The sequence below is a fragment of the Astatotilapia calliptera genome, chromosome 17 (genome assembly GCF_964374335.1).
Source record: "Astatotilapia calliptera chromosome 17, fAstCal68.1, whole genome shotgun sequence".
NCBI lineage: Eukaryota > Metazoa > Chordata > Actinopteri > Cichliformes > Cichlidae > Astatotilapia > Astatotilapia calliptera.
Window position 1 is genome coordinate 20,563,561 of NC_137438.1, and position 72,089 is coordinate 20,635,649.

At 41.4% G+C, this 72,089-nt stretch overlaps 2 protein-coding genes and 2 long non-coding RNA genes across 4 annotated transcripts; 3 read left to right on the plus strand and 1 right to left on the minus strand.

Annotated features, from left to right (window-relative positions):
• The first annotated feature begins 12,508 nt into the window (after positions 1–12,508).
• LOC145421338 (uncharacterized) lies at positions 12,509–18,811 on the plus strand. Its single transcript, XR_013902674.1, has 2 exons — positions 12,509–13,063; positions 13,506–18,811. It is a non-coding gene; the product is annotated as an uncharacterized LOC145421338 (long non-coding RNA).
• Positions 18,812–24,656: 5,845 nt separating this feature from the next.
• Positions 24,657–42,093, minus strand: LOC113009773 (uncharacterized). Its single transcript, XR_013902679.1, has 5 exons — positions 42,050–42,093; positions 28,979–29,205; positions 28,683–28,799; positions 25,954–26,632; positions 24,657–25,363 (listed from the first exon to the last, which is right to left on the minus strand). It is a non-coding gene; the product is annotated as an uncharacterized LOC113009773 (long non-coding RNA).
• Positions 26,467–30,322, plus strand: LOC145421342 (uncharacterized). Its single transcript, XM_080291562.1, has 5 exons — positions 26,467–26,671; positions 28,256–28,318; positions 29,023–29,163; positions 29,255–29,320; positions 29,523–30,322. The coding sequence occupies exons 1-5, from the start codon at positions 26,522–26,524 to the stop codon at positions 29,631–29,633; spliced, it is 531 nt and encodes a 176-aa protein (XP_080147688.1). The 5' UTR covers positions 26,467–26,521; the 3' UTR covers positions 29,634–30,322.
• An 8,033-nt stretch (positions 42,094–50,126) lies between the features above and the next one.
• LOC145421343 (uncharacterized) lies at positions 50,127–54,770 on the plus strand. The gene is made up of 4 exons (XM_080291563.1): positions 50,127–50,386; positions 51,212–51,283; positions 52,063–52,326; positions 54,314–54,770. The coding sequence occupies exons 1-4, from the start codon at positions 50,228–50,230 to the stop codon at positions 54,401–54,403; spliced, it is 585 nt and encodes a 194-aa protein (XP_080147689.1). The 5' UTR covers positions 50,127–50,227; the 3' UTR covers positions 54,404–54,770.
• Positions 54,771–72,089: the final 17,319 nt, after the last annotated feature.

The following is a 72,089-nucleotide window of genomic DNA, read 5'->3' on the forward strand; positions in this document are numbered from 1 at the left end:
AGTCTTCATTTCAATGTGGGTCGAAAGTGTGAACTTCAAACTATATACCAGTTTTAAAATTGTCTCAATAGGCCACGTAAAACCAGAGTTATGATAAAAAATACACGTGACGTTTTATTTCTGAACAAAACAGTGGTGTTTACAGCGAGAAGAAATGGTAAAAACGGCGTTTTCTAAGGACAGCGCTAGCAAACACTCTCTGCTTGCGAGTGAAAAAAGAAAAAGAAAAATACCCCTTCCCTATTGGTGTTAAATTGTGCCATGTCAACCAATCAAAAAAATGATATGGCAACATGTGGCATTTAGTGTTTAGGAAGAGAGGGCAGTTTTAGGAGTGACGCCAGTGAGAGAAAGCGGGTGAGCGAAAGAAAGAGAGATCGCGAGTTTTCACATGAGAGACATTAGTGATGTTTTAGTGTGTTTGGAGGTTATAGTTAGTGTGTAGTGTAGTCATTGTTTTGTTTTGTGTGTCAGTTATACTGCTGAATGTCACATTTGCTCCAAAAAAAGCCACCAAAGGCAGATTCCAGTGTAAACACTGTCCCCACATGGAAAACAGGACTGATGCACCTCCTGTTGTCAGACCTGCAGGGTTTAGGCCTGTGGTGTTCTCCTCTGTCTTATAGTGGACAGAAATTATTTTTTGAGTTGCATATATAATTTGTGTGCCTTCCTATTTGATGCAGCACACCTGATTGTTCTGTAAATAGTTTTACATGGTTATATAAAAAAACACCTGAGGTCTTGGCTGCATTTTTAGGTAAATAGTACCACATAACTTTTTTGTTTGCAAAACTTGTGCATAATTTTTAGAAATGTTCAATTTCTATTTGCATTTCAAGTTATGAAAATGATTCGTTAAACATGTTTGTGGTCTTTACAGTGAAAAATAAAAAATGTTTCAACTTGGATTTTAAATTTATTGTCTGAATTTAGATCAATTGTGCTAATATAGTATGTCAAAATGAAAAAATATTTCAGATATTTGAGATTGTGCTGAAAATAATGATACCAAACAAGGCAAGATGAAGAGTTTTTAAAGGTGAAATATAGAGGTAAAAGCAAAAGTAGTCAAAAACAGCCAATTATACCCTGGAGCCCAGGGGGTTAAAGCAATTCAAGGCCACTTTAAATCTCAATTGAAGACTGTTATTAACCCTTTTTACCTCAAAGTGTATTCCCCTTACCTTATTCTTAAAGTGTGTATATTTATTTCTTACTCTTCCTATATTTATTGTTGTTCTTTTGCACTGAATAGAACTGGACTCTCATTGTCTCATCTCTCTATATACTGTACTGTATATAGCAGAAATGAGAATAAAGTTTACTTTGACTTTGACTTTGATTTGTGAGTAAAGTGAGTAAAGCGAATCTGGTGGTGTTCATCTGCCATAATGTTAATGTTTCTTCACAGCTCAAAAAGAAAAGCGACAAAATGAAACCATTGTAACAGCGGCTGGAAGATTTCTAGAGTTCAGAGATGCTAAAGCTGATGAGATTCATACAGCTGCTAACAGCAGGTAAAGTCAAGGAAAATAGAAATATTGAGGATTAACCCTATAATCATGGTACTGATCATACTGCTCATAGTCTCATTGCTGATGGTCAAGAATTCAAAAAAGATGTTCATGAATTAGAAATACTTCAGCACATTATATTCATTTAAGACAATTGGCTGCATCCTCAGCTAGATTTTAGTATTCCAGGATTTGATTCCATGAGCTGTGACAGAGAAAACTATCAAAGTGGTGGAGGATGTGTTAAAATTTAGTTATCTTGCTGAGGTTCCATCACCCCAGGATGTCAAATGTGTTAACTTAGAAATGTGTGATACAAATAAAGAAGAAAATATGAAGTTGGTTAATTTATGAAGCTTATGTGTAAGTTCAATAAGGAAGGTCTGTGGCCTCAGATCTATCTGCTCCCAGGTGCTGCTGGCTAAATCTAAACTTTATCACTCCCACTTCCCCACGCTGTCAAGCTGTTTGTGTTATCACTGGTCTAGTTGAATCATCCTCTCCCAGCATTCTCCGGGCCAATCAGCATTCATGTCGCGTACTTTAATGGTCACTGTGAACCTGCCATTCTCCTTTGCAGACACCCTTCTCCACCTCCCCCTCTCCTTCTCCACCTCTCTTCACTCAATAATTCAAATATAAATTCAAATTCAAATTCAAATTTTATTTGTCACACACACACAACCATACACAGTATGACATGGGGGTGAAATGCTTGTAGCTGTACAATGCCCGACCATTAAATGACAGAAGAAAAGTTTTACAATATTTACAATTTACAGTTTACGACAAAAATTTACAAATTCCATTCAAGTCACCTTGATCTCCACCACCACCATCTAAGCACCGGGGTCTCCTTCTCTAATCCCTTTCAAAGCTCGAGTTCTGTTCTGCCAAGATGGGACATTGGAGTCTAACCACCAAACACTTCTATCTATATTCTGTTTATCAATAAATCATGTTCATTCTTTCTAATTCTCTCTCCTTACTGAACTATAATCTGTGCAAAAATAAAATCTTGATATGGTATAAATAAAAAAAAAGAAAATCTGAATAGTCACAACAGCTTATGGGGAAGCGGTCACACAGACAGTAATGGTGATGTAGTAGAAGAGCTGATTGATGACAGATCACTGTATGCCTTAATAATGGTGAAGGAACAAGATGTTTAGATCTTACTCTAGTATCTAGCAGTTTATTATTTCTTCAGAATGGTAATTTAGGAGGGTTTCCACCAAAGGAAGTGATCATTTCCTCATAATCACTAACGTTAATATTAATGTGTTTTAACAAGAAGGAAGTTCATTCATTCATGGTGCTTTGAAAAGGGGGGCTAGGAGAAATCTAGAAGACTTCAGAAGACTTTGTATGCAAACAGCACATTTGGTGAAAATATAGATTACAGGACATATCCTGCTGCAGTACTTAGTATACCAACAGGAACTACATAATGAATAGTAGCCTATGAGGCCTGTGATGTTCTCCTTTATCTTATAGTGGACAGAAATTATTTTTTGGAGTGGCACAAATAATTTCTGTGGCATCTTATTTGATGCAGACATCTGATTGTTCTGTAAATACAGGGTGGGCCATTTACAGTGGAGCAAAAAAGTATTTAGTCAGCCACCGATTGTGCAAGTTCCCCCACTTAAAATGATGACAGAGGTCAGTAATTTGCACCAGAGGTACACTTCAACTGTGAGAGACAGAATATGAAAAAAAAATCCATGAATTCACATGGTAGGATTTGTAAAGAATTTATTCGTAAATTAGGGTGGAAAATAAGTATTTGGTCACCTCAAACAAGGAAAATCTCTGGCTCTCACAGACCTGTAACGTCTTCTGTAAGAAGCTTTTCTGTCCCCCACTCATTACCTGTATGAATGGCACCTGTTTGAACTCATCATCTGTATAAAAGACACCTGTCCAGAGCCTCAAACAGTCAGACTCCAAACGCCGCCATGGCCAAGACCAAAGAGCTTTCGAAGGACACCAGGAAAAGTATTGTAGACCTGCACCAGACTGGGAAGAGTGAATCTACAATAGGCAAGCAGCTTGGTGTGAAAAAATCAACTGTGGGAGCAATCATCAGAAAATGGAAGACATACAAGACCACTGATAATCTCCCTCGATCTGGGGCTCCACGCAAGATCTCATCCCGTGGGGTCAAAATGATCATGAGAACGGTGAGCAAAGATCCCAGAACCACACGGGGGGACCTGGTGAATGACCTGCAGAGAGCTGGGACCAAAGTAACAAAGGTCACCATCAGTAACACACTACAACGGCAGGGAATCAAATCTTGCAGTGCCAGACGTGTTCCGCTGCTGAAGCCAGTGCATGTCCAGGCCCGTCTGAAGTTTGCCAGAGAGCACATGGATGATACAGCAGAGGATTGGGAGAATGTCATGTGGTCAGATGAAACCAAAGTAGAACTTTTTGGTATAAACTCAACTCGTCGTGATTGGAGGAAGAAGAATACTGAGTTGCATCCCAAGAACACCATACCTACTGTGAAGCATGGGGGTGGAAACATCATGCTATGGGGCTGTTTTTCTGCCAAGGGGACAGGACGACTGATCCGTGTTAAGGACAGAATGAATGGGGCCATGTATCGTGAGATTTTGAGCCAAAACCTCCTTCCATCAGTGAGAACTTTGAAGATGAAACGAGGCTGGGTCTTCCAACATGACAATGATCCAAAACACACCACCCAGGCAACAAAGGAGTGGCTCCGTAAGAAGCATTTGAAAGTCCTGGAGTGGCCTAGCCAGTCTCCAGACCTCAACCCCATAGAAAATCTGTGGCGGGAGTTGAAAGTCCGTGTTGCTCGGCGACAGCCCCAAAACATCACTGCTCTCGAGAAGATCTGCATGGAGGAATGGGCCAAAATACCAGCTACTGTGTGTGCAAACCTGGTAAAGACCTATAGTAAACGTTTGACCTCTGTTATTGCCAACAAAGGTTATGTTACAAAGTATTGAGTTGTATTTTTGTTATTGACCAAATACTTATTTTCCACCCTGATTTACGAATAAATTCTTTACAAATCCTACCATGTGGATTCATGGATTTTTTTTTCACATTGTGTCTCTCACAGTTGAAGTGTACCTCTGGTGCAAATTACTGACCTCTGTCATCATTTTAGGTGGGGGAACTTGCACAATCGGTGGCTGACTAAATAATTTTTTGCCCCAATCCAACACAATGGGCAGCACATTGAACACATGTTATAAGTGGTCAGAAACTTGTAAATAACTCATGAAAGAATAAAGTTACGTTGAAACCAAGCACACCATTGTTTTTCTTGTGACATTACCAATAAGTGTGATGTGTCACATGGCCCTATTCCTATTGAAAAAACAAAAGTTGTATCCAAGATGGCCGACTTCTAAATGGCCACCATGGTCACCACCCATCTTGAGGAGTTTGCCCCCTCACATATACTAATGTGCCATAAACAGGACTTTAATATCACCAACCATTCCCATGTTATTACGGTGTATCCATATAAATGGCCCACCCTGTAGATTGAAATGGTTATATAAAAAAAATAGCCTTGGTTGCATTTTTAGGTAAATAGCTACAAATAATTTGTTGTTTGCAAAACTTGTGCACAGGTTTTTAAAATGTACAATTTATATTTGCATTTCAAAAATGATTTTGTAAACTTGTTACAGTAAAAATAACTGTTTCCTACTCTGATTTTATGTTTTTTGTCTCATTTTAGATCAATTGTGTTAATAAAATATGCCAAAATGAAAAACTGGTAAATTGCCTGCATTTGTATAGCACTTTTCTAGTCCTTAAGGACCCCAAAGCGCTTTACACTACATTCAGTCATTCACACACTGGCGATAGCAAGCTACATTGTAGCCACAGCTACCCTGGGGCACACTGACAGAGGCGAGGCTGCCGGACACTGGTGCCACCGGGCCCTCTGACCACCACCAGTAGGCAAACATGGGGTTAGTATCTTGCCCAAGGATATTTGGCATGCAGCCAGGAGGCAGCCTGTGATCGAACCACCGACCTTCTGATTAGTGGCTGACCTGCTCTGCCACCTGAGCTACAGCCACCCCCACGAAAAACTAACTGTAAATTCGGACATGTGAGGTTGTGCTGAAAAACATGATACCAAACAAGGCAAGATAAATAGTCTAAGGAGCTTACTGTAACAACCACAAACATGTTTAAAAAAATCATTTTTAAATGCAAATATAATGATGGATTGGATTTATATAGCGCTTTTCAAGACACCCAAAGCGCTTTACAATGCCACTATTCATTCACTCTCGCATTCACACACTGGTGGAGGCAAGCTACGGTTGTAGCCACAGCTGCCCTGGGGCAGACTGACAGAAGCGAGGCTGCCATATCGCACCATTGGCCCCTCTGGCCAACACCAGTAGGTGGTAGGGTAAAGTGTCTTGCCCAAGGACACAACGACCAGGTCGTTGTGATCGAACCGGCGACCTTCCGGTTACAGATGCGCTTTCAAACCCCCTGAGCCACGGTCGCCCCCATGTAGTGTAAAGCGCTTTGGGGTCAAAATGTCCATAGTATAAACTGTACATTTTGTACATTTTAAAAACCTATGCACAAGTTTTGCAAACAACAAATTATTTGTAGCTATTTACCTTAAAATGCAGCCAAGGCTATATTTTTTTTATATAACCATTTCAATCTATTTACAGAACAATCAGATGTCTGCATCAAATAAGATGCCACAGAAATTATTTGTGCCACTCCAAAAAATAATTTCTGTCCACTATAAGATAAAGGAGAACATCACAGGCCTCATTGTGAAACCTGGCCCCACCCTGTCATGATTGTGGGGTGGGGCAAGATTTCACAATGAGCTCACCCGAAACCCTGGCTGATTGTGACCCACACCTGTTTTCACACCTTGGCTCATGTGATTAGGTAAAGCAGTGGTTCCCAAACTTTTTTTGCCAGGCCCCCCTTTTTTTTTTACAAGAAAAATGCCGCCCCCCGCATGTGCAAGCACATGCACGTGCAAGCACATCCTTTAACCACACACACCCATATTTTGGTTTATTTCACACCTCAAACATTTAGTAAACAATTAACTAGATACAAGTAATCTGAAATAAATTACAGGTAGTAAGAAAATAAACTACTAACTCTTTTACGCTATGTCCATACCTACATGGGTATTTTTGAAAACGCAGCTGTTTCTATGTGTTTGGACCTTTTGTCCACATGTAAACTGCGTTTCAATCACCAAAAACTGAATGTGGCGTGGGTGTGGTCTCTGGCCAGCTGCAGAGGAGGGGTGACGCAGTGAGCTCCTGGGGCGGCGCAGGGGCGGGGTGAACAGGTGTGTTGGGATCTGACAGTGATTGTGTCTCTTTATATGTTGGCAGTGACAGTCGGAGGGGGAGGACGGACGTGACAGCAGAGAGAGAGAGCGGGAGTGTCTGTGTCCCTGTACAAACCCACAGTGTTTAATAAAAGTTCTGCTATTGTCAAAGTCGCTCCGGCTAGTGTTTCTTGGGTCCAAGGAGCCGCGGCGGAGCGCCCGTGTTCCGCCGCCCAGGCGTCGGCGTCACAGCGGAGGGACGGCTGCCCTGCGGGAACAGAGCAGGCAGCGGGGTGGAACCCCAGGAACCCGTTCCGGCCACTGCTACCCGCCGGAACCCCGGTGGCCGCCGAGGTTGCCCCGGAGCCACGGGGAGCTGCACAGACGCCGGGGCCGGACTGTTGGAAGTGTGGGCGGCCGGGGGAACCTGTGCCGAGAATGTCCACTCATGGAGGTGGGGCAGGTGTTCCGTGTTGCCGGTGCTCCAGCGGCCGCCCCCGGTCCAGGAGGGACGTACCGCGTGCCGGTAAGGTGTCAAGGGGATATTCGCCATGCTTTGATGGACACGGGCTGCACGCAGACTCTGGTCCACCAAAGTTTGGTTCGCCCCGGGGCATTGTTGGAGGCTGACTGGGTGGAGGTTAAATGTGTGCACGGGGATATTCACAAGTACCCGGTAGTGTCACTGTTGCTGAAATTCAGGGGCAAAACGCATAGAGTGAAGGCGGCGGTTAGCCCGCGCCTGTCGCATCCCCTTATTTTGGGTACGAATTGGTGGGGTTCCACAGCTTACTGGGGCAGTACGCGGGGATGCGATCGCGGTCTATAAATTTGTGTAACGTTTGCGCGGCGCTCAGCGGTGACACGGGGTCGACCTGTTGTGCACCCCACGGAAGATTTTCCACTAGAGCAGTCTAGGGACGACACCCTACGCTCAGCCTATGACCAAGTGATGGATATTGATGGTCACTTGGTGCGCCCTGACGCTGCGCGAAAATACCCTCATTTCCAATTGCGGAACGATTGGCTTTATCGAGTGAGTCGCGACACTCACACTAATGAGATCCGCACACAGTTGTTGGTGCCGCAAAGCCGTCGGGAAACGATTTTCCAGGCGGCTCATTCGAACCCCATGGCAGGGCATTTGGGTGGTGAGAAAACTCTGGAGCGCATAATGGCCCGATTCTATTGGCCGGGCATTTGGGCCGACGTGCGCTGCTGGTGTGCGTCGTGCCCAGAATGCCAGCTGGTTAACCAGCCGGCCGTGCCAAAGGCGCCGTTGCGCCCATTACCACTGATGGAGATCCCGTTTGAGCGTATTGGCATGAATCTCATCGGGCCATTGCACCGGAGTGCACACGGCTATCGCTTTGTGCTGGTCCTGGTGGACTATGCAACGCGGTACCCAGAAGCAGTGCCGCTGCGCACCATTTCAGCGAAGAGCGTGGCGCAGGCACTGTTTCAGGTCATCTCCCGAGTCGGTATTCCGAAAGAAATACTGACTGACCAGGGCACGTCATTCATGTCACGCACATTGCGGGAACTGTACGAATTACTGGGTATTAAATCTATTCGGACCAGCGTCTACCACCCTCAGACTGATGGGCTGGTGGAGGGGCCGAATAAGACTTTAAAATCCATGATTCGTAAGTTCATTCGCGAAGATGAACGCAATTGGGATCGCTGGTTAGACCCTCTGTTGTTTGCAGTGCGGGAGGTGCCCCAGGCCTCCATGGGATTTTCTCCCTTCGAGCTGTTATACGGCAGGAAGCCACGGGGGGGTGCTCGACCTGATTAAGGAAAACTGGGAGGAAGGTCCGAGCCCTGCGAAAAGTGAAATTCAGTACGTGCTGGACCTATGAGCAAAGCTGCACACACTGGGAGGCTCTCACGGGAGAATTTGCTCCAGGCCCAGCAGCGGGAGCAACGCCTGTACAACAGAGGGGCGGAACTTAGGCAATTTTCACCGGGAGATAAAGTGCTTGTGTTACTTCCTTCTTCCAGCTCTAAATTACTCGCCAAGTGGCAAGGACCCTTCGTGGTCACACGGCGAGTGGGGGACGTTGATTATGAAGTGGTACGGTCGGACAGGGGCGGAGCCACGCAGATTTATCACCTCAACCTCCTCAAAGCCTGGAGGGAGGCGGAGACCTCTTCTCTGGTGAGCTTGGTAAGAGGGAGAGATGAGTTGGGGCCGGAGGCGCCAAAATCTAGCATCCCCGCCTCCCTCCATTGTAGTGACCATCTCACACAGGCCCAGAGGGCGGATGTTGCTGCATTGCAACAGTGCTTTGCCAACGTGTTCTCCCCCTTGCCCGGCCGTACTTCTCTCATAGAGCACCATTTTGAGACGCAGCCTGGCGTGATGGTGCGTTCACGGCCCTACAGGCTGCCGGAACATACGAGGCAAATTGTTTTCCGGGAATTGAAGGAAATGCTGAGGTTGGGAGTAATAGAAGAATCACACAGTGCTTGGTGTAGCCCCATCGTTCTTGTGGTGAAGAAGGATGGGTCTATACGGTTCTGTGTCGATTATCGCAGAGTGAATGAGGTGTCACGTTTTGATGCTTATCCCATGCCCCGGGTCGACGAGCTCCTGGACCAGTTGGGCACCGCTCGCTTTTTCACGACACTGGATTTAACCAAGGGCTACTGGCAGATTCCCTTGTCTGCAGAGTCCCGGGAAAAGATGGCCTTCTCCACTCCGTATGGGTTGTACCAATTCGTTACACTTCCGTTCGGCTTGTTCGGAGCCCCTGCCACTTTTCAGCGCCTCATGGACCGGGTGCTGCGGCCCCATGCTGCCTATGCTGCCGCCTATCTAGACGACGTCATCATTTACAGTGACCATGGGCGGAGCATGTGCGGCGTGTGGCCGAGGTGCTGGAGTCCCTGAGGCAGGCGAGGCTCACGGCCAACCCGAAGAAGTGTGCGGTTGGACGGAGGGAGGTCCCTTCGCTACTACCTCCTGGGCCGCCCGTTCACCCTCTGCTCAGACCATGCCCCGCTGCAGTGGCTCCACCGCATGAAGGATGCCAACGCCCGGATCACTCGGTGGTATCTGGCCCTGCAGCCCTTTAAGTTCAAGGTGATCCATAGGCCGGGCACGCAGATGGTCGTGGCCGATTTCCTCTCCCGCTCGCGGGGGGGGGGGGGGGGGGAGTAGGTTTGGCTGGATGAGCCCCGGCCTCAGTCGGGCGGTGGGGATGTGTGGCATGGGTGTGGTCTCTCGCCAGCTGCAGAGGAGGGGTGACGCAGTGAGCTCCCGGGGCGGCGCAGGGGCGGGGTGAACAGGTGTGCTGGGATCTGACAGTGATTGTGTCTCTTTATATGTTGGCAGTGACAGTCGGAGGGGGAGGACGGACGTGACAGCAGAGAGAGAGAGCGGGAGTGTCTGTGTCCCTGTACAAACCCACAGTGTTTAATAAAAGTTCTGCTATCGTCAAAGTCGCTTGATTCTTGGGTCCAACATTACACTGAGATTTTTAAAAATTCCTTTTTTGCGTTTACGTGTGGACGAGGAATACAGACTTGGTCACGCAACGTCAAAGGTATGTGCCTTTTTTCACGTCACACTGTGCGCCACGTTATTGTTTACATGAGATGAATTGCAGAATGATAGATATTCAGATTAACAGTATTTTGTCTCTATCTGCAGGTTTACACGCTTACATACACATGCAGTTACTGTCCCTCCATTTAGAAAGGCAGAGGCGTCACGGTGTAATTATTTTACAAGTAGTTTTTTTCCTGTGTAATAATATTCAACATTGCTATCAATACATTTTTCAAAAAATGCCTCTCTGTGTAAAATGGGTTTAAAAACATAAACAGCTGTGGGATACTGTCTGTCTCTGATTTGAACCGGGGGAACAAATCGTGGCAGGATCAGCCTGATATTATTTGTATCCCACTGTAACTTTACTGTATAAAGAGCTAATATCTCCAAAATGTCAGGAGTAGTTAGTCATTACAAGAAGTGTTTGTGAACTAAAAATCAAGAATGTGGGATACTGTTTGTCTGTGATTTGAAGAGCCCAGCGCTGCTCCCGACAAAGGGAAAGCCAATTCTGCAGGGGAGACCTACCTCGGCACTTGTGCAGGTGAAACCAAAGGGAAGACATGCTTCACCATATTTTCTAGTCTTTGGCTTAGAATGAAGTTGGTTTGGAAACATATTCAGCAATGCTTCATCTCCTGCTTTGTGTTTGTGTTGGCGCCCCGTCAAAAACCTGTCCGATAAATAGTTTTATCTGGATAAATAGTTTTTTAAGGAGAAATGTTTATGTAAAACAATCAATCACTGGTATCTATCTGGTATCTGTTATGAGGTCATCAGTGCATCATAGCTCTATTGTGTATGGAGCAGCAGCAAAAACAACATTACAACAAGTTGGCAGGTAACAATATAGAGCATTGCGGTTGTTATGATATTTTGATACCACGGTAAGCATTTACAGGATATTGTTTTATACAGGAAAACTGTTACTCAATAAGGCCCATATACTAGTTGTTTTTCTCTTTCTCTGTGACCCAAGAATTAATGTGAGACTCACAAGCTGGTACCTCAAGGTCGAAAACACCACAGAGATGAGACCACTTCTTTACTCCCATCCTCCCTTTTCCTTATCTCCTGGAAAAGGCTCGTTAAAGGCTAGGTGGTTTGTTTCAGAATTCACTGATGAAAGAACTCTGTATTTTATGTCTAGGAGTGTATTTTGCTGGGATGATCATAAATTATAGCTGAGCTGATAAACTACACACAGGATACTTCTTTGCTCACAAGGCAGGAAGACGTTTCCTTATTTGGTCTGTACCGGTTTGAACTGGGAAAGCTGACACACGAACCTTTTTTCATCTATATAAACTGCTGTGTATCAAATAAACCTTTGAGTCGATTGGGAAGGCAACCTAAAGCAGTCTCTGTTTTCTTGTTCTCCCAAGCTGCTCCCGAGCTCGTACTAACACGCTGAATGGCATACCTGAGTGTTACTTTGAATAATTAGGAGTCTTATAAGGAAAGGACAAACTCTGCTTATCGCTCACGCCACGGAGGAAACCCGGGAAGGCAATTTCCTTCAATTTTGGTGTCAGAAGTGGGATCCTGACAGAAGGTAAATATGTGTCTTTCATATTTATATAGAGACCATATTATACCTCTCTCAGTGATCGATCCATAAAAAAACGGGATATGCTGACGAAGTTTCACTTAGTGATCCAGAGAGATACACTGACTGACTTCCTCAGTCCCCGAATCCATAAAAAAACGGGATATGCTGACGAAGTTTCACTTAGTGATCCAGAGAGATACACTGACTGACTTCCTCAGTCCCCGAATAAAGTAAATTAACCCTTGTGTGGTGTTGGTGGACACAGGAAGTTGCCTGTTGTCTTGAATATTTTAATTTTGTTTAAAAAATAATAATAATAATAATAATTAATTGTTTAATTAAACGTACGTTAAAAAGTGAGAAGTTGCTCACTCAGAAAAAGTGACACAGAAAGTTGCCTGTTGTCTTAAATACTTCTCGTTAAGTGAGAAGTTGCTCATCAAAGAGTGACACAGGGAGTTGCCTGTTATCTTGAAACGTACGTTAAAAAGTGAGAGGTTGCTCACTCACAGAAAGCTAGTAAATAATTAAATTTAATTTTGTTAAAAAAAAAAACGAAAGAAAACTGAAAACGGGTCTCACAGACCCGATTACCATACAAGGGTTAAAAGCAGTAAATTAAAAGCAGAAAGAACACAGGAAGTTGCCTGTTGTTTTACGAGAAGTTGCTCGTTAAGCGAGAAGTTGCTCGCTAAGTGAGAGTTGCTCACACAAACAAAAAATTGCTAGCAATAAATTTAAAGTGACCTCAGCTGTGCCGCAGCGAAAATACTAACCTAAATCCTCCTAGCGTGTAAACCCCTCTGGAAATCACTGAACATGAGTCAGAATAATTCAAAGACCACAGACAGGTCCGATAAAAAATCTAAAGTACCTGTAAAACCAAAAATTAATAAAATACAAAATAAAGTCTCAAATAACGGCTCAGTACAACTCCCATTTCCGGTTACGTGTAACCTACGTCCGCGAATCGGTGAAGACGTCCATGATCACGTATCCAGAACATGCGGGAGTGCTTATGTGACTGACTTTGTTTACAACTTAAGAAGTTCAATGCATTCTAATTTCTTTTCGGAGCCTTATCCCGAACGATTATCGCCAGAAAACAGGTCAGTAGAAATGTTGAATATCATTTGTGATAAGAAAAGTAGTCTGCTTAAAAAGTCCTGTAGAAAATGTATGATAGAATGCTGCGACGTGATGCATCAAATGTTACCGCTATGGACAAAAGGAGGGTAAATAATGACAAAGTCGCCGATTTCTTTAAGAATCTAAAGAAATTCCTGCTAACAATGTCCAGAGACAAAATTGACTTAAATGCAGTAACTATGTGTAAACAGAAGCCTGATGAATCTATCCTAGTATTCATAAAACGCTTTATGCACTGTTGGACAAGCTAGAGGTGCAAATTCAGCTCAGTTTTCCAGCAGCCGCAGACACCCAAAGCAAAAATAAATTTGTGTATTTCATTTAACATAAAGGGTGAAATGTTTGCTGACACTGATAACAGCTTATGTTTTCTCTGCCCTATGTACCGACATGATGGAGAAGGAACATCCTCTGTGTCAGCTGGACCCTCAGCAGAGAATGAACTCAACATCCTTTTTGTCCGGTACTCTATGTCACACACTGTGCCAAAAAAAAACGTGTACAGACGCCATTACCAGGTAATCCCATGACTGGGAGCCACACTTTTGTTTCTCTCACACTGTTCAACAACATGATAACTGCTCACACAAGTGAAGGTCAAACAGTGATTTTGTTACATAACTCAGACATAGGTTACGAAATATGTCGTCACATAGATCTAACCTACCCTATCCACTGTACTATTTCTGCACTTACGTTGCCAGCTGAATACCAGAATATGACATTGTGGTCTAAAAGTGAGAATGATATAGGATTTATTGACTGTACACTTTATCACGTACACATATTAAAACACAAGATCCCTGTGTTTTAATATGTGTATATGTCAAGCAACATCCCCTTTCCACGGAAAAAGCCGCAGCTCTAGATGTCATCATAGGAGATTTATTGACTACAGGAGTAATAAAGCCCACACTCCTGTCAATCCTGTGCCAAAGCCTAACAAACCTGGCGTATGGCGTTTCATACAAGACTTAAGGCAAATTAATGCAGTCAACATTCCTCTGCCACCTCTCGTTTCAGATGTTCACAGCATATTGACATGCATTGCATACACATTTTACCGTGGTGGATTTATGCTCCGCTCCTTTTTCTCAGTACCTGTGACACACAGCCGTTATTTGCATTCACACATAGAAATAAGCGGTACACTTGAACTCGTTTGCCCCAAGGCATGATAGGCAGCTCTGCTGCTTTCTCTATGGTGCTTCACTCCTCCTGAGGGCTGTACTCTGATCCACATGTGGATGACCTCCTCCTCTGTGCTGAAAGTGAAAAACTATGTCTAACTGCTACACACATGCTTCTCCAGCACCTCCAAAAGACTGGCCACAAAGCATCAGCAAAGAAAATGCAGTATTGTCAGACTTCTGTTCAATATTTGGGATTCACACTGTCTCACGGAAAACGTTCCATGACTGCAGACAGGGTCAAAGCTGTGACCTCTGTCCCTCGTCCCACTACACAGAAGGAAATGTCGTCCTTCCTGGGCATGGTGAACTATTGCAGACAGTGGATACCAGACTGTTCTTTTCATGACCACATTCTGCGTGACTGTTGTAAAAAAGACAAGCCTCCTCGAATACTGTGATCCACAGAAATGACTGCCTCTTTCAATGCATTAAAGGGAGTGCTGACCTCCGCCACTCAAAGGTGCTGTCCGTGGTTGTTCAGGAATGCCGGCCTGCCTGAGGGCAGTAGCAGCTTGCTCTATCATGATAAGGGACTGCGAGAAGCTTACACTCTCACATGACACTGTTCTACACACCAATCACCAGGTCACGACCATTGTAGCACACATAACTACACAACATATGCAAATCTCACTATAAAAGCGAGCAGCACACCTGATTCGCCATGACATTTATTGATACTATTCTGTGTTCTTCTGACCGACAGGATGGCTCAGACAGGCTTGATGTTCATGACTGCATGACACGTATACAGGAATCCACAGCACCATGTCCAGATTTAGAGCAAACACCTATCTCAGACTCAGCCACGGTTTATTTGGACGGGTCCTGTTCAAGGCCGAATGACAACTCATTTCTTTGTGGCTATTCAGTGGTAACAGTGCCTGACATCATACTAGAGGCTCACTCATTACCATTTCACTCAGCACAAAAAGCAGAGCTCATGGCTTTAATACGCGCCTGTGAGCTACATTTGGATAAGCATGTGACGATTTACACAGACAGCCGCTATGCATTTGGTGTCGTACATGACTTTGGCACATTGTGGAGACAGAGAGGATTTAGATCTGCTGATGGAAAATAAATTGCTAAATTCTGATTTTGTTCAAAGACTTTTTCAGGCTATACAGCTGCCATCGGCCGTTGCAGTTGTAAAAACGAAAGGACACAGTACAGCTGACACAGACGAAGCAACAGGTAATGCCTTAGCAGACGTGACAGCCAAGGCTGCAGCTGCATCACAGCTCCCACCGCCACAGGAAGTATTGTCTGTGCCCCTACAGCTGCCACTTGTTACACTCCCAGACTATTTAGACACAAATGTTGATTTAAAATTCATACAAGAGCAAGCCTCTGCATAGAATAATGACTGTACCTTAGATGACAGAGATGGCTTATACAAAATCTTAAGGGTTTGATTGCCCTCCCATATTCCCTGATGCCAGTCCTTGCCCGACATTTTCACTGTGTGAGTCATGTCGGACAAAGAGGGGTAATAGGGGCAATAAAATTAAGATTTGTAATTGAGAAAACATCACATGCAGTAAAAAGCATATTAGCAACCTGTCTAACATGTGCGCGAACTAATGTAGGAAAATCAAAAGCGAAACATCAGCATTTACCACAACCAGATTTTCCATTTCATACATTACAAATTGATTTTACACATATGCCAGCACAAGGAAGTATCAAGTACTTACTGGTAATAGTGGATCAATTTAGTAAATGAGTAGAAGCTTATCCAACCTCAAAAGAAACTGCAGAAGTAGTCTGTCAAAAGTTGAGCAATGAAATAATACCCAGATTCGGAATACCTCACCAGATTAACAGTGATAGAGGATCTTCATTCACATTAGAAGTAATTCAAAAGTGTGCTAAAACTTTAATGACCTGGGTCAAATTACTTACTCAAGTCCTGTGTGAGATTAGAATGACTCAATCTGCAGTAACCAAATTATTTCCATTTGAAATAAGACTATTTCCAAGACCATGGTCAGCTTCCAGAGGGGCACCGCTAGTAGAAGGTGATGTATATTGCATTGTCCACTGATGTTCACAACCTGGTAGAAAAACTGAATAATAACTATCAGAAAGTTTGTCTCTCTCAGCTTTTCCCCTCCACAGTTCCACCAGTGGAGACAAGGAGACGCATGTTGGAGAAGCCACTAAAACCAAGGACACTCTGGGAGGCCGCGTTTTCCAGCCCCCAGGCTTTACTGGCAGTGACGAAGAACCAGCATCCTCACAGACGGACAACCTCAGTGGATTCATGCCAGCAGGGTTAAGACCAGCCCAATCGGACCATCTCAGGCGTCGGATCAAGCAGACGACATCTCCGGCGAGCCAGCGCCCGGAACTAGAGCAAATAAACACACGGGTAGACGACATCTCAGGCGAGCCAGCGCCAGGATCCAATTTACACACACACACAATCACTGATTAAGACACAACGTCTGAAAGAACAACAACAAGGTACTCAAACATCCAGCAGGAACAGAAAGCCAAAAGTACCACATGATGTCTAACCTGATAAAGCCAGACTCATTTCATCCTGATAATGGAGAAAATGAAATGCCCATTGTCATCATACGACGCTTATTCAATGTCTCTCGAACCTGGGACCAGGCCAGGAGACAACTGAAGAACTGTTTTTCTTATATACTTTCTTATATATTTAGGTTATTTATCACATCTATCGCATTAACCTTAGGATTTCTCTTTGCTATTTTGTATTGTAAACTGCAACCATGTTCACATTTCTGCAGGTCATATTTTGCTGACTATACCTCATGCTCCATTTTGCAAGACACTTACTTAATGCACTCCTCACGCTCCCTAAAATCAGTAAATAGCAACATAGACGCCACTAATAAACCATTTTATGCGCCCTCTAGAACAGGAGCTAACGCCTGGTATGAAAATGCCAGAACAGCCGCTCGTGATTTAGGAAACAGTAACTGTTATGTCTGTTCAAAGGCTAATCCAGAACAGGTAATAGTAGGATACCCCATATCCGGTTTCCCCCTCACTGAGGGACTAGAGAAAATCAGCGGAAATAATGCTCTCTTTAAAGACGCTTTACAGTTGACTCTGAGCCCTCTCGACTGCTTACTTAGACACACACACACACACCAACTAACCCTGAGACTTCATTAGGCGAATTATTGAAGTTATCTAATGACACCGCAGGGACCTGCGCCCCAATGAAACGCCCTAAGAATAGGTTAAAGCCCTCACTACCCCTAGGACAGATCCCTCTCCATTTTAATACTAGTATGATATGTCTGCGCAGATTAAAGTTAACTGGCCCAGACACACACATAGATTATACAAAGGATAACTATACATTCTTCTCTGACTCCCCAGGTGCACGCTGTAATGAGACATGGCTAGCTGTCTCTGTGGCTGAAGTTTTATCATATCTGGAGGAACACACACACAGTTCAAGTTCGAGCAGAGAATCGATCATTGTTCCCCCAGACGGTGTCTTAAATGATACTGACTGGGGGGAGTTAGTTAAATCACACATGGTCACGCGCCTGACCAGACCAATCCCACATGCTTATTGGATGTGCAATAATACTCTTAGATTAGCTTTACCTGTTAATTGGACCGGTACCTGTGGTCTAGTAACCGTTGATGTATGCTGTACTTTCATTCCCAATAATACCGCTCCTAACGGTTCATTCACACAAGCTATGAATAAACTTGAAGCATTGCAGATAGAACTAATTGCCAATACAGGTCACGGTCAGTGGCTACATAAGTGGCTACAGGACACGTTTGGAAGATGGAAGGAACTAATTGTAGCCTTTGTAACCGTTGCAGCATGTTTTTGATGATTATTGTCTGTTGTGTGATACCATGTATACGCTCTCGGAATTTTTGATATTAAGCTTCCTCAAAGGACCAGTTACATTTATGATTTGTTTCACATTTATGATTTGTCTTTATATTATGTTATTACATTTGTGATTTTTCCTTTCTATTTGAGTTATTATTTTTAAAAAATAATAAAAGAGGGGAACTGTTATGATATTTTGATACCACGGTAAGCATTTACAGGATATTGTTTTATACAGGAAAACTGTTACTCAATAAGGCCCATATACTAGTTGTTTTTCTCTTTCTCTGTGACCCAAGAATTAATGTGAGACTCACAAGCTGGTACCTCAAGGTCGAAAACACCACAGAGATGAGACCACTTCTTTACTCCCATCCTCCCTTTTCCTTATCTCCTGGAAAAGGCTCGTTAAAGGCTAGGTGGTTTGTTTCAGAATTCACTGATGAAAGAACTCTGTATTTTATGTCTAGGAGTGTATTTTGCTGGGATGATCATAAATTATAGCTGAGCTGATAAACTACACACAGGATACTTCTTTGCTCACAAGGCAGGAAGACGTTTCCTTATTTGGTCTGTACCGGTTTGAACTGGGAAAGCTGACACACGAACCTTTTTTCATCTATATAAACTGCTGTGTATCAAATAAACCTTTGAGTCGATTGGGAAGGCAACCTAAAGCAGTCTCTGTTTTCTTGTTCTCCCAAGCTGCTCCCGAGCTCGTACTAACACGCTGAATGGCATACCTGAGTGTTACTTTGAATAATTAGGAGTCTTATAAGGAAAGGACAAACTCTGCTTATCGCTCACGCCACGGAGGAAACCCGGGAAGGCAATTTCCTTCAGCGGTTGTGCAGCTGCCATGACCTGTATGCACATTCACCATGCAAGTCCCAATTGCTGAAGAAAAAACATGCTCCAGCACGTTTAGACAAGCCTGTAAAATACTGGGAAAATATAGTCTGGTCAGATGAGACCACAACTGAACTCTTTGGGATGTTTGGAGGTCAGGAGGCACTTCATGTTGCCCAAAAACACAAATAGTAAAGTCTTGAGGTGGGAACATCGTGCTGTGGAGCTGTTTTTTTCAGCATATGGCACAGGTGCGCTTCATATAACTGAAGGAAGTATTAACAGAAAAATATACCAAGATGTTCATGATAAAAATCTGCTGCCATATACCAGGGTGATGAAGAGGAAGTGAGGGTGGACGTTTCAGCAGGACAAAGATTCTAAAAGAAAGCCATGAAACTCTCAAATCTACACCTGAGCAATGCATGTGACCATACAAGAGGCGTCTTGAAGCTGTCATCACCAACAAAGACATTTCCATGAGTATACAATAAATTTCAGTAAGTGTGTCATTTCTCATTATTACACTAAATTTCTGGACATTTATGGTTTGTTTTCTTTGTATGTGCAGATTGGATGGGTTGTTTCCAACATGATGTTGAGCTCACAGTATCGCGACTATTAAATTATAAATTTTTTCCTGGTTTTTGTTGGCTTAGAGGAAACTCACTCTCCTCAGGCTAAAGTTAGCTAGCATTAACTTAGATGCTAATATAAAGGTAGCAGCTAGCAGACTAACCTTCCTTCATAATGTAGCAAAAAGCCAGATGAGCTTCTGTGTTTGTCTTTACAGGGAGTCAGAATTATTAGGCAAGTTGCATTTTTGAGGAATAATTTTATTATTGAACAACAACCATGTTCTCAATGAACCCAAAAAAGTCATTAATATCAAAGCTGAATGTTTTTGGAAGTAGTTTTTAGTTTGTTTTTAGTTTTAGCTATTTTAGGGGGATATCTGTGTGTGCAAGTGACTATTACTGTGCATAATTATTAGGCAACTTAACAAAAAACAAATATATACCCATTTCAATCATTTATTTTTACCAGTGAAACCAATATAACATCTCCACATTCACAAATATACATTTCTGACATTCAAAAACAAAACAAAAACAAATCAGCGACCAATATAGCCACCTTTCTTTGCAAGGACACTCAAAAGCCTGCCATCCATGGATTCTGTCAGTGTTTTGATCTGTTCACCATCAACATTGCGTGCAGCAGCAACCACAGCCTCCCAGACACTGTTCAGAGAGGTGTACTGTTTTCCCTCCTTGTAAATCTCACATTTGATGATGCACCACAGGTTCTCAATGGGGTTCAGATCAGGTGAACAAGGAGGCCATGTCATTAGTTTTTCTTCTTTTATACCCTTTCTTGCCAGCCACGCTGTGGAGTACTTGGACGCGTGTGATGGAGCATTGTCCTGCATGAAAATCATGTTTTTCTTGAAGGATGCAGACTTCTTCCTGTACCACTGCTTGAAGAAGGTGTCTTCCAGAAACTGGCAGTAGGACTGGGAGTTGAGCTTGACTCCATCCTCAACCCGAAAAGGCCCCACAAGCTCATCTTTGATGATACCAGCCCAAACCAGTACTCCACCTCCACCTTGCTGGCGTCTGAGTCGGACTGGAGCTCTCTGCCCTTTACCAATCCAGCCACGGGCCCATCCATCTGGCCCATCAAGACTCACTCTCATTTCATCAGTCCATAAAACCTTAGAAAAACCAGTCTTGAGATATTTCTTGGCCCAGTCTTGACGTTTCAGCTTGTGTGTCTTGTTCAGTGGTGGTCGTCTTTCAGCCTTTCTTACCTTGGCCATGTCTCTGAGTATTGCACACCTTGTGCTTTTGGGCACTCCAGTGATGTTGCAGCTCTGAAATATGGCCAAACTGGTGGCAAGTGGCATCTTGGCAGCTGCACGCTTCACTTTTCTCAGTTCATGGGCAGTTATTTTGCGCCTTGGTTTTTCCACACGCTTCTTGTGACCCTGTTGACTATTTTGAATGAAACGCTTGATTGTTCGATGATCACGCTTCAGAAGCTTTGCAATTTTGAGACTGCTGCATCCCTCTGCAAGATATCTCACTATTTTTGACTTTTCTGAGCCTGTCAAGTCCTTCTTTTGACCCATTTTGCCTCACGGACATAGAGGACTCTGGGATTTCAGATCACTTCCCGGTTTTGTTTAATAGTCAATCGCCCACTTCATTGATGCTTTCCTTGACTCTCCCCTCTCTGATGCTAACTGTAATGGGGTTTTATCAGCGGATGAGCTTGCTAACCTCTTTTATACTACATGCGCTGACATCCTTAACTCTGTGGCACCTCTGAGGATTAAACGTGCCAAATCCTCACAACCCTGGCTAAATGATACTACTCGCACCCTTAGGCGTGAATGTCGTCGTGCTGAAAGAAAATGGAGGAAAGACAAACTCCACGTCTCTCTGGACATCCTCCATAATTGTCTATCTAAGTATCAAAAGTCTGTTAAAGCTGCCAAATCTGCCTTTTTGTCTAGCATTATTATGACTAATAGCCACAACCCCCGAGCACTTTTTAATACTTTTAATTCTGTGATAAACCCTTGCACTACCACTTATAGGGATGCTTCCCCTGCTCTTTGTGATAAATTCTTAAAGTATTTCTCTGATAAAATCTCAGCTCTAAGGGCTTCTCATCCATCTCATCCATCATCAGTTTTAGACCCAGTTCCAGCTTCTGAATGCTTGACTGTCTTTCAACAGTTTGAACCAGTGTCTTATTCTGCTTTAAAAGATATAATTGATCATCTCAAAATCTCTGGTTCCCTGCATGATATTCTTCCTTCTCGTTTCTTTAAGGAAGCTTTACATATTATTGGTCCTTGTATCTTATCTCTGCTGAATGCATCATTGTCATCAGGTTGTGTACCGTCTGTCTTTAAGCATGCTGTTGTGCAACCTATTATGAAAAAGAAAAATCTTGACCTAATTGGTCTCACCAACTACAGGCCGATCTCCAAACTCCCTTTTATTTCCAAAATATTGGAAAAGGTAGTTCTAAAACAACTACAGGCCTTTTTAGATGCAAATGGTATTAATGAAAAGTTTCAGTCTGGTTTTAAACCTTGCCACAGCACAGAGACAGCCTTACTTAGAGTTTTTAATGATCTTCTTTTAACTGTTGACTCTGGATATTCTGTGGTCTTAGTTTTACTTGACTTGTCTGCTGCTTTTGACACGGTTAACCACAACATTCTTCTATCAAGACTGGAACATGTTGTTGGTCTCAAAGGTACGGTTTTATCTTGGTTTAAATCCTATCTCTCAGAGAGGTCGTTCTTTGTTGCTATGGGGCAACACTCCTCGGCTTCTGCCCCTATTTATTGTGGTGTGCCTCAAGGGTCCGTGCTCGGTCCTGCTCTTTTCTCTTTGTACATGTTGCCCTTGGGATTCATTTTTAGTAAATACAACATCTCCTTTCACTGCTATGCCAATGATATCCAGATTTATTTACCTTTGAAATCCGATGTGACTGCTTCTTTGCAACCTCTGTTCAACTGTTTGCATGAAGTTAAAATTTGGTTATCACATAATTTTCTTACATTGAACGAGAATAAGACCGAAATCATAGTCTTTGGTAGTCACACTCCGCTAGACCAGTTAGCTGATGCCTTAGGCCCTCTTGCTAGCCATCTTTCGTCCACTGTAAGAAACCTCGGAGTGTTCCTTGATGGCTCTTTTAAACTTGAAAAACAGGTGTCCACTGTGGTAAAAAACAGCTTTTACCAGTTGCGTCAGATTTCCAAAGCAAAGCCGTTCCTTCCTTTAAAGGACCTTGAAAAGCTTATCCATGCATTTATTACATCCAGATTGGACTACTGTAACTCCCTCTACTCGGGCCTCCAACACTCCTCTCTTTGCCGGCTCCAGTTAATTCAAAATGCAGCTGCGCGTCTTTTAACAGGTACGAGAATTCATGAACACATAACTCCAATTTTAGCCAAATTTTATTGGCTCCCTGTTAAATATCGTATAGATTTTAAAATTCTTTTGTTCACTTTTAATATTTTGAATAATTTAGCGCCCAGCTATCTTTCTGATTTACTCCATTCATACAATCCCAACAGAGCACTTAGATCGTCCAACCACAGGCTCCTAGCACAACCTAGGACTCGAATGAAATCAAGAGGCGACCGGGCCTTTGCATCCGTGGCACCCAGACTCTGGAATAACCTCCCCGTTCATATTCGCACTACTGAGTCTATCCAGTCTTTTAAATTACATCTTAAAATGTATTTTTTTACTTTGGCTTTTGATTCTGTCTAGTTGGCTGTTTTAGCTTGTTGCGTTGTTACCTATTGTTTGTTGTCCTCTTTTATTGTTTGTTTTAACTGTCTCATGTTTTTATTGACTGTAAAGCACTATGGTCAACACTGTTGTTTTAATATGTGCTATATAAATAAATTTTGATTTGATTTGATTTGATTTTGCCAAAGGAAAGGACGTTGCCTAATAATTATGCACACCTGATATAGGGTGTTGATGTCATTAGACCACACCCCTTCTCATTACAGAGATGCACATCACCTAATATGCTTAATTGGTAGTAGGCTTTCAAGCCTATACAGCTTGGAGTAAGACAACATGCATGAAGAGGATGATGTGGACAAAATACTCATTTGCCTAATAATTCTGCACTCCCTGTATATGCATTTGTGTGGAGCCTGTGTTGCGGGTTAGTGTGAGAACAAATGATCTTTAAAAGGTGGAAAATTTCCAACTTTTACTTTCACTTTCTTCTGAGCTCCTGTTCAGTGACATACCTTTCTGCAAACACCTGGTTATCAACTCACATTCAAGGCAGCAGGTATTTTACAGTCACTGATTAACCTGTTTGAGGAAACTTGAGCACTTGGAGAAAAGTCCATGTACACAGACAGATAACCCACAAACTCCCCTCAGGAATGTCCAGACCCTAACTCCAAGAATCAGGGCCTTCGTTCTGAGGAAACCTGCTGAGGGGCCCTGACAGCATTACTAACTTAAATTCTGAGCTGGCATGGAAAACGTTCAGTAATACAAAAGAAAACAGACCACTGACCCCAAAAGTGTTTGCTATTTGAGTCAAAAAGCAGTGTGCCATTTCTGTAAACTGCTACTTGGAAAAACAAAATGCTCAGTCACGGTTTCCCTGCTAACTCAACAAAGCCACAACCTACTTTTATTCCATGCATCTATACATTATAATCTGCTGACTAAAAGATGTAACATGCACTAAAGTATGTCAGCGATAACGCAATAATTGAAGTTTGATGTAAAGGAGATGAAGAAAAAGCTCAGAGTTCCTGATGTTGATTCCTCTCAGTTATTACCCAGAACATCAACACTGGATAATTCTGCACAACGGTATCAGTCAATATCTGCAAATGGGATCTTCTGCATGGCTAAAATTAAAGAAATGTTCAGCTAATAGAAAAAAATAAGCTGTTAATCTGCAGGTATGCCAAGCCCTCCTTGTATCCAGGTGATTTGATCAGCAGATAAATACAAACCTTTGTGCTGATGAGAGAAGTTGTGATTTATGACCTATTTTTTTTTTTTTTTTTTTTTTAAACGCTGCATATAACTGCAGATTAATTTTTGTTTGTGGTATTTTATTACCAGTATCTGTTGCACACCAAAAGCTAGTCTATTCTATTTAGCTTTTTGTGAGAAATTATGGAGCCCTCAAGGTTCATCCAAATACCAGGTGCAGTGGAAAACTGTAAGCAGGTGTGCTGTGTCCAACCCCAGAACATTGCGGAAAATGCAAAGGAACACAATGATCACTTTTCCCTCCAATAGACTGAGGGCTTTCTTGTGGTTCCAAAGACACTTGGAGAATGGGAGGCAGAGCCTTCAGGAAAACAAAAAAAAAAAACTGTGACAAGGATACATTTTGTTTAACACCCTAACTCAAGATTTAAGCTGCTTAGCAGTTTGGGTTGCATTTTTAGTTTTACTACTTTACATCCTATTTGTTTGGCATTATTTTGCTGAAATAAGCCGAACTTCATGTCCCACCAAACCTCGCTATATATATCCATTGAATATGATAGAAACCGGCATGGCTCAGTAGCGAAAACTGAACCGTAGACTACAGATGCTGATGCTGGAGGTCTCATTGTGGCCACAGTTCTTCATTATGTGCACAGACCTGTTTGTGCACATGGACAGACTCGTCCTTCCACTCGACCTTGAACCTTCTTAAATGAGCTCCAGAGACACCGGGAGTCTTTCTGGATCAGGTCTTTAATTGGAATTTGAACTTTTATTGTTGGATGCAGAGACGTCCATGCTCTCTGATGACTTTCAGGGCTGTTTCTGAGTTCTGGGCTTGAGGAGAGGAACCTAAAAGCACCAACATTCAGCATTAGTTTGCAGCCTCGTGGGCAGAGACTTTAGTCATGACTGAAACTTTTAATAATCTAGGAAAATCCTGAAAATCCTTCCTCGATGATGAATCGCCCACATATTCCTTCCCAAACAACTTTAAAGCCAAAACCAAATCAAACATTGATTTACTTATGGGGAGGCTCTGGTTAATTTTGATGAGTCATATGATTATAATTCATATCAAATATCAAAGTGTGTGTGAATCATGACTTGACATAAGCTCTCAATCCGCCGTGCACCTTCAAACCGCCACAGTAGGTGGATTTACTGAGCCTCGCTGTCTTTGTGGCAGCCTGACCTGGTTACTGCTCTGACTTCCAGGAACAACTCAGTGTTTTCTCCTGACACAGAAGCTACTCAGCTTTGTCTTCTGCTTTTTTTCCTTTTCTTCTACTCTTCTCCTGCAGTGCCGGCGCGCTGACATTTTTGATAAACTGGGTCGATTTATGAAACCCATCTAGTCAAGGGTTCTTTGGCTGCCTCGATCAAGGGCACAACCTAGTTTTATCTGACCGCACATCTGAACATCAAAACCCAGGTTTTACCCCATGAAAGTGCCCATCTTCTCAGGAAGGAAGTGACATCATCATCATTACCACTGTGGGATCAGCTGACTCAGCAGGAAAAAAGAGACAGAGAGGAGGATAAGGGGAGCACAGAGGAGGGAAGGATATAGGTGGAAATTGAGGAGAAAAGGAGAAATAGGAAAGCCCACGATGATGAAAAGGAAGGAAGGTTTGGAGGAGAGTGAAGTAAACAAAAATGTTTTTAAAATGAGGAGAAATAAAAGTTAAGAGGAAAAAGGTGGAGTTATTGGAAAAAAAAAACTAGGCTGGAAAACCTAAAAAGGAAAAAAGTAAGGGGGGGGGCAGAGTGTGATGGTGAGGAGACAGTGGAGTAAAGGGGGAAAGGGGGAGAAAGAAAAGAATGCAGTAGCGAGGAGAAAAGGGGAGGAGCCATTGGCTGGGAGACTCCTTGGAAATTTGCAGTGTGACTCAGTGATGTTTTGAAATTGAGGGAGGTGACGAGAGCGAGGGGGTAGAGAGGGGGGAGGAAGATGATGGGGAGGAGATATAAATACAGCAGGGGCGAGTGAACCCGCCACAGTCAAAGATGCCTCTTCTGCTCATCAGACTCTCTGCTGTCGTGCTCCTCGTCAGCCTCGTCTCCGCCCAGCAGCGCCTCACCTGCCCCCAGGACATCCACACGGGGCTGATGAGGGACCTGTGGAAGCACACCAGGCTGCTGATCAATAGGCTGCCGGTAAGTTCAATAACTGCTTAATACTGCTTTAGAGTTAAGCTCCCACCAGTCATTCAGTGCATCATCAGTCTGATCAGCTACAGCTACTCAGTATTTCAGTTTGTAACACTTTTACTGATTTGTTTGCTGATCAATATCAATTTTCATTTACTGATGAGTCTGCAGATGAAGCCAATCTTGATACATTTTTAACATCAAGACATTAGTTAAGATTATTTATGGTTAATTACAGTTATTGATTAGTACTTAATTTCATTTCAGTAACAGGATCGATGTTCTATCGATCAATATGTGAATTTATTATCAATAAAGACTGCAGCATGAATTTGCCCAGCAAATCAGTTTAGCTGAATTAATGATCAGTAATCAGTACTGGGGTGGCTGTAGCTCAGGCGGTAGAGCAGGTCATCTACTGATTGGAAGGTTGGTGGTTTGATTCCTGGCTTCCCCTAGTCTGCATGCCAAATATCCTTGGGCAAGATATTAACCCCAAAATGCTCTCCGATGCATCCATCAGAGTATGAATGTGTGTGAATGTTACTTAGAAAGCACTTAGAACAATGTGCTTGTGTGAATGGGTGAATGTACAAGTTGTGTAAAGCGCTTTGAGTGCTCAGAAGAGTAGAAAAGCGCTATATAAGAACCAGTCCATTTACCATAATTCTTTTAAAATTACTTATTTTAAAATATTGATTGTCTGTTTCATACTAATTGGCTTTTATTAACGTCAGAATTGCAATATATTGATTAGTCTCTCAGTCATAACGTTACACTTTTTAAAGTCAAAGTAAACTTTATTGTCATCTCTGCTATATACTGTAATGTATATAGCAGAGATGAGACAACGAGGCTCCAGTTCCATTCAGTGCAAAAGAACAACAATAAATATAGTTAAGAGTCGGAATAAGAATAAATATAATGACTGGGGTAAGGGGAGTATAAACACTTTGAGGGGTCAATAACATTCTAAAATTTACAATTTATAGTCACGATTTCTATTCAATCAAATCATAAATGCAAATTATTGATTAGCAAACATTCATTTAACATGCATGCATCATCAATAACTTCTAAATTTTGGCATTTTGTGAGGTTTTGTGCTATCAACCAAACATGGGGACCAACAATGGGGGTGAGTTTTCAAAGTAAAAGTCTGTCACTGAGTGATATGCTTTGTTAAAAAAAAATAAATCTGATCTTATTCACAGAGGACTGTGAGCACTGATATGAGTAGGAGTAGTATGAGTCGTCAATCGTATGAGTAAAAACGAAGCTCCTTGTTTCCACAAAGTGAAAGTCTGAAAAGCTGCCGTTTTTAAACCAGATCAAAGACATGAAATCACATCTGAAAGAAACGGGAGCTCGCACTGATAATGCTTTAAATGTTTAAGGCACTACTTTGACTCACTGACAAGGCTTTTAATAACTTATAACACATACTTGAAACAAGCTTGGGTGTTTTGGTTTTGCGTGTTTAAAGCTTTTATGCTTTATTTTGAAAGAAGAAAATGTGTCATGTAAATTAAAAATAAACTACCAAAACCTTTTGTTATGTAATAATGAATTTCACACTTTCACTTACAGACAGAAAACCATTTCTCCCGGAGGTTCAGACTTCTGCCCAACTTCTGTGTCAAATGTCAGGAGGTCAGTAGTTTCAACTCGTCTACAGCTGAGAATGTGATGTTTTCTGAATGGAGTTTGGTGCTGTAGACCTGGTAGCGGTTTTTTTCTGAGGTTTCACCTTTCAGGCATCATGGTGTCCGCCTGGTTTACCTCAACCACAGCCTCCACTCCCCTCTGTAATACTTCACCAGTCCTGAGCTGAGTGTTGCTTGTTATGTTCACACAGAAACAATAACGTCTGCGCTCCACCTGCTCTGTCTCTCACACACTCACTCACACACACACACACACACACACACACACACACACACACACACACACCTCGCAGGTGACATTCCTGTTCAGTTGAGCATTTTCTTCGACAGAATTAGTGACGTATTCTTACCCCACAGAGTTTCATGAGTGAGCTTCCACATACAGATGTGGGGGAAAGTCACGGTGCAGCATGTGGTTATATGGAATTTTGTGAGGTGGACAGAAAGGCCGTGATGTTGCTGAAACTCTGAAAAATCACATGAAGTGAAAATTCAGTGTTTATGTGAAATAAAAACTGGGTTACAGCTTCAGTGAAGCAGAAGATGAGATCTTCGAGTGCAGCTGAATGTGTACAAATGTAAAAGTTTCAGTCATCCTGTAACGTCTTCACCTCTCTGTCACGGGTGTATGACGATGGTTTGGTACCTGATGATGCACAGTGTGTCATTGTGCTGCTCTTGTCTCCTCAGCACGCGATTGGCTGGCTGGAGATCAGAGAGCTGATCAATATCTACCAGAGGAGCGTGTTCAGCAGCGAGGTGATCCAGAAGCTCCTCCACCCACATTACAACGACCTGATGTACGGACTGCAGCACACACTGCGGCACTGCGTGAGTACACAACAGTAACACACATACAAGCGCAATGTGGTCCTGTAACACACAAAAAATGACCACTTTATTCCGTGTGCTTCTTGTTCAGGTTTCCTCCTCTGAATCTTCAAAATATTCCAAGATCATGAAGAAGCTGGAGAAAAGAATTAACAAGGTAAAAATGTACACACCCTACAGCCCCACCAGTACTACTGCTGTTACCACTACAACTACTGTCTTTTCTAATCCTTCATAGTAACCTTGCTTTGAAGTATTGTGCTGCTTCTGCTGCAACTAGCAGCAGCATACTCATAAATGTATTTATATCACTTGAGATATTCACTCTAACTGAACCGGATGTGCCCGATTGTCTGCAGAGGAGGAATGGCGAAGGAGATGAGGGAGACGATGGCGCACTGAAGGCCATCAGAGAGTTCACCTACATCCTCAGGTGGATCAATGAGCTGACACACCACCACATGCCGTAGAGCTGCTTCATCATCATCGTCATCAGTATTTGTATTATTACAACCACCCCAACCTCCACCACCACCATCATCAGCATCATCACTGAGGATTATTTTTTGAGGATCACTTTATGTAGCAAAGAGCTTGTTATTAATGTTTTTATTTATTCTTTTAAACTGAAGTTTTGGATGTATTTGATTTTCTGGCGCGCTTGTGCCAGAAAATCAAATACAAGTACGACTGAGAAGAACCAGCAACTCGGCTCTGAGTTTTCTTTTTGACCCGACGCACTGATGGACTGAAGTGATGGACTAAGGTTTGTGTAAGTGGATCTTCTTTAACAGAAGAACGTCCAGCAGAACCTCAAATTTGCTTTACAAATGTTTGAAAATTTTGATTTTTAAAACAAGGAAAATGAGGTAAAACTAGTAAAAATATAAGCTGTGTTGCTGGGAGCCTCTTAAAATATTGTGAATAATTTAAAGTATTGAGAATATTTTACATGTGTGATGAAACATTATGTACAATATAAGTTATTTTGGATAATTTATTGTATTTGAGGACCTACTGAAGAATCTGAAGGATTAAAAATACTTGAAGCTTTATTATATCAACCTGACAGAAGAATAAAATAGGATATTTTTATATTTTAACTTTATGTATATGAATTTGTTATATTTTTAGAGAAATAAACTAGTTTTTATCTTAATCACTGGTGACTAGTCTGTTTCTCAGAGTTCCTGAGAGTTCACAGAGCTTTATCTCCCTCTGCTGGCCTGGATTTGAAACAACAACAGTCTGCAGAGCCTGGGAGTGAAGACTGTTCTCCTTTGTTGACATTCATAGAAAAATTGCTCCTTATGAATGATTTCAGCCTAAAATTCGAGAAAAACATTATGAATTATCTGAGAGATGAGCTTATACTGGGGCGACCGTGGTTCAGGGTGTTGGGAAGCTCATCTTGTAACCTCAAGGTTGCCGGTTCGATCCCCAGCTCTGTCTATCTTGGCCGTTGTGTCCTTGGGCAAGAACTTCACCTACCGCCTATTGGTGATGGCCAGAGGGGTCGATGGCACGATCAGGGCAGCTGTGGCTACAACTGTACCACAATGCACAGAGTGCTACTACTCAGCTTCTCGCTCAGTGTCTTCGGTTTGCTGCAAAAATTGGTGCACAGAAGACTTATCCTGAATCAACGGCCTGTGTTTGTTGTCAGCGTTTAGCTAACACTAAAGCAGGACACCTCAGAGCTGCACCACCAAGGAGGAAGCAACTACACGAACTTCAACCCCGAACTCAAACCCCTAAAATCACTGAACGCACATCATGATTCTCCAACTGAGAGAAATCAGGAAGGTAACAAAGTCCAGAGGAAGTGGATGTCACAGCAATAACCAGACGGGAGGCGAATCGACTGTGCACAGACACAGGTGAAAATAATGAGGGCGAGCCAATCATAAAGGAGGGGAACCAATCAAACACCTGGAGGAAGACAAGAAAACATGGAAGGAAAGAAGAGGGTTAATTAGAAAGGTTAACTGCCCCACTAATGTTTTTACACCCTCTCCTGTAAGCACAAAGCTGGCACAAATATCTCTCAAATGATTATTTTAAAGAGTTTAAACAAACTCAAAGTCCACTCACTGGGAGATCAGTGGCTGGCTGGAGCTCAGGATCTGCTGATCGGAAGGTTGGTGGTTCGATCCCTGGCTCCCCCAGTCTGCATGCCAAATATCCTTGGGCAAGATACTACGCCCAAGTTGCTCTCCGATGCGTTCATGGGAGTATGAATGTGTGTGAATCAGAGATGGGCAGTAAGGCGTTACTTGTAACGCGTTACTGTAATCTGATTACTTTTTTCAAGTAACTAGTAAAGTAAGGGATTACTATTGCAAAAACGGTAATTAGATTACCGTTACTTTCCCCGTAGGAACACTGCGTTACTGCGTTACTAAAACCGTGATTTTTTTTGCGAGAATGTCTCATGACCGTGACATAAGCGAGTGCGATGTTCGTGACAACAGCTGTGTGCAGATCAACAATGGATAACATATCGAGTGCGGGAGAGAGTATGAGCGTGCAGCGTTTAAAGCGTGGAAGTACTGACCTTTGAGTTTGATTCCATAAAAAGTGACAAAAACATTAGTGTCCGCTGTGCGTGGGAAGAAAACTTCTTTTTACAGCGAAAAAAAACCCCTAAACAAGTACCGAGTGCGCAATGACGTAATGGGAAATTCACAGAGAAACTCGCGGATTCTTCAACTGACCGCAGCACACCTGCACCAGGGTAAACCTCCGCCTACCCGAGTCCTGCTTTACAGGTGAAAATAGAGCAACAGGATCTCTAGTTTTTGATTTTATTTATTTTCTGCTGTGTTTTACTTGCATCTATTTCAATCAGGTTCAAGATGGCGCTGGAGTGACGGCAGCCTTTCCAAGTAGCTCTGCAACACCGCACCTTTTTGTTAACTTTAACTTTTTAGACTAGGCTTTTCAAACTTTTTTTCACCTTCCTCTACTTATACCTCTTAGATATAGTGATACAAGATGGATAATGCACTTTTTAAAACTTCTGGAACCAGCTCCTTCATCTATTCGAGAGCGGAGCTGCTGGCACTAAAAACAAAGGGACAGACCGGCATGCGACACAACATCCCGGCCGAGCTAAAGAGGAGCTACAGAGGCTGCAAAGCTGGAGCGAGGAGAGCGGATCACCGGAGGCGATTCAAACCATCAATCCCGACAGTGATCATGGGCAACGTGAACTCGTTACAGAATAAGATTGACGAACTGTGCGCTCTGAACAACCACAGACTATACCGTGAGTGCAGCTTGTTTATCTTCACGGAGACGTGGCTAACCGAGCTAACGCCGCAGGCTAACGTAGACCTATGCGGTTTCACACCCGTGAGAGCCAATAGGGACACGCAGGCCAGCGGAAAAAGCAGAGGTGGGGGACTCATTGTCTACGTTAACAACAGATACTGTAACCCTGGACACGTCTCCGTTAAAGTTTCGGTATGCCGTCCGGACCTGGAGCTGCTAGCTGTTAGCTTGCGGCCATATTATCTACCTCGGGAGTTCAGTCATGTGATCTGTGTGTGTGTTTACATCCCTCCGAGGGCCGACGCAACAGCTGCCTGTGAGAAAATACACACAGTCACAGCAAGACTTCAGACACAAAACCCCGAGGCTTTCATTATTATATCTGGAGACTTTAACCATGCCACACTGGACTCTACTCTGGCTGCTTTTCACCAGTTTGTGAATTGTCCCACAAGAAGCAACAGGACAATTGACCTACTGTATGCTAATGTGAGAGATGCATACAGAGCCACCCCCCTCCCCCCACTAGGGAAGTCAGACCACAACCTGGTTTACCTACAGCCACAATACACACCCCTCGTCCAAAGGCAGCCGGTCACAACGCGCTCCATCCGGAGATGGACCCCAAAAAAGGAGGATGCTCTGAGGGACTGTTATGACACCACAGACTGGGATGTGCTCCTGAGCCCACATGGTGAGGACATAGAGGGGGCGACACACTGTCTTACAGACTACCTCAACTTTTGTGTGGACACGGTCGCCCCTGCTAAGACGGTACGGTGTTATCCTAATAACAAACCGTGGGTAACACAGGAAGTCAAAGCTGTCCTCAACATGAAGAAGAAGGCTTTCAGGAGCAAAGTGAAGGAGGAGATGAAGGCAGCACAGCGGGAGGTGAAACGCTGCCTGAGGGAAGCAAAGGACACCTACAGGAGGAAGGTGGAGCAGAAGTTGGAGAGGAACAATATGAGGGAGGTCTGGAATGGTGTGAAAACCATCACAGGCCACAACACCAAGAAAAGCACAGTGGGGGGGGGGACTGTGGAGAAGGCAAACGAACTCAACAACTTCTTCAACAGGTTTGACCAGCCCACAATCCCCCCACCCTCACCTTCACTACAGAGTCCAATCCCCACTCTCCTACCTCCCTCGCTTCCCCCTCTTCCTGACACCATGACACCCCCCTCCTCCAATCCCTCTCTCAGCAGCAAGACATCTCCCCCCCTCCCCCCTTCCCAAACATCTCCCAGTGTCACAGTGGATCAGGTCAGGAGACAACTGAGGAAGCTTCGCCCCAGAAAGGCAGCAGGCCCAGACAAGGTGTGTCCTAGGATGCTAAAGGCGTGTGCTGCTGAACTTGGGGAGCCGCTACAGCGAGTCTTCAACCTCAGTCTGCGACTGGGGAGAGTGCCCGCCCTATGGAAGACATCCTGCATCGTCCCGGTCCCCAAAAAGAACCGGCCCAATGAGCTGAATGACTTCCGACCGGTGGCACTGACGTCACATCTTATGAAGACTCTAGAGCGGCTCTTCCTCAACCTCCTCCGACCACAGGTACAACATGCCCAGGACCCACTACAGTTTGCATACAAGGCGGGTGTCGGAGTGGAGGATGCCATCCTGTACCTCCTACACAGAGCCCACTCACACCTGGATGGGGGAAAAGGCACGGTCAGGATCCTGTTTCTTGACTTTTCCAGTGCCTTTAATACCATCCGGCCCTGTCTGCTTCAAGAAAAACTGAACAGGATGGAGATGGACCCCTGCCTGGTGGCTTGGATCTCCGACTACCTCACCGACAGACCACAGTACGTCAGGCTGAAGGACATCACGTCTGACACAGTGGTCAGCAGCACAGGAGCACCACAGGGAACTGTGCTGTCCCCTCTTCTCTTCACCCTGTACACCTCTGACTTCTGCTACAACTCTGAATTATGCCACATCCAGAAGTTTGCAGACGACACAGCCATCATGGGGTGTATCTGGGATGATCAGGAAGAGGAGTACAGAAGTCTGGTGAGGAACTTTGTCGCATGGAGTCACACAAACCACCTGCAACTCAACACCTCAAAGACTAAGGAACTGGTTGTGGACTTCGGGAGGTCTAGAGCAGGTCCACTGCCGGTTCAGATAGAGGGGGAGGAGGTGGAGGTGGTCAACAAGTACAAGTACCTCGGGCTGTGGGTGGACAATAAACTGGACTGGTCATGCAACACAGAGCACCTGTATAAAAAAGCCCAAAGCCGACTGTACTTCCTCAGGAGGCTGAGGTCTTTTAACATCTGCAGGAAGCTCCTGAGGATGTTTTACCAGTCGGTGGTTGCTGGAGTACTTTTCTATGCTGTGGTGTGCTGGGGGAGCAGCACAGCAAAGAAGGACTCATCCAGGCTGGAGAAACTGATCAGGAGGGCTAGCTCTGTGGTCGGCATGAAGCTGGACACTCTGGTGACAGTGGCAGAGAAAAGGACATTAAAGAAACTGATGGACATTATGGACAATGCTGGGCATCCTCTGCACACGGCCATTAACAACCAGAAGAGTCTGTTCAGTGACAGGTTGCTTCTCCCAAAGACAAGAACTAACAGACTTAAAAACTCCTTTGTCCCACACGCCATCAAACTGTTTAACTCTTCTCTGGAGGGGAGAGGGAGGGGAAACAGGAGGACAAAGGAGGGAACAACTAAGCTGTAGTGCCTCTTCACCTCACTGTGCAATACCTTTTGTGCAATACTTTTGTAAATAGTCAACAGTGCAATAGACTCAATACTTGAAATGTGCAATTCACTTGTATTTTTATTCCTATTTATTCCCTTCGTATATTTTATTTATATTGTCTCTGTATATACACATACATACATACATATATATACACACATATATACATATACACATATATACACATATACACATATACACATATATAACTCTGTAACTTCTGTCGGTGCTGTGCTTTTTTGGAAATCGAATTTCCCAGAGGAACCCACCCGAGGGATTAATAAAGTTCTCTTACCTTATCTTATCTTATTTGAAAGAGTGAGTGTAAAATAACATTTTTTGTGTTTATGTGCTGGAATGTGCAGAAAATAGGTTTAAATGTTAAACGAATTTATTCAAGTCAGAGAATGGTGCATATAATTTTATTTTTGCTTGATGCATAAAGTTAAAAGATTAAAACTGATAAAACAAGTTAAAAAAAGAGACTTTTCCATTTGATTACATTTTATATGATAGATTATGCAGAAAAAGTAGAATTGGGCTGAAAGATCTATCACTTTATCACCTCTTCAGGTTGTAAATCGTGTTTTTAAAAAGTAAGTAAGTAACTAAGTAAATAATTACTTTTGAAAATAAGTAATCAGTAAAGTAACGGGATTACTTTTTGGGGGAAGTAATCAGTAATTAGTTACTGATTACTTTTTTCAAGTAACTTGACCAACACTGGTGTGAATGTAGAAAAGTGCCATATAAGAAACAGTCCATTTACCAAAACTCAACAAATAACTGATTAACACTCTGTTAACAGCGACATTCAAACATCCACCATGTGAGGACTGTTAGAGGGCAGCTGCCGTTAATCAAGTGTCTGCAGCGAGTGGGTTTGAACAGGAGGACTGGGAAGGTTTCAGGAAGAAGGCGCTTAGCAGCATGATGGATCTTTCTCTGCTTCAGAGAACAAAAAAGAATCCAAAGCTGTCAGGATCTCCTTATCCTCCTGTGCTGACCTGCCTCTCTCTCCTCTGTGTGTGTTTCAGAGTTCAGTGATCACTCACCTGTGTGCAGTCTGATGATGACTGACCCAGACATTGTGGGTCTGTGGACAGGAAACAGACCCTGTCCCCTGTGATTTCGTCTATAATGTCTGCGAGTCCAGAAAATTTCCCCTTGAAGACAGAGTTAGAGATTCTACTTGGAGTGATCGTGCTGATTGGCTGTTGTGGGTGGTGGTTAGCATGTTCACCCAACACACCAAAGACCCCATTTGAGACTGCGAGGAGACAAACTCAGTGTCAGTGCCTAGCCTAGATAAATGTGAGGGTCGTGTCAGGAATGACAAAATCCAAATCCTCGTTGAGGAAGAGTACGGCCTGGTTGGCTGCTGAACAAAGGAGCTGGCTTATGACACCAACACTCAACCACCTACAATGCAGTTTTGAGATCCCTGCCCAGGCACCTCCACTCCTGCTCACATCTCGTGTCAGGTGACCTCAGTAGGTTACATGATAGGGTTGGGCGAGGTCTCATGGTGGTTTCACTTGAAACCTCTGGAGGTAATGACCCACACCTTGTTTTACAAAGTCATGTGACGAGTTACATGATAAATAGTGGATCAACGACCCTCTCAAAGCACAACGGCCACCAGGGTTTAAACACCTGGGGCTCTCCAGCAGTTGGTTTTAGAACTGAAGAGGGTTGAATTAGAGGTGAATAACTTCCAGTTGCTTTTTTTCCCCAATCTCTTAAGACCACCATGGCGTGAATGACTGAGGACCTACACAAACATGTTAAAGCATGCAGTGCTTTTCACAACATGTCACATTCAATGCTTAAGGATACCTTGGCATCCAGACAGAAGCAGCCAGGTCGAACCACCAACCTTTCAATTAGTAGCTGATCTGCTCGACCTCCTGAGCTACTGCCACCTACTGCAGTTTTACTGCTACAAGGAAGGTCAGCTGGTCAAAAAGAGATACTATCACAAGCTTCGCATTCATATTCGATACCTTCCCAGCTAATTTAGTCCAGCTTCAACAAAACTGGGTCAATTGACTATGTGCACATTAGCATATGCTACTTCCGGTCCGGAAACTCCTGTTGGGAGCTTTGTTTCCGGTGTCCTATTCGCGCCTGGTTTACGGTCCAAAACAAGTTAAGCAAATGAATGAATCAAGCGGCGATTTACATTTCTATAGATGTCTTGGGTATTTACCCAATATATCTGTAAATGATTTTCATCGACCGATATTTTTCCTCCGCGCCTCAGAGCAAAAGAGAAAAGGGATTCAAATGTTATATTTCTCAGCTGTCCCTCGTTTATCGCGGGTGTTATGTTCTAAAAATAACCAGCGATAGGTGAAATCAAGTAGCCAAATTTATTTTTTGAAGGTGCAAAACGTTTGGTGGACATACATCGTGGACATACAGTACTGCACTTCAGAGTCACACTGCTAGCAATCGATGCAGCAATTCTGTACTGTACAGGAGAGACGTCACGGAGGAGATCGTCTGCAGCGATCAGGACGCAGGACACAATGTGACGTAAAAAAAAAAAAAAAAAGCATGCAAACTTGCACTAAAAAGTCCGCGAAACAGCGAGGTGAAAGGTGAACCGCGTTATAGCTAGGGGCCGCTGTAATTTTGAAGGTAAGTCACAACATACCCTTCGTAAATACTAATGTATAGAAACCGTTACCAGCAATCATTCATTTTTTGTGAGGCTTTTTTCACGGTTTGTTAACATGCTGTGTAGGTGTGTACTTGACTAGCTGATAGAGACGTAACGGGGAAACATCTGGTTTGACTATTCTTCACCTGTAGTTTGAATACTGAACATTTGCCTGTTTAGATCATGAGACCAGTCACTATACAGAGATGTGCTTCTGAATGTGGACGATGTGTCTTCTGCTGCAGTGATGCAGTTCTGCTTGTGTTGAGTGATGTAAACAACTGATCGATCTAAATGCTTTAAACGTCAAAATTGATCATTAGATTTTTTATGACACAATAGTGGCGAGTGTTCCCACCTTCTGCTCTATGTAACTTAACGCGATCTTTCCGTTTTTGAGTTTTGGACATGATTTTGGAGGATATCTTCGCAGTAGTGATTGACCGCAAAGTAAAGCTACCGGAAATGCACAACCCCACATCCGGTCTCAAACCAGGAAGTTAGCATTTTCTCGTGCACATAGTCAATACTTTTGGAAAGATGGTCATCTGAGAGTTAGCAGCTTCCCACATTTGGCACTTTTGTTTGGTGCCAAGATTCAGGAATTGAAACATGTTTTAATGACTTCTTTTCAGACCCAAAGTTAGTGACATTTGACCACACTTATTCGGCGGCATAACGGCTGTAGACCAGTTTAGCTACTATTATGTTGCAGCTAACACCTTCTAACCTGTCTAGAAACATGAGGTTTGACAGTTTATAATCCCTGTTTTATGGTCCATCGGTAACTTTATAAACCAAATACAAGAAGAATACATAAAAATAAATGAAATTAAAGGGAAATACGTTAAAACGGGATTTGGATTTCGAGGCTGGAATTTCATTTGAATTAATGGAAGGATTAAAGAAAAAAAACGACCTGAAAGCAGCTCTGAGTCACGATCCCTCCCCTCACCTGTCAGTGGAAACTCCCACAAAGACATCTGGACCATCAGCAGAAGCCACAGTGAAATTTCCACCCCCACAGTGACACAATACTGAACTCAAAACATTGTCATTGTCAACTGCTGAGTCAGCCCCTCTGCAGCGGCTACCTTACTCATGTTCAGAATTAAACCAAGACAAGAAATCATTTCACAGTTACATCCCTTTAAGCTGGTTGCATCTTCAAACTTTGGCGCATTAACACGACACTCTCACATCAAACATATACAATAAGTAAAGAAAAAAATAAGTAGCCATCTCAATGGTTTTATAGCCTTTTGTCTCAGCCATTTTTTCTGTAGTAGTTTGACTGTCAATTACAGGAAACTGCTGCTTTGACATTATCGAGCGGGTTTCCTGACATATAGAATTTCATGATTTGAATATCACTGCTGAAGTTTTAATGTCTGAGTTTAAATAACTAGAAACCTCTGTGTGAGCGACTAAAGGTCATTAGCTCAACATCTACTACACATCGGTGGCTGTAAGACGACCCTTGTGTTCCACTCTGTTTAAGAGAAAGTTTTTTAAGGCCTTGAAGGCTTTTTCTTTTGTTTTGTTTAACAGTGTTTGGAAAACAGCTGAAACTGGAGCATCTCATTAAATAAGGCGAGGCCTGCGAGTCACAGTCATGTGAAAAAGAAAGTACACCTCATGATTATTTACTTTTTGCATGTCTGTCTATATCCTTCAGCATTAATAGTGCCTTCACAGAGCTGCACTGATGTCCCCCATGCCATGACAAATACTTTTAAACTATGAGCTGGCATAATTTTGGCTGACCCAAGAGCTACTCATGTGAAAGACTACAGACCTCAGTTAGCATGTTAAAAGTAAAGTCAGTGAGATTTTGAGGTTATTCAACAGAAAAAAAAAATAATTGTAGAGTACTCATAAATATATAAACCTTAGTTTGTAAATATGTCTTCCAAAAAAATTTATGCATTCTAAACTTAAAATTAATTTATCAAAAATACATAGGAGCGCATTTGCAGATGTGAAACCTGCCGTGTCCACCATATTGGAGTACAGTAGCCAGGAAGGACATCTCCCTTCCAGCTATTCACATTTTACATATGTGGCTAAAGACTGGCCAGAAGCCATATGGTTTCAGATGTCACAGAGGGAAATTTCAATTCCTGTCGGCTCCTTCAGACTCAGTATATGAAGGATTGTGGAAGAAGGAGTCCCCTTCACCAAAAAATTTTAATGTGAAATGGCTAAATCATCCCCTCCCTCCTCACATCAAGCCTCATCTTCTGAGCTGAAGTTATGGCTCTGACACACTACAACTTGCATAAACATGCTCATTCATTCGTGATATTGTCACAGTTACCTTTGGTCAGCAGATCACACATGCAAACTCCCCATCTCCAGACAGCTAACAAGAGCTGGCGAAGCAACAACAGCTTAATATAAGCTAACATTAAGCTCAAATCACTTTCCCTCTGAAAAACAGTTTGGTTGCCTTCTCACATCATATGCAAGATTATTTAGTAAGTGGCTTTATTCAGCTGTTAGCTGCTATCAGGATCTAACAGTAATCTTATGGACAGAAAAGTTCAATATATCCTCAAAACTCATCTCAGTATGGCTGTCATCAGTCATGACTCAAAGACTCGTATCAGACGTATTCGTATTTGATCTTACCAGGCTGATTATAACATGCTTGTTTTTCATAGGCCAGTGTAGCTAAGATTATGCTCTTGAATTTGAAGGGATAAGAAAACAACTCAGTTAACTGGAATATGCAATTTACACTGAAACACTGTAACTTTAAATATTAAAGTTCATGACAGTAGATGCAGAAAAGGACTGAAGAAGTGTGGCTTATTTGGAAAGGCTGTCAGAAGAAAGCCTACGCTCAGCACAGCTCAGGTTTGCAAAGTTACATCTGAACAAAGCACAATAACAAGAGATGATTGGACAGATAAGACCAAAGTGGAGATCTTGGTCCATAATGCACCACCACAGCATATGAGCACAAAAACCTCATACCAAACCTTCAGCCCAGTGGTGGAGGAGTCATATTTGGGCTTCTGCAGAGACACTTTGACGACTGTGATTCCTTGGAAACAGGTTTGTCGTTGTGCAAAGCTAACTTTCTTAAATGGTAGGCCACCCACCGGACCAATACAATAAAAGCTTCAAGCCCTTAAAGTTTCATTTATGCAACAGACCAGCTGTACAGCTGTTAATGATCATTAGTCAGTGTGATTGATGCTTTCCAAGTCTGTGTAGGTGGGAAATCCAACCCTCCACCACAAGAGGATGTGGTATGTGTTTGTATTTGTGTTACTGACGGTTGGCCCAGAGGCACAAAAAAAAAAAAAAAAAAAATCAACAAAAAAACAACACCCAAGCTAAGACTTCTAGGAAACACAGGCATACAGAGTGGTTTAAAAAAAAACAAACAAAAAAAACCCACACACAACCAGCTAATTCCATTGAATTAACATTTAGCTTGAAAGCTTGCATGTGTGTTTTAGGGGGTGGCAAGAAACACTTTCAGCCCTACATCCTCAAAGACATGTGCATGATTTTATTTTTAAATATTAAAGCTAAAAGTATTTGTTTCATCAAATTGAATCTATGCTGACGACACTTCTATACTTCCTTTCAGCTTTTTTCCACACTAAATATATATGTATTAAGTTTGTTTTGCAGTTTGGGATCATGCCTTACTCTGTGTGCAAGCAAGCATCGGCAAAATCAGTTCTATGTGCTTTACCATGTATGCAGTACAGCAACTGAGCCACCAGAGCACGTGCTGTATACCCGAATATAAGAAGGCCTGTAACTAAAAACATGCCAAAGATACACGTGAAAGACACAGTCACCTGGCACTTTATTAGGTATAGCTTGCCAGTACTGGGTTGGACTAAAGGTCAACAAGGTGCGTGAAATATTCCTCTAAAGAAGAAACAGTGCATCATAGGAATCCCCTGTGACAAAGTGGCTAGGACAGAATTCATTTGCCATTTGTTACTTGTGTATATTGTTATTCTGTGTTCTGTTATTTTACAGTCAGCCATAATGCTTTAATTTAGACATTGCTGGTGTAACTTCTCTTAACACACAATATCCCGGGTTTTGTTTGTGGTAGCAGTAGTTACATTTTTTACATCCATGCATGTGTTTTAAAGCAAACACTACTAACCATCAGATCATCTGAATTCTCTTCTGTTTACAGGCACATATCTAGTAAATTATGTTTCTTTATGTTGCTTTGGTTATACTTACCATGGTGTCCATGTTGTGCTTGCAGGTCCTATATGTGAGACAGGTGTATGGGAAGGGCCACCCACTACTTCCTGTTTATATAGGGTCATGAGGTCAATGATTGGATCACTGGGTGTAACCAAATGGAGGGTTTTTCATTTTGTATAGTATTGTTTGTTTTCTTTAAAGTAGCCTTTTGAGTTATATTGTATGCAGTGTTTTACTTTACAAACTATTTAGTTGAGTAAATGAGTTTGTCAGTTTCATGCATGACTTTATTCCTGTTCTTTGTTTAGAATTGTATTATTTGGTTTGACCTATTTTGTTCAATGGTAGGGACTAACGAGGTCAGGTGTGGGCAAAGTCTTGTATAAAGCCAGTGGGATTTTTGCATGCCTGATTGATTGTTTTATGGTAAAAGGGAGATGCTAGCAATAAAGTATGCTTAAAAAGAACTTCAATTGTCTGCTAATGCTATTTACTTATCACCTTCCTTGCTGCTTAACTTATGCTACATCACATCCCCCAGCAGCCTAGACTTTTTGTAGCATAACTGAGGAGAATTCAGGGTCACCTGATCCAGCTCTAAATGTATGCTTGGCAAAAAAAAGTTTTAAGCCTAAGCTTAAAAGCAGAATGTCTGTCTCCCAAATCCAAACTGGGAGCTGATTGCACAGAAGAGGGGCCTATAAACTGAAGACTCTGCCTCCCATTCTACTTTTAAATACTCTAGAAACAATAAGCCTGCGAAAGTGAAGTGCTCTTATGTGGTGATATGGTCATTAAGATAAGATGGAGCCGGATTATTCAGGAACTTGTATTTGAAAAACAGGATTGTAAAGATTGGATTCTGGAATTAACAGGGAAACAATGAAGAGGAGGCAATGTGTAGGCTAAAGTCCTACATATTGTCAGGGTTCCTGGGTCGTTGACCCAGTGCTTTCAGTTTTGTTCATGTTCAGTTTATTTTGCCACTTCCATGTTCTCACTTCCTGCTTTTCCTGTGTCAGCTTGTCTCGTGTCATTAGCCAGATTATGTTCAGCTGTGTACTCACCGGTCTCTCATTATCATTCTCATCAGTCTGTGTATTTAAGCCCTCTGTTTCTACTCGTTTGCTGTCGTATCATTGATGTTAATGTCATCTCTCTGTATGTATGTTCAAGCCCGCCCGCCCTGCGTTCCTGCCCTGTTCATCCACTATTCATAATAAACCATCTTCAGTTCTTCACTATCCACGAGTCCTGCGTTTGGGTCACTTCCTCGCCTCCGCACACGACACTCCTGACACATATTTGTGCATTTGTACATTGAAGGACATATCCTGGTCAAAAATGACTGGAGGCAAAGGTCACGCCATCAACAGTAAGCACCTGGTTAGATGCCATATTTGTGAGAATGTTTAGGGCCAAGTACAATAGCTGCAGTTTTATCTGAATTTAGAAGCAGTAAAATTAGAAGTCATCTAATTTTTGTGCGAATAAACTGCCAGTTACCTAACATAGACCTAGGTAACCTTGTTTTTTAATATCAATGATTTTTTTATTCATCAATGTCAGTTTTTTGGATTGTGTTTTCAATTACTGTTGTGCTCTAGCAGACCACAAACATCGTGTCTGCTGGTTTTTCAACCTTCTCATAGAAATGAATCCACAAGCTGCAACAGAGAAAGTTGGTGAAGGTTTCATTTTTAAGCTCGGTTTCAATCTGTACACAGACTAGCAATAAGCAGGCATGCTGCTAGCTGCTACACCGTGCTCATTTTACTTTGCACAACAATTAGAGTTGTAGCAGAAACAGGATCTGCACTTTAAGGCCTACTTTTCCAAATTCATTACTCGTTATTCTAGTAAAGATGTGTCATGTAATTCAGAGAAACAGTGATGAGCTTGTCCACTTAATTCTTGGTATTGTTCATACTGTTGCCATGATCACTCATTAACACAATAAGTTGGGTAAAAAAGATAGCAGGAAAGTGAAATTTACAATCTCTGTTTCAATAAAGGTGAACTTTGAAATCTGCAGCTCTGTCCGTTCGTAAGGATAATGTTTAAATACTTTTAGTTACTCTAACTCAATTAAGATAAATTTAACGGGGAATACCTAGAAATTATTTTCGTATGCAGTGCAACGGCGTTTTCTCTCTGCACTGATGATTCAGATGTCACTGCACGCCCTGTGGTAGCGTTTCCACCAGAAGAGATGATGCAGGGACAGTGCATCTTCCTGCTGCAATGGCATTTCTACTCTTGGCGGTAATACCTTAACCTCCAGTGGTGATATTTCCACCGGTGCAATGGCGCTCCAACCCACGATGATGATTGCATTTCTTCCCGCCACAGTTTCACTCCCAGCTAATGTGGACGTATGAATATTACACCCATGTATGATTGATTTACATATTTCAAAACCAAAGGTGTTACTCCATTGCCCCCTTAAACTCTGGACTATTTTTATAGTTCCACCTGAAGTGAATAATAGCTCTACAGCAAACCTGGGCTCGTTGAATCAAAAATAACTTCAGACAGTTTGGCAGGTGTGGCAGTAATCAGGCCATCTGGGTGTGGGTAGAGAAACTGAACTCAGATATCCAAAGATGTGATGCACCACAGTTACGTTTGTTTGCCCCCTACCTATTTCCTAGTTTTTGTGTGTCTGTCACAGATCATCAGTTTTTCACACCACTATAACGGTAGGGTGAAAGAGAGCAACTGTGGTGCTGTATGAAGGGTCAGGGTGTAGCGGGACATGTCTGAGAACAGCAGGACAATGGAGAGGTGTGCGGCAGGAGTGACAGATGGCTTGAAGGTGGGGGTGGGATTACATCAGGGATCTGCTCTGAGCTCTGTCTTGTTTGCAGTGGTCATGGAGAGGCTGGCTTCTGTGTATACCAAGATGGGAACAAAGCAAACACTACCTACATCACTTGCACTGTTGTTCCATATATTTTTGATACTGCTCCCAAGTGGCAGAAGAGAGCTACAGCATGCCAACATGGGGCACCAAACCTCTGTAGCACCAATCCAGGACCTTCAGAGCCTTTGGAGTCATCTCTTTAGCCTCTTTGGAGTCTAAAACAGTACTGAAAGGTGGGTTCATGCACATCTAAATAGGAATGTCTTTAATTTATATATTATGTAGATTTACCAACAAACTGTTTAACTGTTTAACCTCCCATCATTCACTACTTTCTTGGTGACCTTGATCATCTCTCGTCAGATGTGAGTTAGGGTTTTTTTCTATCCCCAAATATGGAATTTTCACCTGTTTGACATTCTTTTAGAAGAAGAACTGTAAGAGAACAGGTTTCATGATCTATCATCTTCTAGTTTCTGAAGCTATTCATTCAGTGCTTGGCTAAAATGCAAACTGCCAACCTGCTGGATGTTAAGAGGATAAACTGGAGTAAAAGACTCATTTAGCACTATAAATAAACAAATCAAGATTAGAGATAGATGGTGTGACTGATATGAGCTGCAGAGGAAAGATAACAAAGGAAGTACAGGCTTCAAATCTTTCACAATGAGTGCTTTTTAACTATATTGTAGTGAAAACACAAATGGACTTTCTCCTCACTTTACTAATCTCTGTATAACTTATAAAGAGCTTTCAAAGTCCACGTATCTTCAGAGTGAAAGTTAACAACAACCTCACCAACCTGTTTACAGCATCCAGCAGCCTGAGCGTACGATGTACAGAGATGACTATTTGATGTCGTCAGATGTGTCGCAGCATGTCGCCGCTCTCAAAATAGCACACAGAAAGGCTGAATGAGGGCAGCTGCTTTTAGCAGTGATAGCATCCCATCCATTCAGACCGTTACTGTCGACTGCGTTTGCCGCTCAGTGGGTCAGTCGGTGCGTCAGTCAGGCATAAAACCGCAACGCTAAAGCAAAGTAAAAAGTAAAAACTTTAGTTATTCAAGATATTGATCACAAAATGCTGAACAAAAGAAAACAAAAAACATTAGACATCAATACATTGAAACGGTTAATTACAAGCATCTGTAAAAAGATGAGTCCCAGATGCTTCTGCAGTGCTACTATTGAGAAGGCTCTGTCCTTGTGCCTCGTATGGGACAGAACCAGCAGGCATGGGTCACATGACCTTAGAAAGCCACGAGCTGATGAATGAGCAGATGAATGTCCTCAGACACTATACAGTCGATGCACCCTCACCTGATCTTTATCCTGAGATCAAGGTTACCTAACCTTGATTTGAAGATAAACTCTGACTGGAAGTTACTCAGTGAGCAGAGTTGCATCTGTGTGCATGACTGCAGACACAAACCAGCAGTCACACACACACAGATGGTTTAGTCAAACTACAACCTACACCCAAAATGTTTTTTTCTTTTCCTAAAATTAATCGTATTGCTCTCGTCCAACTTATAAAACATTTTATCTGCTACAGCAGTAATACGTTTATAAACTCCCAGTGGTTGGGAGTTTAACATATGTATACTGCATACATTTTGCACACTAACCTGACACTTTATTACACATGTTCAACTTCTTGTCAATGCAAATATCTAAGCAACCAATGACAAGACATGGTCAAGATGACCTGCTGAAGTTTAAACCCTCCTTGAAGGCAAACAAAGGTGATTGAAGTCAACATGTGTGGTTGCTGGTCTGAATATTTCATAAACTGCTTATCTGCTGTGATTATCCAGCTCAAACATCTCCAGGGTTTAAACTGAGGCTACAATTCATACAGAATCATTATCAAAAGCTGGACAGCAGAGGATTGGCAAAATGTGAGCGAGATTTGATTTCTGAAGCAACGTTCACATGGTAGGGTTACAACACAATGGCGTGGATCCATCCTGGCTTGACTCAGTGGTTCAGGATGATGGTGATGAAATGGTGTGAGGGATACTTTCTTGGCACACTTTGGGCCCCTGAGCACCAACTGAGAATCAGAATCAGAATCAGAATCAGAATACTTTATTCATCCCGAGGGAAATTAGGGGTTACAGCAGGCAGCACGCTAATGGCGCATGCGCACTCACAAAGGAACCTTCTGACCAACTTTACACAAACATCACATTGGGCAGACATGTCAGAAGGTAGGCTGATAGGAAAAAAACAACGAAAATACACTACATGAGGTAAGAGGAGGAGAAAAAAAACTCCACTCAGACTGAGCTCCTAGTGGGAGAACAGTTTGATAAAAGAAAAAACACCTCAGCACAAAAGCACATGACTATCAATACACCATAGAAACACGAGACAAGCAACAGGGCGGGTAAAGGGTAAGAGAGAGCCGGCGTAGACAGCGCATCCGGTCCTGCAGCATCTGTGCTGGTCCAGTTGACTGCTATCATCCCCGGTAGGGCACAAGCATCGAAGGCGTTGGAAAGGGAGGGGGATGAGTGAGTGCTTATCAGTGTAAGTGTGTGTGTGTGCGTGTCCATAGTTTAGCTGAGACAGTGTCCTTCGGCCTATCAGGCTAAGTAAACAGTCCTCCAGCCAATCCAGGTGTCCTTCATGGGGCGGGAAGAATAGTCATCACACAGTCGTTATCAGGGAGTTGTTTTGGTGGGCTCCAGCCTTGGGCCTGCAGCTGGAGCCGTGGTGTCCAAATGTTGAATATTGTTGATTTCTCCTTTGTGAGCAGCTCGAATTCTAGCACTCCGAGGCTGGTCTCTCGATCTCCCGTTGAAGAGCTGCGAGCCTCCCCATGATGGTATCAAACTTCTGTTCCGTGGTGTTGTCAGTCTTTTGATTCTGAGACCTCACAACTGCAGTGATCCGTTCCGCGATGTTTTCCAACTGTCGCTCAAGGGTCTCATTTTGAGCAGGCCTCTCTCTGATGTTTCCCCTCATACGCTCAATGGTGTTGTTTTGAGCCTTCACAGCAGCTGTAAGCGTCTCCAAGGTGTTGACCATATTACGTTCGTTGTGAGAGGTCGCACCTCGTCCCGTCGCTTCGAATCCAGCGGGCAGCCTTGTGGGGGTTTGAACAGCCGGTTCCGCTTTCTTATTTCTCTGATAAACCAGGGCTAAGCCAACGCCGATCAGCATGAACCCTGTTATCATGGTTCCGAATAGGTAGATATCTTCAGCGTCCTCGATCGACAGTCCCGCCAGGCACACGGTCCTCCAGTTCTGCCACCCGTCCATCGTGTAACCGGCAGGGAAAGTCCCTCCAGGGCACTCAGGCTCTCCCGAGCCCCGACTTCTCGTTGAGAAAAGGGTGTCAATAGCACTCAGAGACCAGTTGATCAAATCCATAATTCTCTTTTAGGTTTAGAGAACGACAGTGAGAGACTGTTCCAGGGAAAGTAAATTCACACAAGACAAGACAAGGACATAGAGGCGAAGCAGGGAAGATAAGGGTGAGGAGGAGAGGAGAAAGTGCGACCGCCTTCGCTGAGAGCTCAAGCGTTGGGAGCATCACTTAAACACCACAGCTTACATGAGTATTGTTGCTGACCATGTCCATCCCTTTCTAACCACAGTGAACCCATCAAACTGGTTTCTTGAACATGACAATGACTTTGCTGTACTCAAACAGCCTCCACAGTCACCAGATCTTAATCCAGTAGAGTACCCGGTGAGTGTGTGTGTGTGTGTGTGTGTGTGTGTATATATATATATATATATATATATGTATATATATAATTTTCGCACTAGTTTCTGTAACCACTACATTGCTAACGATACTAAGATGCACTGCTGTTAAGACTAACAACCTCAAAGGTCTCACCAACCTCAGTGAATGTTTCACTTTGGATCGGCACAGAGAGTTTCACTTAGCAGTCAAATAATCTGCTAAAAGTCTTAGGTTTGCCCTTCAGTTGAACTTTAAATCTCACATTTCTGAGTTCATCCACTCTTTGTTTCTGTCAACAACGAAAGACAAAAACACGCAAAAATAAAACCTACGCCGTCTGCTTTTAATATATTTATCACATGCCTCATATAACGTCATTCAGCAGAACTGCTCAGATGTGTTTACCCAGCGGTTGGTCTTGCAAACATCAGATCTGAAGATTCTATCGTGATTATTTTAAATCCAGAGGCAACCACACTTTCCAGGTAGTAACTTTGTATCAGCCTTCCTCAGCCCATCAGGTTGGCTGGTTCACACCAACACTTGCACATAAAAAGTAACCTTTACTTCTATGTATCTGTACTGTATATTTGCATATGCATATTTAAATTACGGATTTTATCAAGACTGTGAAGCACTGTGCAACGGTGTGGTTTAAAATGTCCTATACAAATGAAATCGTTGTTATCATTACACATGATGGACTTTGCCACTGTGATGTCAAAGTAAAACAAAGTACCAGCAACATAAAAACAGCAGTGAGGCAACACTAGTAGCAGCTGCCTGTGTGTGTCAAATAAGCCGTGCCCCAACTTCAAACCGTAATAAAATTCAAAAAGGTGAATACAGTGTTTGTAAAGGGAAACAATCCTCAGCCATAAATTGTTTCTTGCAGCAGACTGGACGTTTTAGCATGTTAGACCCAAAACAGAGGCGAGCGGCTTCTCTAGAAGCTGTAAGCTGTAATCACACAATGCCTTTTTTCGAAACGTAACACAACAAACTCACTTATGTTTCTCTATAAAAGCAAACTGAAATGAAATAAAGGTCACGTAAAGTGTTTTATTGTAGGAACAATCGTTCATGATAGTTTGGCCTGTTATCTGTTTAGTTTTCAGACATTTTGTAGGCCACTGAAAGATGTGCAGATAACCTAACTTTGCAAACATTTACATGCACACAAGGTTGCGCAGAGACACAAAAAATCTGTATAGTTTCATAAATCTTACATGAGGTTTGTTGCAACCCTGGAACCATTCATGCACATCAAACAAACATTTTCCACTTAAATTAGAGTGAGCAGGTCTTTCTCTGACCAGGGGGTCCCCTCACCCCGTGCATGCGTATGCATTCAGAGAATGGAAGTGAACTGAAACCTGACCAGGGAGTCTCCTGTGTGTGCACGTTTAGCAGCAGCAGAGTTGTTTTAGAGGAAAAGTCATGTTGATGCTGCTGTTTCTGGTTCTGCTGCAGAACCCACAGCCCACAGACCACAAGAATAGATAGCTGTATATATAGAACCTCAGGTCAACGGAGAGTATCAGTAACTAGACAACACACTGTTGCACTTTATCAGCCTCCTTGTGAGAAGACACTTTTTGCTCTTTTATAGCAGTTTGATTTAAAGTTCCTGATAGAAGATGTCGCCATACAGTACTTTAGCGTGTCTACTGGTCTTACTGGGAGCTGTGCTGGCAGCTTCTGGGTTTCCTCGCCATCGTAGGGCTCCTTGTGTGTCAGTTTCTCAGCATGTCTCGGAGAGAATGACACAGAAGCAGGCGCTCATAGCGCACGAACTGGTAAGTTTACCTGTGGAGTCCCGCAAGGCTCGATTTTAGATCCTTACGTGTTTTCGGTCAAACTTTGCGTTGCCCTTTAAGATAAAGCGCTAATTTGAGATTTTAATTTAGAAGTTTGCTTCTTTAAAATTAGATGAGAGAAATAATCTGTGAGTATTTTCAGGTGTGTGACCAAACATGAAAATGTCGTAAGGTGTTGTACGGTTTTTCGTGTATGACAAGGATGCCTCTAGATTTCAGATTTACATTAGATTGATTTTTAGTGTAGACTTACATAGAATGTTTTTTACATTACTTCTAAGGCAGAGTTGATGAATTGCATAAATTACTTGGACTTATTGATTTATTATTACAAGAAATCTATCGCATGACTTAATGGTGACTATAACGAAATCTGACACACTTCTCAAACTTCACAAGGAGATGAACTGAAACCAGTTCATGTGCTTGTGGTTTGTTCTGATTACCACCATGTTTCAAAGAGAAAGAGGATATGTGTAAACGTGCTTTTTTTAAAAACAAAAAAACAACTTTGATCACCAAAAGAAAAAAAAACTTTCATTTTCTGCAAATGTAACCAAACTATAATATCCCTGTAAGATACTCATTGAGACCAAGGCTAAATGTCTGCAGGCACATCTAAACAACACTGACATTATGATATTGACAACACTGATATCATGTTGGCCTGAAGAGGACAATGTGTATATACATGTATTTGACTGTAACATTTATTTATTTTGCCCATTTCTTTGTGTTTGTTTTTGTTGTAGGTCTGTAGATCTTTCTAAATATTTTTTGATTGTATATTTGTGTATATTTTAGGGGCTGACGCAGCCAGAGGTTGGCAACATTGAACTCTTCAGTTTTGTCAACAGTATTAACACCTCCTGCCAGGTAGGCTCAAACAGTTCATTCACACCTGATGTCTTATTTCTCCAGTTTTCTTACTTCCCAGTAATAACAGCGCAATCAGATTTTATGAGCTAGATCTTTTAAGTCAACTGTAGCCTATATTGGGAGAAATTTGTGTTTAGAGCAAAATGTTTTTACATTTATAGGTAAATTCATCCTTACTATATAGCAGAGAAGACTGAATATCTTTAGCACAACCTCCTTTCATTAGACAGGACTTTTTCTAGAAAATATTATATCCAACTTGCTCATTTTTCTATCTTTTTTTACACATTCTTTTGAAATATTCATTGTTTTATTCAAAACACGTTTTCTGTGAGGTGATTGGGTTTGATAGTGCCCGTGTTTTGTTTTAACACTCATTGCTCCACCAACCGAGTCCAAATGCTAAAACTAACCCTAACCCAGAATCATCTGTGACCTTGGTCAGGACTAGTTATTGGTACAATGATCATGAATAAATTGGCCACCTGAGTAAAAGAGCCTAACTGCTTATGCTGTTTTTACTTCAGGAGAAAGTTTTTTGCTAGTAAAAGAAGATAATGACGGGAAAAGCTTAAAGACACTTAAAAAATGTTGCAGATGATATTTAAGGTGATGACGTCTCTGTATCGGAGGATAAACTTTTTTGGTATTGCTTGTCAGCTAAGGTCCTGGTCACTGTTTGCCACACTGTTAATCTGTAATCTGTTTCTTGTTGTTGCAATTAAATCTGTGAACAAACTAAATGCTGGTCTAAAAAGCCTTTCTTTGCTCCACAGAGAAACGACGTCATAGAGCTGATACATACTAGTTTGGATGTCTACAAACGCATTTTCTCCAGCATCCTGGCACATAGCAACCACCACACCCAAGGAGAGTCCACGGCCTCCGTGGGTCTGCTGGATCAGGTCTCCGATTCCAAGAGGTCTGAGGTTGAGTCGGCACTTAAGAATCTCCAGGATAAGATGGAGGAGCTGAAGAACCGCCTGACTCACGTGAACCACAACAAAGAGGAAATACTCTACAGGCTGAATCAAATAAAGGTAACAGGCTACTGATTTTTAGTCTCATTCATGAAACACTCAGTGTTTGGGCAGTTTTCTGGGTCAGTCCCACCAGAGTGCAACACAGAACTCAGAAGAAGGGAGGTCGGTACATTGGTGTTTTTGTTAATCTTTATTATCATTCATGCTTTTATTTTTGGCTAAATCACAACAATAGTCCATTCAAGGTACTTTATCTCATGAGAGAAACACTCCAACCATCCAACAAAGGTTTATGAGCAACTGCGTGGTGACATTAGAGGCAAAGACCTTTATTTTAAAAGGAAGAAATCAATAGACGCGATGAGGCCGGCCATGTGCCAGGACCAGCATCAGATGAAGGACTAAAACTGAAATTAAAGAAACAATCTATTAAATAAATATGTTATAAGTAAAAATTAAATAAATAGACACAAAAAATTACAAAAATTTGCAAATAAATAAATAAAGTGAAAATATTTATCACACAAGAAAAATAAACATGGAAGCAAACGCGATATCTAATTTAACGTATTGCCACATTAATTTAATTTAATTTATGCCCATAATTAATAAACTAAATCCTGTATTTATTTATTATCTTTTTTTCAATATTTACAATTTCACTCCTCCACATAAGTAAAATTGCAGTATGCACAATTTTTGTTTGCATTCTGCATTGTGAGATTGTGAGATCAAACTTTAGCTGGTTGTGTTTTTAAAGTATCTGTGTGTTACCTTTGACTACCCAAAAGAGTTATTAAAAATGAAACTAAATCTGGGTCAAAGCCACCGGCTGGTGCTGCTGGAGTTCATGTATTGCTGCAATAGTACAGTTTAAGCTTTAACTGTGGGTTTCGAGCAAAAACAAAACTAGTGCAGGGATGAAGCAACAATGAGGGTTTTATTTAATCACCACCAACAAACGCACACACTCACACACTCAGTAGTGTATTCTGCCTTAATACTGATGCTACTTAAATAAACTAGTGGTTTGTTCTGCCACTAAAAATGGTCTCTGGGAAAAGCACCATTTCCTGCTGATTAATAAGTCAGACTTCCTGCAGCAGTTTTAACTCTTTTTAAACTTTACATCAGAGAGAAATAGTAGATTTCAAGCTGGCAGACTGTAGGTTTCGGCTTCTTTCAGGTAAGATCATTTTGTTTCCCATCAAACTGGCCCACAAACAGTGTTACACGGGTCTGCACCACAGATGTTAAACTGCAACTAAATAAAGAGATACTGGTGTATCGTTGAAGAGATTACGCCCACAAAAAGAAAGAAGCCCATAAAAGAAAGAATTGACTAATATAGAAACTTTGCAGAAGAGAAACTCTAAAGTCATGTGATCTTTTCAGTTAAAGGTTAATGGATGCAAGAACTTCAGATGTAGTTCAGAAATTGAACATTTCTAGATGATGTCACTGGATTGCTGTTGGCACTGGAGCAGGTACTAAGGAACAGAGTTCATTTGAATGTAGTATTTCATTTAGTAATTAAAACCTTTTTTTTTTCTTTTAAAGGGATGCAAAATGCTGTCATTTTTCTGTAAAGCAAATTTACCTTGTCTTTGGGTATAAATAAAGTTACCTTGACCTTGACCTTTTACATTAAATGCATGAAGATGATTTGTTTGGGCAAAACAAAAGATTTCAAAGCACTCTTGTCTTTCCCTCTCAAAATACTAGAGTCAGAGTTTTATTGTCATTGTCAGACAGACCTCACACAGGCGACAGCTTTAAGAAGACTATAAGAAGCCTGTGCCATGATAAAAAAAAAGCCTGAAATGATTAATTTCACATACTTTGAGACTTTAAAAGCCTTTCATATGTGTTGTTATTTTGGGAGCCAGCGTCCACAGACCTGCGAGCATTGTAGAAAGAGGTTAATGATTTATTGGAAGTGTATCTGATATTGGTTAGATAATGATTCTGTGGAGGAGGCTCCACCCACACTTGTCAGTGTGTTCCCCTGATCATTAACTGGAAGTCGTGTCTGTTTTTGCAGGTTGATGATCTGATGGCTCAGAAGAGAGCTCTGGCTGAGTACCTGGGGGTCTTCCAGGCAGCTTCTGTGATTGCCCACGCCAGCTGTTGATCCCACACCCCTTCATCTGAATAATGACCAACAATTTGGACTTTAAATCATTAGCTTGAATTTTCGGTTTAGAAATCTTTTTTTTTTTTTTTTTTGCTCTTATTTGTTATCTTCATATTTATAACTTGGTTAAACTGCCTCAGGTTGACCATTCAGTTCCACTTTTACAGTTACTTATTATTTATTCTCTTATTTAAGACCATGCCTCAATCCACTGCTCCACTTAACTGAGTTATATTTGTTTTGGTAGTAAATTAACGTGTGCTATTTATGATTTATTTATCTTATTTATTTTTTTTGCTGTTATTTTAAAATTGTATTTTGTTTGTTTAAATAAAATCAGAATTTTGCTGACCCAAGGCTTAAAGTCTGTTTGCATGATGAGCTTTTTGTCTTTTTCTAACAGAAAAATATCTCGGTCCAATCTCCTCAACCACATGTTATATGAATTCATTGTCAGGTTTCACAGACGCTGAAAGCTGTTCACTTTGATTGCAATCTAATACTGTGAATAATAGCAATGATGACGACATTCTGCAAAACAGAAACACCACAGTTGCTTTACTGTTTCAGTCTTTCCATCAGATAATGATGCAGCAGTGATGCACATAACTTGCAGACAAATTATTACTGCTTAATATGCACCGCATCACTGCTGACCCTTCTACGGTTAGAGTTAGGTTAGATTAGGGGAAAAGCTCAGATATATTTAAAAACCTTTAAAATGACTGGAAACCCCAATCTACAATTAATACTAGGGCTGGGTATCTTCACTAATTATTAGAATTGATTCATTTCCGATTCATAAGGTTCGACTCAATCCAATTTTGACTCAGACAGTCAGAAAGATCATAATTCTGATCATTTATCAGTATTGACACTTGTGAGACTTCATCAGAGGTGCAAGCATGACAGCAGATGCCTTTGTGTCACACAGGTGGAATGGACTCAGTTGCAGACAAGCTGAATTTAGAATGGAAGTCACAAGTTTATTTACAATCGCACCAGGCTACAGTGGCTTGCAAAAGTATTCTGCCACCTTGAACTTTTCCACATTTTGTCACATTACAGCCACAAACATGAATCAATTTTATTGGAATTCCACGTGAAAGACCAACACAAAGCGGTGTACATGTGAGAAGTGGAACGAAAATCATACATGATTCCAAATATTTTTTACAAACAAATAACAGAAAAGTGGGGTGTGCGTAATTATTCAGCCCCCTTTGGTCTGAGTGCAGTCAGTTGCCCATAGACATTGCCTGATGAGTGCTAATGACTAAACAGTGCACCTGTGTGTAATCTAATGTCAGTACAAGTACAGCTGCTCTGTGATGGCCTCAGAGGTTGTCTAAGAGAATATTGGGAGCGACAACACCATGAAGTCCAAAGAACACACCAGACAGGTCAGGGATAAAGTTATTGAGAAATTTAAAGCAGGCTTAGGCTACAAAAAGATTTCCCAAGCCTTGAACATCCCACGGAGCACTGTTCAAGCCATCATTCAGAAATGGAAGGTAGTATGGCACAACTGTAAACCTACCAAGACAAGGCCGTCCACCTAAACTCACAGGCCGAACAAGGAGAGCGCTGATTAGAAATGCAGCCAAGAGGCCCATGGTGACTCTGGACGAACTGCAGAGATCTACAGCTCAGGTGGGGGAATCTGTCCGTAGGACAACTATTAGTCGTGCACTGCACAAAGTTGGCCTTTATGGAAGAGTGGCAAGAAGAAAGCCATTGTTAACAGAAAACCACAAGTCCCGTTTGCAATTTGCCACAAGCCATGTGGGGGACACAGCAAACATGTGGAAGATGGTGCTCTGGTCAGATGAGACCAAAATGCAAAACGCTGTGTGTGGCGGAAAACTAACACTGCACATCACTCTGAACACACCATCCCCACTGTCAAATATGGTGGTGGCAGCATCAGGTTCTGGGGGTGCTTCTCTTCAGCAGGGGCAGGGAAGCTGGTCAGAGTTGATGGGAAGATGGATGGAGCCAAATACAGGGCAATCTTGGGAGAAAACCTTTTGGAGTCTGCGAAAGACTTGAGACTGGGGCGGAGGTTCCCCGTCCAGCAGGACAACGACCCTAAACATAAAGCCAGGGCAACAATGGAATGGTTTAAAACAAAACATATCCATGTGTTAGAATGGCCCAGTCAAAGTCCAGATCTAAATCCAATCGAGAATCTGTGGCAAGATCTGAAAACTGCTGTTCACAAACGCTGTCCATCTAATCTGACTGAGCTGGAGCTGTTTTACAAAGAAGAATGGGCAAAGATTTCAGTCTCTATGTGCAAAGCTGGTAGAGACATACCCTAAAAGACTGGCAGCTGTAATTGCAGCAAAAGGTGGTTCTACAAAGTATTGACTCAGGGGGCTGAATAATTACGCACACCCCACTTTTCAGTTATTTATTTGTAAAAAATGTTTGGACTCATGTATGATTTTTGTTCCACTTCTCACGTGTGCACCACTTTGTGTTGGTCTTTCACGTGGAATTCCAATAAAATTGATTCTTGTTTGTGGCTGTAATGTGACAAAATGTGGAAAAGTTCAAGGGGGCCGAATACTTTTGCAAGCCACTGTATATACAGTGCACGGGGCAGGGATTTCCAGGGGATGGAGGGGAAACGGGTCCAAAACACACTCCACACGGCCACTCCTAACTCTCCACTTTCACACTCTTCTTCGGCACTCACGCTCAAGTTCTCTCCACACCTCACTGGCAGACTCAGGGGAATGGGTCAGGAACCAGGGACGGGTTCAGGAATGAGAGTTACTCTCAATTAGCAGCTCAGGCAGTCAGGTAATCATGCAGATTCACAGCAGGTGGGTGACTACAACAGGTGCGTAGGCCAGGGGCGGAAGCGCAACTGAGCTCCGCCTTAAAAATATTCTGCAGTAGATCAAAAACTGAAGAAAACCATGAATCAAGATGTGAACATTACCTGATGCTGCTGAAGTGATGCAGAACAAAGTTATAGAGCGATAGAGCAGGAGGAAGGAGGCAATTAGGGATGGGGATGAATGGACCAAGGTTCATTCATCCCCATCCCACATGCAGGGCCTAGGGGCTGGGCACACTGAACAGTGTTCATTCAGCCTCACATCTGGTGCCGGTGCCCACTTCTTAATTTTAAATTGCATGTTAAGGGTTCATGGGAGGGGCTCAGCTGAGACTAGCTGTTATCTGCCAGAAGGCTGTCTGCGCCATGCCCCGCCCCTGTTTTAAATGCACACAGGTGTAAAAACAGGTACTCACAGACACACACTACCTTGGGCATCTGCGGCCTCAAAAAATATGTTGTATTATTAGTATTGTGTGCTGTTCATTAACATTGTCATTTTTATTTATTTATATGTTGGTTGTTGCTGTGGTCTTTCTGCTGTTCTTTTCCCTCTCATCAAGTTGTGAAGTAGATTTTCAGTGGTTTTTTCTCTCTTTTTCTTCCTGTTAGCTTTCTCCCCAACTTTATTTTATTTCCTCTTCTTCTACTCTGTCCCCTGGTCTTGTCCGCTGTTGTTGTAATTACTCAAAATAAAAAAAATCCTAATAAAATATGACTATAAAGTGGACCATTATAGCAAATGCTGTAATGCTCAACTTGTGAAAGTGAATGACCTTTTGGCCTTCTGACAACAATTCTAATTGCTACACTGCTGGACAGGGAAAAAAAGATTAGAGGTAAAGTCTTAAACTTATATACAGAGATGGGCAGTAACGCGTTACTGTAATCCGATTACTTTTTAAAGTAACGAGTAAAGTAAGGGATTACTATTGCAAAAACGGTAATTAGATTACCGTTACTTCCCGTAGGAACGCTGCGTTACTGCGTTACTAAAACCATGATTTTTTTGCCAGAATGTCTCATGACAGTGACGTAAGCGAGTGCGACGTTCGTGACAACAGCTGTGTGCAGATCAACAGTGGATAATATATCGAGTGCGGGAGAGAGTATGAGCGTGCAGCGTTTAAAGCGTGGAAGTACTGACCTTACTTTAAGTTTGATTCCATAAAAAGTGACAAAAACATTAGTGTCCGTTGTTCACTGCGTGGGAAGAAAACTTCTTTTTACAGCGAAAAAAACCCATAAACTTCCGAGCCAGCACCGAGTGCGCAACGACGTAATGGGAAACTCACAGAGAAACTCGGGGATTCTTCCACTGACCGCCGCGGCACACCGGCACCAGGGTAAACCTCCGCCTACCCAACTCCTGCTTTAAAGGTGAAAATAGAGCAAAAGGACCGCTAGTCTTTGACTTTATTTATTTTCTGCTGTGTTTTACTTGCATCTATTTGAAAGACTGAGTGTAAACACAAAAAAAAATAATTATGTGCTGGAATGTGCAGAAAATAGGTTTAAATATTAAACTAATTTCTTCCAGTCAGAGAATGTTACATATAATTACATTTTTGCTTGATGCATAAAGTTAAAAGATTAAAACTAATAAAACAAGTTTTAAAAAGAGACTTTTCCATTTGATTAAATTTTGTATGATGGATTATGTAGAAAAAGTAGAATTGGGCTGAAACATCTATCGCTTTATCACCTCTTCAGGTTGTAAATCGTGTTTTTAAAAAGTAACCAAGTAACTAAGTAATTAATTACTTTTGAAAATAAGTAATCAGTAAAGTAACGGGATTACTTTTTTGGGGAAGTAATCAGTAATTAGTTACTGATTACTTTTTTCAAGTAACTTGACCAACACTGCTTATATATATTACATATATTGTAGAGATGGACCGATCCGATATTACGTATCGGTATCGGTCCGATACTGACCTAAATGACTGGATCGGATATCGGAGAAAAATAAAAAATGTAATCCGATCCATTAAATATCACGAAAGCACCTCACAAAACTTGCAACAGGCCGTAACTCACCTCAGAACGTTAGCACGTCGGAGCAGTATGCATCACATGATAGAGCGGCTGTGGCATGCGGGACCTGTGGTCTGGATAGCATTTGGAGCTTCGCTAGCAACCTGGCATTTCATCTCCGACAAAGTTATCCCCGAGAGAAGTAAAGCAAGTGTGTAAGTCCATCTCTGAATGTTTGTAAAGCATTCCCACGTTAAGCTTAACAAGCGACTGCCTCTCGCTCTCCGGCTGCTACTTCAATCGTGAAACTGCTTAAATGATCAGCTGATCGGCTTTTCTGTCGCGAGTCCGTCTTTGTTTTTGGCCCACTTTGCACCAGAAAGAGGAAACCAGCGGCTGAACAACAGCAGCACGTTTAAGCTTGATAAGCTGTTGTTAGAATTTATTTAATATTACTTTCTACACCAGGATCTTTTTCTACGTAGCTGACGCTGGTAACTGTGCAGGGGCGGATCTAGCAAAGTTTAGCCAGGGGGGCCGATAGGGCATGAACAGGGTAAAGGGGGCACAAAGACATACTTTTCTTTCTTATTCTCATTTAAAATGTCTAGCTTTTAATAAATAATTATCTGACACCCAAAGTTTTAATTTGATGTAAAATGAATAGAAGTCAATTACTGTATATAGTGACTATTAAGTCTAATATATATACCCTAGTAAGCTATAGTACTTTTTCCTTTGGGAAGGCACCATCTGTGCAGTCTGCAATTTTGTTGAAGAAAGATGTTGAATCTATTTAATATTTCTTGAAAAATAATTGATTTCTGTGCATTTTTTTCCACACTGCATCAAATTAAGGTTGATTACGTCGATTAAGCATCATGAGGTGGCGCGTGAGGGGTGGTTCCCTATTTTTTATTTATTTATTTTTGTTGTTGCTGGGAGTTGGAACCCTATTAGTTAGGTTGCTTAATATTTACGCTAAGTACTCTTTAAAATACCAGAATAGGGAGGATGGTGTAGGTCTAAGTTTATTAGATTGATCAGTATTGCTGAACTATGAAATATTTTTTTTGTATACAGGTATAACAGAATAGCTTTAGTGTAGTTGTTGTTTTAAACTTGAGTATGAACTTGCAGACTTGCAAAATGCAGCAAGATATTTTAAAAAACAGTTTTGTTGATTAAAAAACACTATATCGGATTCATATCGGTATCGGCAGATATCCAAATTTATGATATCGGTATCGGTATCGGACATAAAAAAGTGGTATCGTGCCATCTCTAATATATTGTATGACAGTTTCTTTAAAAGTCATCTTGGAGAAAGTGTGTGGACAGGGCAACTTTAAAATCCTAAAGTGGGTCTTTACTGCATCCATTATCCTCCTCTGTGGTCTTTCTTTTTTCCTTCTGCTTGGCAGCTCCATGTTCAACATCTTTTGTCCAGTATATCCACTGTCGCTCCCGTGCACATGTCCAAACAATCTTGGTTATTTTTTTTGTTGGTGCTTCATTGTGTTTGATGACGTTAGTGATCTAAAGATGTTAGCCCACTACTGAGGCTAGAGCAGAACAGAAGTGTCACTTTGTTGAATTTTGCAGAAAATGCAGAGTGAGTTTAATTAGTCCATGACCTAAAAATACCATCCGCACTTAAAGTGGTCCATACGTGAAGGAAAGTGCCCTTGGATGGAAAATCTTTCAATAAACTCAAAAGATGCATCTAAATTCAGTCACTATTTCTGAGGTGGTAGTGAAACAAGCGGAACGTATTCAATGAAGGAAACCCCAAACTCTGCACGATCGCGGTAATAAGTTTCCCTGTGAAAGATCATCTCAGTTTGTTACACTGGGGCCGGAGCTCTTAAGCCTGATTCAGTTATTTAACTTGAGAACAAAATGTGTAAAAGTGAAAAGATTATGTAATATGTGTGAGACTTATCTGAATAGGAGGTTTCACTAGTGACACATCTAAATGATGTGGGAGTGTACAGGACATAACTGCCCACAATTACATGCTATACAATCTCTAATTTATACTATTTATTTAGATTCACAGGTATAACTGTAGCATCAATTGTTCTCTTTACTGGAGCTAAAAGACTGGAAAACACACCAAAATATGTATTTACATTGGGGTGTCTACAAACTTTTGGTTGTCCAGAAATAAACGTGGAATGTTACATGTACTTCTGTTTTTGCAGTGTCACATTAAAAAACATTAAAAAACAAACACATTTTGTCAAGAAAGAAACAGAATAATAAAAAAGGAAATAACGGATAAGACGAAGAAGCAAGTGGTACTCGAGATATTGGAAGAGGACAAAGACATTTTCTAAATGGAAATACATTTATGTGTTTCCTGAGACATCACGGTGTATTCTCCATCTCTGAACCAATCACACAGGGAATTTCCCCCCACCTGATGATGTCACGAAGATTCGCAGGAAGGATCAGCAGTTAAACTCTGAGCATAGTCATTCACACCTTCCTACCTGCACACTAATAACAAATACATATTTTACAAACCTCAGCTTACTCGGTCACAGATTTTCACACCTACAAGGAGGAAAATCTGCGGAGTCAAAGTAAATGAGAGTTAGTTCACAGGTTAATTAAAACATTCATTAATTAAAGACTGAAAGTGACCAACTATGCAAGCCCAAGTCATGTTACCAGCTTTGTTATATTACTGTCTTTGTGAGAACTGTCACGCAAACACAACCACAACACAAAGGTCATGACTTTACAGACAGATATTTCATAATAATACAATAACACACACCTCATATCACCTTGGCTTGTTTCACAACTTACATCAGAAGGTGTGAAAGGTCTTTCGTTCAAAGACATTCATGTTCCTGAACACAAAGTTCCCCATTTTTTTTCTTTACCTCAGCGTGATCTCACATTTACTGACTTGTGTCCATGTATGAAAAATTTATATTTTCCACTTTCAGACGGTTTCACATGTTGAGACTGAAGGGACGGGCAGTGACGTCATTTCCATGTAATTTCACATTTCACACAAGAGATGTTAGTTGGAAAATATTTCAACACTGGAATTCAGAATGTTTTTCTTTATTTTTATTTTTTTTTATCTAAACCTTGTTACTCTAGGTTTAGATTTAAAAAAGTCATGGCTCAAAAGAGCTAAAATACAACTGTTGCTATTTTTTAAACTTCTTTTTGGTTGCCAGGTTGATGACAAATTATATACTTCAGTTATGAAATGTACTTCCTGTTGACTTAATTAAGAGACTGATAGGTACCCTGACAATCACAAGGCGCTAGAATGGAATTGACCTCTAATTTTTTGTTTTTAAACTCAGATAAAAGTGAGGTTATTGTACTCATCCTAAAAGTCTTAGAAATGGGGTATCTGACCAAATGCTTACCCTGAATGGCATCACCTTGGCCTCCAGTAACACTGTAAGGAACCTTGGAGTCATTTCTGACCACATATTAAACAAATATGTAGGACTGCTTTCTTCAATTTGCATCTTGTCTCAGAGGGACACTGACAAACCAGTTCATGCATTTATCATTTCTAGGCTGACTACTGTAATTCTCTATTATCAGGATGTCCTAAAAACTCCCCGAAAAGCCTTCAGTTAATCCAAAAATATTGCAGCAAGAGTACTGACAGGGACCAGAAAAAGAGAGCATATTTCTCCTATATTGGCTTCCTTCACTAGCTCCCTGTTAAATCCGGAATCAGATTTAAGACCTTGTAAGACTGCAGGCCTACTTGTTGTTCCTAGAGTATTTAAAAGTAGAATGACAGGCAGAGCCTTCAGTTTTCAGGCCCCTCTTCTGTGGAACCAGTTTCCAGTTTGGATTTGGGAGACAGACACTCTCTCTACTTTTAAGATTAGGCTTAAAACTTTCTTTTTTGCATATAGTTACAGCTGGATCAGGTGAGTCATTGAGTGTTTCTTCTTCACTCACCCTTTTTCACTCACTGAAAGCTCGTCCACAGAAGGACTGGTAGCTCCCCTTACGATAAGGGTTCAGATCGCGCGAACAGGTGTGGGATTAGAGCTCTGGGTAGCTCCCCAACTGGGTCTAGACTGGGTCTAGAGAGTATTTTAAATTCAGGGAATTTAAAATAGAAAGTAGCTCGTCCACAGAAGGACTGGTAGCTCCCCTTACGATAAGGGTTCAGATCGCGCGAACAGGTGTGAAATGTGTGTGTTTAGTTAGTTAGTTTGTTTGCTTGTTTTAATCAATTTTAAATCATACTTTTTATTTGTTTTTGTTTCTAATGTCTCTGTAAAACACTTTGAATCACCTTGTTGTTGAATTGTGCTATACAAATAAATTTGCCATGCCTTGCCACTGTGTGTTTATACACCTCTCTGCACTGAATCATTAGTCATTATTAATTTCTAGCTCTCTTCCACAAATTTTCTTTGTCTTGTCCCACCCTCACCCATAAATGTTCATATCCGCCCCTCCCTGAGCCTGGTTCTTCCTGTCTGTTAAAAAAAGAGTTTTTCCTTCCCAGTGTTGCCAAGTGTGGGGCAACACTGATGTGGGGTCATATACTTGTTGGGGTTTCTTTCTAATACTGTAGGGTCTTTATATGACAATATAAAACACCTTGAGGTGACAGTTGTTGTGATTTGGTGCTATATAAATGAAATTGAATTGAACTGATCCGATTCCTTTGGTTGCTAGCAAGTTGCTTACTTAACATTCTTATAATTTTATTGAGTTTGTTCTTAACTGCAAATAAAAACACTGGATATAAAGCAGAAGAAAGTTAGGACACTAACAAAAATAAATGATAAAAAGAAGACGAAGCAAGCATCTATTCAATTCAGACAGCCACAGCTTCAACATGAAGTCATAATGACACTTTCGTTCTCATTAGCTGATCTCAGTGCAGTCAGCACTTGCAACTACATGTTGGTGTGAAATAAAAAAAAGACTTTACTTCTGTTTTCTATATGAAGTTGAAAAATTTAAGCATAACACCAGTAAGGAACTTTCATTCATCTTTTGCCAGCCCTGTGGTTTATGATTGTGTGGGTTATTGCATGAAGTAATAGTGTGTAACCCACGGCATTCCCCCCACTCCACCCCAAATTTAACCCCACATTAATGAACTTTTGGGTGTCCACACGATATTTCAAATAAATGACTGAAGGTGTGAAAACAGCATCTGTGGGCCTAAACCCACAAAAGGAATATATATTCACAGTACACTCGCTCTTCCTTCTGGACTGAGGTGCCACCAGTTTTGGTCCTGTGTGATGCGTGAAGGGGTTACCCCTAAACCCAACCTAAGAGATGGGACTTTTCTTACAAGAGAAAATGTGATGATGACTGAAGAAAAAAAGGTCCAGGTTTCTCCAGAGTTTAGAAACTCTGAATCATCGTGTGTCAGATGAATGTGGACAGAGACAGGCTTGGAAGATTCAGCCTGTGTTCGCACCTTCTGAGTCAGTGGGCAGTCCTGTCCTGAGCTGCAGACCACCCTGCACATAACCTTTCACACACAAACATAGAAAAAAAAACGCTTTCTCCATGAAGTAAAAGTAAGATTCACACGTGGTCCTGACCACTCATACTAGCCTGAAAAAAAGCTTCTTTATTTAGGGGAAAATCACAAACTGTATATGAAAGATGGATGTCGCAATCACAATCATTAAAACCACACAGTTTTGTGGACTACTGTTTTGACTCTTTGGGTTTGCATTTCATCCATGTCCTGTCTTTTTTCTTTTCTTATGAAGACACACGTGACCATATTTGGAAGAGAGTGTCGCCCATGCACATGCAGCTAATGCTGCATTTAGCTAGCCAGCTTGATTATGTGGGTGGCTGTAGCTCAGGTGGCAGAGCAGGTCAGCCACTAATCAGAAGGTCGGTGGTTCGATCCCAGGCTGCACCCTGGCTGCATGCCAAATATCCTTGGGCAAGATACTAACCCCGTGTTTGACTACTGGTGGTGGTCAGAGGGCCCGGTGGCGCCTGTGTCTGGCAGCCTCGCCTCTGTCAGTGTGCCCCAGGGCAGCTGTGGCTACAATGTAGCTTGCTATCGCCAGTGTGTGAATGTGTGTGTGAATGACTGAATGTAGTGTAAAGCGCTTTGGGGTCCTATGGACTAGAAAAGCGCTATACAAATGCAGGCCATTTGATTAATAAGATTTATTTTTAATTTGCTTTGTTAATAAATGAGGAGCTGAAAACAGCAGAAAACTAAATTTAATTAACTGAAACGTCGCTTCTTTAGAACATCTTTAAGTAAAACTAAACTTTGAGCAAAACACAGCAGCATCCACTCAAAGTGTCATAATCCCTAAAAATACACTGGATAAACTTTCTTTTTATTTTTTAACAGCCCTCTGTATCTTTAGCACCATTATTACATCCATACAATATTGATTGTAAATAAGGTTAGCACGTTGTTAAAGCAGGCCATACAAAAGGCGTCATACGTTTTGTAAATGCTGAGTTTTAAAATAAATATCTCCTTGCATAACTTTTAATAAAACAATTATTAGATTTAGAGATCAAAAATAGGTCTTATAGTTTGAGTGCTTAAGTTGGTTATTTTGACATGGGGGTCAATGACACTGCAGTTCCTTTAATGTCCACTTAAGACTGGCTACAAAAGTGACTCTATTTCCACAGATTTCCATGTTAAAATGGAATTGAACTTTCAATTCAACTCTATTTATATAGCGCCAAATTACATCAGCAGTTTGGAAGGCTTTGTTTTTGTAAAGTTTCAATAGGCTCAAGGCGCTTTATATTATAAAGCAGGGGAGATTCTAGGATCAGAGCTTTGGGGGTGCTGAGCACCCAGAGAGCTGCTCAGCCAGGCAAGATAAACTTTACTCGTCACGACGAGACTTCTTCCCTGGCTCTGTCAGTCCCTGCATCCTTAAATGTCTCCAGTTGTCCCAAGTTCTCTCTGACTGTCTCCTTGGTGCATTTAAACCCCTGTTCCTCCCTGTCCTCATCGTCTGTTGTCTTCATCTCCGTTATGTCATCATAATTTTACCATCTCTATGCAAGTCTGCAAATTTCTTTATTAAATCATAAGATTCTTAAATTCATCAAAAAACATATCCTAACTTTAACTACTTTACTGGGGGGAAATGATGAATGATGATCATAGTGAGTAAGAAGTAAACTGAGTGCATTTTTTGGACAGGGATTCACTTTTAATGTGTATGTATAATACGATACAGATATATGAAAATAGACTCCAAAAATAGAGTACTTGAAATGTACAAATGTACAAAATATTGAGAAGAAAATGTATACTTTTGTTGTCAAAATGTTACGTCTCAACCAAGTACTGTATGCTTTTTATATTTTTAGTAGTGTGTCACACAAACAACATATATTGTCAAAAATGAGTAAGAAATCTTTGGGGGTGCTTTGATTCATTTTGGGGGTGCTTCAGCACCCCCAAAAATGGGCTAAAATCGCCCCTGTTATAAAGTAAGACCCTATAGTAACACAAAGAAAACAGAGAAAACCCCAACACTCATATTACCCCATATGAGGAAGGAAAAACTCCATTTTAATAGGAAGAAAACTCCAAACAAATAACCACAAAACCCAGTGAACTGAATCTATGCTGTAAAGAAGAGTGGGCCAACACATCAATGTAAGAAACTGATTAAATCACACAGGAAATCATCACTTTGGTGTATTGCTGCTAAAAATTATTTTGCAAGCTACTAAACCACTGGGAGTACTAAGGACTATATGCACAGATTTTATATTTATTTAAAATATTAACTATACAAAGCTGGATGTGACATTTTCAAGTTTTATGATAAATAATTACAATATTGGGGTCAATAACACAAGTTTTATGGCTTTTTATTGAAAATGTTTTACTGGATCAGAAAAACCTAAAACTTTACAATAAGTTTTAACTTTAAAGCCCAAAGCTTTCAAAATGTAAGACATTTCCTGGAAAATTCAGTTGAATTTCAATAGAAATTCACCATTGACAATCATTTAAATGCAGACTGATGCTTGATAATAATCTGTCATGACTTCTTTAAAACTGAGACAAACTTCTAACTGTGAAACCCCAGACCTTGTTCTTGTCTACGCACGAGGCTAGGGGATACCCACATCATATCACACCTGAATGCAATCACTAAAGCGTACCTGTCTGCTTTCCTGTCTGTCTTTCCTGTTTCCTGCATTTCTTTGTCTCCCTCCTGCAGACCTCGGGGCCTCATCTGAACTCAGCCTCACTTATGGCAGTCGCTTTAGATCAGGACAAAGGTTGCTTCTTACTCGCTTTAGCTCTTCCTGTGTTAACAAAGGTGGCAGAAGTTGCAGAAATTTGCAGACTTTCAGGACCTTCACCACTTGCATTGGTTGTATTTCATGCACCATGTTTAGCTATAAATTCTGTGCTGTATAATTTACACAGAATTTCCTGTTGGGAAAACTGCTCTGAGATTACATTAAACTGGATTGCAAAAAAGGTCTTGTTGTAAGTTGTATTTTTTTCCTATAAGTAGAATAGATGATAAAAGGTGGTATTCAGAATACAGTTACTTTGTTGAAATAAAGGGATTACACGGCGGTCTTTTCCTGATTCATATGTTAGGCTATGCCCTCTCTATTTTTGGAAACCCAAACAAAACACACATTAAGAGGCTGTAATGCCTGTGTCTAAATCTCGCGTCTCATAATAAAGTGAAGAAATATTTTTTAAAATGATTTAATATGAAGGGAATAGGTAGAGTGTTACAGGCATAGACCTAAAGAATGTAGCCTCATAGGCAGTGTAGTCCGTGCTGCAGGGAGAGTGGACTGCTATACCCGTTATGTGTCTGTGAGGGAGAGGAGGGAGAAAAAGGGTAGTGGAAAAGTACGAGTTGTCACCGACCAGAAGCGGGAGCTGGAAGCATGTAAATATAATAATAACCACTGCAGTCAAAAAGAGTGCCTGACGAGCCCAGTTGTAAGTAAACCGTTAAGACTCGACTAAACTGTGTTTGTGTTTTCCTCTGAAACAATAAGCTCCGTTGGAGCAGCCTGTCAACGCCTCTCTCTGTCTCTCACTAGCAAAGTTGACCCAGACAACAAGTAAAGCAAGTTTTCAGCTACGAGCCCGACATGAACCCGACGTATTAGCCAGAGGTCCCTTTACTACGGTTCGGAGCCGCGACCCTGTTTTATATACGCACGGAATAGTTTTCTATATGAGATCGCTGCAAAAAGTGCAGCCTTACCCAATGTCCACCCTACTGTTACTCATTTTATATTAACGTTTAAAAATCTAGTTGCTCTTGGTATGGCGAGTATCCTTCAGTACTAGTTCAATTCAATTTAATTCAATTCAATTCAATTCAATTCAATTCAATTTTATTTATATAGCGCCAAATCACAACATAAGTCGCCTCAAGGCGCTTCATAGATACAGAGAAAAACCCAACAATCATATGACCCCCTATGAGCAAGCACTTTGGCAACAGTGGGAAGGAAAAACTCCCTTTTAACAGGAGGAAACCTCCGGCAGATCCAGGCTCAGGGAGGGGCGGCCATCTGCTGCGACCGGTTGGGGTGAGAGAAGGAAGACAGGATAAAAGACATGCTGTGGAAGAGAGACAGAGGTTAATAACAGATATGATTCAATGCAGAGAGGTCTGTTAATACATAGTGAGCGAGAAAGGTGACTGGAAAGGAAAAATCAATGCATCATGGGAATCCCCCGGCAGCCTATGTCTATTGCAGCATAACTAAGGGAGGATTCAGGGTCACCTGGTCCAGCCCTAACTATATGCTTTAGCAAAAAGGAAAGTTTTAAGCCTAATCTTGAAAGTAGAGATAGTGTCTGTCTCCTGAATCCAAGTAATACTAGTAATAAATCACACAGCAATAGTACATTCATGTAGTTGTAAAAAAGCATGATAATATATTAAGTAATCCAGAGTATTCAGAATACGCTACTCTCATTGAGTAATGTAACGGAATACGTTACAAAATACATTTTGGGGCATGTATTCTGTAATCTGTAGTGGAATACATTTTAAAAGTAACCTTCCCAACATTGATTGTAAGGCTTCAAATGACAGCTTCAGAAACCAGTGAGTGATTTTAAATCCAGGCTATGAGTAAAACCCACCTCTGTGTATCTGTCTTATCACAGGTAAGAATGCAGAATAATCATCTTTGAAATCATTTCCATATCATCTTTTTTTTTTCTAACTCATCATCTGTGGCCATTTCTGCTGAAACCTCTGCTTTAGGTTGCATTTTTCTTCCATGGCAGCCAAACACATTACAGGTGCCTAGGGAAAGTCCTGCAGGTTAAACTGGGCTAAAGAAACATCGGAAAAGGGTTTGCTGTCATAGCAACACTGGGGAGTACAATAAAACTCTATTTTTTGTTGTTTTTGTCTTTGCATGAGTGTTATACTAGTTGGTGCAATACAGACATTAAGGAATTTTAGATGCTGAGCTATAGAGAGATCATCATAATAACAAGAATAAACATAATTTTGCAAACTGAGCAGTCTTTTTTAACTAATGGAACAGCAGAATGCATTTTTTCTACGAAGACCTCTTTCCTCACTTACAGTAAATCTTTTTCCCTGAAGGTCAGACCCTTCTGTGGTCACACGTTATTTTTGTTGGTTTCACTTGATATAAATTTCAACAGGGTTTTTTCCACACACTGCATGCTGCACTAATATTTTCAGTGTTGCTACTACCAAAGAATAAATATATTTGCATGAACGGGCGTGGAGCTAACAAGAAAACCCTTACATCACGTCTGTTTCCTTTAAACTGAATGGGGAACTGCTCGCTATTCTGATTACTCAATCGAGGCCTTCACACCTAGAATGGCATAGTTTCCTGTCATCATCTTACCTGACATTCTCTTTACTGTCCATTGCTCTGTATAATAAAATACAATGCTTCAGCTTTTTACAGATTTTTGAGTTTATAAGCAATCAAGGCCTGATATGCAGCTGCAATATGAAAACATAGCATCACATTAGCTTGTACAGACATTTTCAACAATAGTAGCCTTTCTAAGTTTTTCAATGAATCTTCAGACTCAAACTTATCTTAACAGAGGTGATTATTCCTGATTATTCCTAAAAAAATTTTTAAAAAAATCCCACAGCTTTCATGATATCTACGAGCTAAGTCTCCTTTCGGATGTAACCAGGAAGGGTCCAGCTTGGAATAATGAATTTATTTATTTCAAATTGAGATTTTAATACTTACATTATTTTCAGCTTTCTAAGTCTTTATCTGCTTTTTCTTTGCAAACAAACGGTGAATTCTTGGAAGTCTTTAGGAAATTCCAAGGCTTCATTGTCTTAAAATTAAAAATGGAGGCTTGAGTAGTGAACAATCTTTTGCTTTTGGGAGATCAGCATGCTCACATGGTTGCTAATTCTATTGCATTTCACTTATATTTGAAATCCTATTAATCATAATTGTCTGTCTATAATTTTTGAGTAAAACCTTTAACCCTGTGAAGACTGAGTCATTATCAGAGCTGTGTAGCCCAAAACAACTTTATTGGAAAAACACAGAGAGTTTTTGATGCATTTCTGTAAGAACTATTTTTGTAACCTTACATATTCTCATCCACATTAGGGTTGTGGTCATCATGGAGAATGACTTAAACTGCAGTTATACCATAAATTATCATGTCTGTAATCTCTTTGTCGTCTATGAGCTGGGTTGCAGTGTAATTGGGGGCTTGCCCAGGATAGTTTTTACTTTGAATTGCAGTTTTGTATATATGGGAAAAATTAAGTGAAATTAAAATTTGCAGTGTGATTTAACAGTCTCTCTTAGTTGCTTGAGTGTCCCAGTTGCCAAGTTCTTTTTCTTCTACTCTTTATTTACTGTTACTGTTTACCCATTATGTTTAGCTAATATTTCTATTTCGTTTGCTTGCCAACTGATTTTCACACACTCAGAGCTGCAATACATAGTGTCATGTGACTCAGGTAGCTGTGTATTTTCATTTAGTCTACTATTCACATGTGCAATGCTATTGAGTGGTTAATTATCTTCCTTATCGTGTAATTTTAACTGGTATAAACTGCTGCATCTGACAGAACGTAGGCTACTCTGGGTCTTAACAGCATGCAGATGTTTCAAAATACAAGTCAGGTGATATTTTATATCTTGTGTACATGAGGGTTTGCTTTGTGGTTTGGAATCTCTCACCTTATGATAGTTCACTGGCCACAGGAAATCCTATACTAATCCTATAAAAATGTAGGGAATCCAACTAGGCAGATTCAATGCATACTTATTACTGCTTTGAAAGTGCATGTGTAAACATTCAGATGTTTAAACATGTAAATATCAAAACATGTAACCAACAAATGGGTACATAACTAGCTCTATACCCCTCATAAACACCTCTGTGTGCATCAAATGGCATATAAGTCTACTTCTACACTTTACACTTGTTTTTGTCAACAAATCCAATAAAAGGAACAAAAATAAGTAAGTAACATCTATAAATAGTTTCTCAAATAAAGCTACAAAAAATAATTAAAAAAATTAAAAGCCCCCCTTATACAGAATATTCATGTTATATGGTCCTTAACCATAAATAAACTAGCATATTAGTCTGAATACAACATCACCCAGAAAATAGATCAAATATCATTAATGAAACTATAATGGTTGTTTGACAGATATCCTCGCTTCTGCAGTAAGGACATCTAAGATCTAATTTGGCCTCCAGTAACACTGTGAGGAACCTTGGAGTAATTTTTGACCAGGTTATGTCCTTCAATGCACATATTAAACAAATAGGACTGCTTTTTTCCATTTTCAGGATATTTCTAAAATTAGAAATATCCTGACTTAGAGTGA

Bases quoted from the DNA above. Each gene is read 5' to 3' on its own strand.
- LOC145421342 (XM_080291562.1), top strand. From the start codon at position 26,522: ATGCCTCTTCTGCTCATCAGACTCTCTGCTGTCGTGCTCCTCGTCAGC. The intron at 29,164-29,254 runs GTGAGTACACAA...CTTCTTGTTCAG, and splicing joins AGCACACACTGCGGCACTGC to GTTTCCTCCTCTGAATCTTC. The intron at 29,321-29,522 runs GTAAAAATGTAC...GATTGTCTGCAG, and splicing joins TGGAGAAAAGAATTAACAAG to AGGAGGAATGGCGAAGGAGA.
- LOC145421343 (XM_080291563.1), top strand. From the start codon at position 50,228: ATGTCGCCATACAGTACTTTAGCGTGTCTACTGGTCTTACTGGGAGCT. The intron at 50,387-51,211 runs GTAAGTTTACCT...TGTATATTTTAG, and splicing joins CGCTCATAGCGCACGAACTG to GGGCTGACGCAGCCAGAGGT. The intron at 52,327-54,313 runs GTAACAGGCTAC...CTGTTTTTGCAG, and splicing joins ACAGGCTGAATCAAATAAAG to GTTGATGATCTGATGGCTCA.